We start from the raw sequence: 72,089 nt of genomic DNA, 5'->3' as shown, positions 1-72,089 counted from the left end.
TTGTGTTTGTATTTCTTAATGTTTTAAATCCTGTCAGGGGTTGTCTTCATTTCCGCCAGAGGGTAAACTCCGCGGGGTGGTTTGATTGGATTATCAGTTTCATCCTAATGTTTTCTTATATTTGTTTGGTGGCAATCTCCTGTCTGCTATGGAATTTATTTTGTGTCTTTTGTCTATTTGTTTTGCTGATTTGGCATGACCTTTTGTTTGTAAGGGATTTCTTTTTCTTGTTTCCCTAGCTTTCTTAATTACTTGGCTTTTGTCTAGGGGGCTTCTTTCAATACCTTTTATTAAATCTCTTTTCCTATGCAAGTTTGTTTTATGGCTGGCCTGATGTTCCCTTTGGGCTTTTCCTGCTTGGGTGTCACCACTGTCCTCATGAAGTTCCCTTTCCACAGTGTATTCAAGCAATAATTTTTAGCTCTCACCTTCTCCACAATTTGATCTCCCCATCCAAAATAATTTTCTTAGCCTTTCAAGAAAACAAGAGAGTTTCAATAGGGTTTACAAAATCACGGGAAGCAGGCCAATGTATTTTTAACTAGATTTATCTTCAATTCACAAACAAAGGATTTTTGAAATTCCAAATGTTATAACTTTAATATTTATTACTTTTGGTTGCAGCTTGAAAGTGAAGCTTAACTAAAAACCTGATGCCTCAATCCTCAGGAATGGCTAATCTACCAAAGAAGATGTTATGTCTGGTCAGTGGGTCCCACAGAGAGGCGAGGCACGAGTAGTGAACAACAGCTCTTTATTTAGCGAACAGATTCTGAGACAATGACCCTAGCCACGGCAGGTGTTTTTATAGAGCTGGCCACAGCTAGACAGCCAATGACAGACTTTTGAGCTTGCCGTGCTTGGTTTTACCCAATTGCGGCAAGCCCCTTACGAACCAATCACGAGTGCTTTATCTCGTCCAATCACGGCCCGACCTTTCCGGACCAATAGGAATGCAGGTCTTCAAGCCTGCTAGTATGGAACACCCCTCCCCTCTTGGTTTCGTCCAAGGGGCGGAGTAACGTAGTCACGCAAGCAGGCGGGTCTTCGTATCTGCCTACTTGACTTGCGCGGTTCATGCTGTCTCTGGTCGTCGTTGGGTTCGGATGGGCTCCGCATCACTCTCAAGCTCCTCGATGGAACTTCCTGGAAGGGTGAGCCAGGCCTATAGCGGCACCTCCCACCTGGTGACTCTGGGTCGGTCGAGTCATTTGCTCTGCTGCTCCCTCCTGGGTTCTCTGGGCTGGTAGAGCTTGTCCGGCTGCTGCTTCCAGGTGAAGTACCCATCTGCCATGGTTCCCTGCTGGCTGGTAAGTATTGTTGGTTTAATGTTTGGTTTTTATTTAATGTGTGTGGGGGATGTTCTGCTTGCGCAGGTACCGGTTCTCTTTCTGAGTTTGAGGTTTCCCCCCTCCACTCTGATTTCTTGGTTAGAGACTGTGAGGGGAGAGGCAGCCAGCCTGGACCTTAGCTGGTCAATATGTCATTTCCAACACCTGCCATCGGTGGTCTCAAGACAGTAGGAATGAGGAGCCGTGATTTGGGTGATTTTTGCAGGGAGCCATAGTGGGTCCCCTGTAAAGTTTTTGGCGAAGACAGTGTCTCCTACTTTGAAGGCACAGTGTTTGCTGCTGGATCCAGGGGGTTTCTCCGGGGTATAAGCAGGGTGCAGGCGGTCTAGGGGTGACCAGAGTCTTCTGCCTATCAGCAATTCTGCTGGGCTTTTGTTGGTAGTGGCGTTGGGTGTGATGTGTTGTATGAGAAGCATTTTGGTGATTTTCTTGTGGATGTTGCCATGTTCAATTTTTTGAAGAGTTTTTTTTGTAAATTGAACCATGCGTTCAGCTCTGCCATTCACCGTGGGGTGAGCTGGTGTTGTGAATGCGTGTCGGATACCGTGATTTGCCAAGTATTGCTCGAAAGCCAATGCGGTAAACTGGGGTCCATTGTCAGATACTATCACATCTGGCAGGCCATGCATGGTGAAAAGTTTATTTAATTTCTTGATGACAGCTTCTTTGGTGGTTGTTTTTATTTTGCTCACTTCGAGCCAATTTGAGTAAGCGTCAACGGTGATTAAAAGGGTATGCCCCTTGGTTGGCCCTGCAAAGTCAATATGGATGTGCCTCTGGGTGTCTCCCATTCTAATGGTGGGGCTTTTGGGGGAACCGAGCGAGTGTCTTGGCATCTGTTACAAGCGGTGACCCAGGTTTCAATTTGCTTGTCCATGCCTGGCCACCAAGCATAGCTCCTGGCCAGGGCTTTCATACGTACAATGCCTGGGTGCCCGTCGTGAAGCAAATCTAAAACTTTTTCCTGCAATGTTTCGGTATTACCACCCGGTCTCCCCACAAAATACAACCCCTTTGTGAAAAAAGGTCAGTTTGTCGATTTTTAAACAGTTTGAAGAGTTCATTTTTCTTACTTTCTGGCCAGCCCCTCTCCACCCAGCTGAGAACTCATGCCAAGTGTTTGTCCTTTTTTGTTTCGTAGGCAATGTCTTGCGCGGTCAATGGTGGTGTGGATACAGTTTCAATTTGTAAAATTGGTAATGTAGGTGCTGGGTCATCTTGCACATCTGGTAGGGGGGATCGGCTTAAAGCATCGGTGTGTGAGATAGTCTTGCCTGGTCAATGTATTAATTGGTAATTATAAGCAGCAAGAAATTCAGACCATCTTGTCATTCAAGGTGACAGGATCTGTGGAGTGGGTTTGTTACTTGCCAAAATGCCAAGTAGGGGTTTATGGTCTGTAATAATTGAAAATGTCCTACCATAAATGTATTCGTGGAATCTTTTTACCATGGAAACGATGGTGAGGGCTTCTTTGTCAAGCTGGCTGTGATTCCTTTCCGGCTTGGACAGGGTTCTGGAAAAAAATGCAATGGGAGCCTCTGTTCCATTTGGTAAAGTGTGGTTTAAGATTGCGCCAACACCAAAGGGAGATGCGTCGCATGTAACAGTTAGTGGTAGGGTTTCGTTATATTGAATGAGGACTGCGTCTGAAGTCAAAAGGTTTTTTATTTGCCGCAAAGCGTGTTCCTCTCGCCATCCCCATATCCAGGAAGCCTTTTTGTCGAGGAGTCTATGCAAGGGTTCCACGACAGTCACTTTCTGGGGTAGGAAAATATTATAGAAATTAATGAGTCCAAGGAATGCTTGGAGGTCCATTTTGTTTTTTGGTCTGGGGGCTTCTTTGATGGCTTTTAGTTTTTTGTCGGTAGGGTGAATTCCCTTTTTGTCAAGGAGGTATCTGAGGAATTCAACCCGGTACATAATTGACACTTTTCTTTTTTTACTTTGAGGCCGGAGTCTTTAAATTTTTGTAGGACTGCCCTGAGTCGTTTTTCCAATTGTCCTCAAAACCCTGTATCCTCTTCATTGTCTTCCCTTGAACCCTCTCTAACCTACCAATATCTTCTGGAAATGTAGTACCCAGAATTGTCTACCCTATATTTTACATATGGTCTCCCCAGAACCAAGTGAAGAAAAATGACTTCAATATCTTTGATACTATGTTGATTTAAAGTAGCCCAGAATAGCATTAATCATTTTAGGAATTATTGAGTGATGTTCAATTCATTGTCAGTAACCACCTCCAAATCCATATTCATTCAAGTAATCGTTCACCCAGCTTTTCATGGGAAAGAGTTCCCCCGAAGATGCAATCATTGTTGTGGGATATTGAGGACAAGTTTGAGACAGGCAGACAGGCAGACAGATCACATTTATACCCCATTGCAAAATAGACCCTCAATGGCTCCTGCCGATTGCATGGATAAATTTTTGGAATGTGGCATGGGCATACTTCAGCATGTGTGTGAAGAAGTCACTGAGATGGTAGTTCTGAATCTTCACCAGTGGAAAGCTTGGGAAGAGCTTTTAAAGAGGCAGTGTCCTTGTTTCTTTAAGGAAGAGTGGATCAGATAAGAAAGATACCCAAGAGGTCTCTGAGGAGAAGGCATGATTGTTTTCCTACTTGATTCAGAAGAGTATTTCATTCTCTCTTATATGCCTCTCCTTTACCAGAGCCAAAGGAGAGAAATTTCTTAAAGTAGAAGATAACTGGTATGAATAATTCATACCATCTAATTTCACACCATTTCAACTTCTTTGCTGCCTTGTAATTAACACATGCAGATTATTTAAGGAAGAGAGAAAATTGCTTTTAAATGCAGGTAGAAGGATACCATTGGCTATCCCTCTGGAACAATGCGTAATAATTATACCTTTCTCCAAGAATTGACTGGATGATTAAGCCTCCTGTAGTCACCTTCACCCTTTGTTTGGAAGAACAGGTAATCGCAATTCTGAAACAGAACATGAAAAGTCTTAGTTTCACAGTGGGTGTATATGTATCTGCATGTTTTTTTTTTTAGAAAAGGTGTGCTGTTTTTTCTGCTTCAGTAGCCTGCTCTAATAGGAACAACAAAACACATTTCTATCAATGCTGTTCTTTTCCTTCTCCCTGCCTTAATAAATCTCCAGTATTTTGAAAACCAGAAGATTGAATTTAACATGGAGATTAGATATTTGCTCCATTCCACTAACAATAAAGGGGATTATTTTGGGATCAAAATTGGCATAGGTTAGTTCAAGAATAATTTTGCATAGATGGGAAAATAATGTTCAAAAGTTAACTCCAGCATTACTTTCATTTTTTTTTCCTTTTCAGTGCTTCACTGTGTAGCTTAGAAACTAGCCAAATGGAGTTTATCACTGCCAGAGCATTTGATGTACCTAAAATGATGGTCCCAGCTTCTCAGAGAAAAGGAAGAATGGCAATTCTTATAGAACAGTCAAAGGTCATGAAATTTCATGAAAATCTTATGAGATTTCAAATTTTTACTCAAAGTTTACAGTCAAATTGCTGAAACCTTGCAAGTGTTGATTTCTTCATAGTCTGGTTTATCTATAATTGTTCATTCCACACTGGCAAAAAGGGAAAAAATCATGGGCACTTTAACAAAGCATATTGTAAAAGGAGATTATCCTTTCTAATTTCTATAAATTTGGGAGATTGGATCAGTATTAGTTTATAGGATTTTTATTTTTTTAAGCTGTTGCAGATCCCATTTGGCATTTTTCTGCCCATGGTAGCTAATTTTCTGCTTTTCCCAGTTCCTTCCTCTGGATCAGGTAAAACTGACATGAGACATCCTACAGCTTCTCACACAATAGTTTAGGTACCTGTAAAGCTGAGAATCTGTCCTCTGAACAGAATTGGCAGCCTTCACGTTACTCCGGTTTACAAGTAAGTCTCCCCAATTTTTCTCAATGGCATATATGAAAGGAATATTCTAAAGCAATTTTAAATGGTTCTATGAGAAAGGTGTTAGAGTAGACAGTTTTCTAGTGAAATCATAGGCCAGGAATTAGAACTCAGAAGTGCATAGTGTAAGCATGTAAGAAGAGACAGGTTTGTAGTTGTAATTGTCAAAAAAAAATGAAGTGAGGAAAACGCAACCAGGAATTGGTTGAATGTTGAAGTTCAGCATAACTCGATTCTGTACATTATCTTCTAGGCATTTTCTGACAGAAGCAAAGGATCTTGCTTTTGGTTAATGCTTTCAATCCATTCTGTCATCCAAAGAAGGATAATTTAGCAATAATCTAGTATTCCACTCTATTCTAAGAAATAGGAAACAAATAAGAGATGGTTTTATTTCTTATCCATTCCATATTAGTGCCTTCCTGTTTGATGCTTAAATCTAGCTTGGGGATGTATGTGTTTCCAGACCTCAGAACATCATTAGTCATGCATTAAAATATTAGCTCATCAAATTAGGAAGCAGCTTGAAGGCTTTGGATTGGCCAAGCCTTATATAAATACTATAAATCAAGCATTCAATCCTTGTCTGGTCAATCAAATGTGTGCCCAGCCTCAACGTGTTGACTGAGCTTTGTCAACTGAAAAGCGCACACATGCACATACCAGATAAGCATTGGTATCTCTACACATGGCTCTTGCATGATGCTTCCTGGGCACACTCACTGAATGCAGAAACGAAGGGAGATTACTTCTGTTTCATGTTCTCACCTAAAAATACTGATTGAAATTCAGCCAATTTCAATGGTTACTTTATGATGCTTAAGGCTGAAACCCTCAAGCCCGATGAGTTCTGTTGAGACATTTATTGGAGGAAGATTTCTTCCTCCAATAAATGTTTGAGACAGTGCATTGCTGAGAGGGAATGTGACTTGAGCAGATTTCTATAACTAGTACAAGAAAGGGATTTATTGAAAGATGTGCATTGGAAGACTACCAGGAGAAGAGTCAAAGAGCAGGTGTTCTGTCCATACATGGCTTGGAAGAAAGAGAGATGGAAGCAATTATTAGTATTTTAAAGGGCATACAATTCTAAAGGACTTCACTCCTGTCACTGTATTTTGTTCCAAATACATAAAGGGGTCAGCAGTAATGAGAAAGGGTAATCCTGAGTCTTCAGTGCCAGTCTACATGTTAACCACCCAAACCCAAGTGATGTACAATCAATTTTACTAAAAAGAGTTAGCTAGAGTTATAATTAGGTTAGGATCACCTCAATTGTGATTTATTAAGATTCCTTCCAAGTAAAACACTGACTACTTTTTAGGCATAATCAGGCCATGTGTCAAGATCATGGGTTTCTTTCCAAGTTCAGTAGGCACAGATAGTTCCATTTAATCAGCAGACTTCTTGAAGAACTCAAGATGGGATACACACCTCAAATACTCTACCAGCAATTACTGCTGGCTGGGTGAACCAGTTTTCAATCACTCCTCCCTGAGGAGGGGGAGGTTTGCTGAGGCAAGTTTCCCATTCTCCAGTTCATTACATGATCAGTTTCTAACTACTGTATAATGATTAAAATGTTCAGAAGAAATAACAAATATGGCCCACAGTGCTTAAGTGATACTTAGAAATATAAGATAATTATATTTCAGAACACAGAAATACAAATGTTTCACATGGTATTTTTTCCTAAGACAAATAGAGTTCATAAAGTAAATAAATATCCTCATCTCTAAGCTTTGGTCTTTGTGGCAGTATTTGCAATGGCAGTTATAAAGCTGCTTGCTCATAAGCAGAATAATTATATCTACATTGTGTTATATAATGAAAGTCATGGTGAATGACTTGGATCTTGTCTTCAAATAGAACTAGACCTGGAATCAGATCTTGTTAGTGGCCAGAAAGATTTTGCCTATTAAAGGAAATCCAAGCATACTTTTGTGCACATTATTTTTAATTTTGTGTACTTTAATTTAAAAAAGTACTTCTATGCAAACAAAATGAACAAGAAAATAAACAAAACGAAATGAAAATAAAATATATGTGTAAGATAATAGCTCCTATTATCCAGGTGTTTTGGTAAAATATTCATTAAATTGCTATAATATTCATTAAACTGCTATAATTTGGGCTATTTCTTCCAACTTGTACTAACTATACTAACACAGATATGATAATAACACAGATATATTATGACAGTTGAGCTAGTTGTGAAGAACTCAATGAGTGTGAAAGCCAACACTGGCAGCTGTGACTTCAAAATGTTGTGATCAGATAATAATAACAGTATGAATAGTAATAAGAGCCTTGGATGCAATCTTAAAACACCTAGAGCACCATCTGAACGCCATTGGCATTGACAAACTCATCATTAGTCAATTGCAAAAGGCAGCTTTACTTGGTGCAGCTTTCATCCTGTGGCAATACCTTTATCACTATCAATACGCACCTAAAATTTGAAGAGTAATCAAATACAAAAGATAACAATTGTGCTTGGATCTGTATAGTAATCTACACATCAGGATTGTATGGAGCTTCAAATGAGTGCTTAGTTTTGAGAAAGGTTTCTGTATGATTTCTTTCAAGGCTGATTTGCCTAATGTGCTTTTTAGGAGTTGTGCTGAGCTTCTATTCTTTCCACTTTCAGGCATCAAACATTGTTTTCCCCACATTTTGCATTGGATTTAACAGTTCTTGTCATTCTTATGACTATTTGTATATTTGATTGTTTACTTATTTTTATTATGATTATTACAGTTAATTGCCTTTCCCACATAATTGTAATTAATAATTAAAATCTACCATTTTTTTTTTTCATAGTGTGCAGCAAGATAGTCATTAATCATCATTATTCTGCATTTTGAATTAATTGGTAAGTAAAATGAAATTCAAATCAAGTAAAGAATATTATAAAATCTTACCTTGTTCAGAAGAGCCACGATGGCTCAGTGATTAAAGATGCTGAATTGGTCAGAGAGCTGACAGCCCAGGTTCGAGACCATGCAATGGGGTGAGCTCCCATTACTTGCCCCCAGCTCCAAACCCCAGCATTCCATGCATCTTTGATGTATAGCTATCTGGCCACATGACCATGGAAATTATGTTTGGAAAACACTGGGTCTCTTGACTAAGAAATGGAGATGAGCACTGTGCCCTAGAGTCAGACACAACTGATACCTTTACCTTTTATTTTCTTCCAGGAGGTTTAGAATAATTTTACCTCTAACTATAATTTTGGGGACTAATGACATACTAGAACTGGATTTTAGATTTCAGATTAAAATTTGCCCCTCCAAGTTAAAAATAAAAATGACAATGGATTAAAATCAAAGTCATATAAAATGAAATTCCGAGTTCAAATACTTACAACTATCAAAGAATATTCAACTGACACCAGAACTCTTCTTGTTGGGATTAATGGATAGGAAAATTACAAAAGAATTATGGAGGACTGTTTTGATAATTGACTAGAATTATGCAGCTGGAAAGGACTTTGGAGGTCTTCTAGAATCTATTTTTATTTATTTATTTATTTTATTTTTATGTTATCAATTGCTTACAAAATAGGTATAAGTAAAAACATAGTTATGAATACATGGATACATATTATATATATATATATATATATATATATATATATATATAGATAGATAGATAGATAGAGAGAGAGAGAGAGAGAGAGAGAGAGAGAGAGAGAGAGAGAGAGAGAGAGAGAGAGAGAGAGAAACAATAGGACAGTGACAGCAGGCACATTGGTGCACTTATGCATACCCCTTACAGACCTCTTAGGAAAGGGGTGAGGTCAATAGTAGACAGTCTAAGGTTAAAGTTTTTGAGGGTGGGGAATCAAGTTTGGTGCGGTTAACCTTGAGTCTGTATCTATTGTTTGCTCTTGTGTTGTTATGGTTGAAGCTGAAGTATTCATTGACAGGTAGGACATTGCAATGTATGATTTTACATACTATACTTAGATTGGACCAAAGGTTGCGTAGTTCTAGATTTTCTAGGTCTAGAATTTCAAGTCTGGTGGCATCAGGTATTCTGCAATAAGTAGAGGAGTGGAGACTATTCCTCTGCCCAAGGTGGAAGACCTTATACAGTTCCAGGCAAATGGTTTTTCCATTCTTTTCTTGAAAACCTCCAGTGGTGGAACACCCACAACTCCGGGAGGCAAACTGTTCCATTGACCAATTGTTCTCACTATCTGGAAATTTCTCCTTGGGTCCAGGTTGGAACTCTCTTTGACAAGTTTCCACTCATTGCTTCTTGTTCTACCCTTTGGAGAATAAGTGAACTTCCCATTCTTGGTAATGGTAGATCTTGGAAAGAAGGAAATGATGCTGTAATTTAGAGACAAAGAATAAGATAGAAATGTACATGTAACTGCTATTAGGAAGACTGAAAGCTGCTTCTTTGTAACTTTTTCTTTTTCTTTTTCCATTTCTTTCTTGAGTCTTTTTACTTACTAATTCTCTTTCCTTTCCTTACTTACCTCTTTCACAATGTGCATGTGCATTCCTCTTATGCAACAGGATTTTCTTTTCCTACAAGATCAGCATATTTTATATGTGTCCCGAAGAAGTGCTCCCTCTGACCCTCCAGATGACATATTGGGGATGTGCAGAGAGTTTAAGGGAAATGGGAATCATGATTCTTCCTCTACTGACTTAAGAAAGCCTTCAATTCAAAGGGCTAATTGAACATATTGCTGACATTTGTCAAACAAACAATTTTGCAAAGCAAACTAGAGTCAACAAGTCTGCATTGCAAGTTTGTCAGTTAAGATTGAGCAATCTAAATACAAGATGACGGACCTCTGATTATTTATTGTTATATAACTTTTATTGCCTAACACATATAATACAGCCAGAAGCATAAGTACGACAGATGGTATAAAATATGCACAGTTTCTTACAAGCTTAAAAATATTCCGGATACAAATGGTACCCATTTGTAATATTCACATCACTAAACTGACTAGAAAGTGAGGAAAGACAAAGAAGATAAACACTGTCCATTCTAGAGGTGCAAATGAAGTCTTGCTTGCCTCTTTGTATCCCTCTCCTTCTTTGAGTATGGTGGGATTCAAATATTTTTACTACTGGTTCTGTGGGCGTGGCTTGGTGGATGTGGTGTGGTTTGGTGGGTGTGGCTTGGTGGGTGTGGCAGGGGAAGGATACCATAAAATCTCCATTCCCACCCCAGTCCAGGGGAAGGATACTGTAAAATCTCCATTCTGTCCCCACCCCACTAACCTGCTTTCCAGCTCCCTTCTCCTGTGCAAGGCAACAAAAGAAGACCCAGCCACTCAGCTGGGACTCAGGAAGCAGAGAATAGATCGAGGCAGGGCTAGTCAGAGGTGGTATTTGCCAGTTTTCCAAACTACTCAAAATTTCCAGAACTGGTCAGAACCTGCTGAATGCCACCTCCGCCTTAGAACATAGAATAACCAGGTTGGGAGGGACCTGGGAGGTCTTTTAGTCCAACACCCTGCTTGGGCAGGAGACCCTACCATTCCAGACAAATGGTTGTGGGACATTGTGGACAAATCTTTGTCATTCTTTCTTTTGCTATTCTAAGAGTGTGCCTTGCTGACATGTCTTTATATCCACCTTCCAAACAGTTCTGAGAGTATTTTACTTATTTATTTCTGTTGCCTTGTTCATATCTCATCTGCTGACTCAAGGTTGCTGTGGTTACTTACTTCTACTTTATGATTTTCCCAGGCTTGCATGAACACTTTTAAAATATTTTTTACTTAGTGCCCACAAACAACCAAGGTGTAGCAAACAGTCTGTCAGTTCTAATATATAAATGGTCAGAGTGTAACCCAAGGCACTGTTTGCCAGACGTATGACCCAGTGTCAGTTTTCACAGCCTTTTACCACAATGGACCTGTGGAATTTATTAAGGGTAATTACTTTTTAATTGGCCTGGAATTTTTAATTATTCTAATTCATTGACAAGCTCTGGAATTAAAGCTTTTTAGCTATTTCACAGAACAAGAAACTTCTGCATTGGTCTAGATCCAAACCATTCTGGACTTTGCATGTACTGAATCATGAATTGATTTTGATAAATTGCAGCCATCTTTCATTTTAAATGAGGGGATGTTTTGTGCTTGTTTTACATGCCACTTTCTTTATAGCACATATTCCTTCTTATAACATACCTAGTTTGGTGGGAAACTTTTCTTTCTTAAACCTCTTTTTTTTTATAAACAAAGAAACTTTTTAGCAATTAGAGCAGGAATCCTCTCCAAACATGCACCTCCTTTCCCCATCGTGCATCTGTTCCTTGAAACAAGATCCCATATGTCCAAGAGGTGATCCAACACTTCCTGAAGTTATTGCTTAGAAGATAACTCAGGGCAACTCTTCAATTACCATGAATATTAATGCCTGCTTGTAATATAAAGCTGGGAAATTGCAGTTGTATACACCACCAGATGGAGAGGTTTCCTTGATTGGCAATCACCTCTTGCTAATACTTGTTTGCTATTTAACTATTTGGACTTAGGCTATTGCAATTCACTGTTTCCTGGCTCAGAATGGCACTATTTCCAATGAAGCTCACGCATCTCCGTATGTATGTGATGACCAGGGGCAAGTGGAGAAAGTTATATTGCTGACAAATAATTGCAGTGTCTGCTTGCTTAACATTTGCAGCAAATCAACAGTGGCATTTGGCAGGGGCTGCCTTGAGGTCTGGAGTTGTCAAGCTATATAATGGTTGGAAATATGCTGAGCTTCTAATAATATTAAACCAGGGTGCACCACATTTAAAAGTGTATAATAGATGAATTCTGAGAGCACTTTTATTTTGCTTTCTATACATCCATGTTTTTTTAGATTGAAGGAACTCATGACATCCTGTGTAATTCATTAAGCATTCAACATATAAACAATGCAGTATCTTCCCGCATATATTTTAACATTGGTCTTTGCATTTAATATCTAATATCTTCATTTTGGATTTCTTGGACTACAGCACATAGGAGGAAGTTGAAGTTTGTGGTACCTTCCCAAGGAAAACTAATGAGTTCATTTCAGTTGAACATGTGCAATTTTTTTTTGCCTCCGTTAGAACTGAATTAGAATCAGAATAGAAGGGATCTTGGAGGTCTTCTAGTCCAGCCCACTGCTCAAGCAGGAGATATGATACCATTTCAGACAAATTACTGTCCAATCTCTTCTTCATCCAGTGATGAAGCACCCACAACTTCTGACAGCAAGCTGTTCCACTGGTTAATTGTTCTCACTGTTAGGAAGTGTCTCCTTAATTCCAGGTTGCTTCTTTCCTTGATAATAGTTTATCCATTGTTTCTTGTCCTGCCCTCTGGTGCTTTGGAAAATAAATTGACCCTCTCTTCACTGTGGCAGCCTCTCAAATACTGGAATACTGTTATCATGTCATGCCTAGTCCTTCTTTTGTCTAGACTATCCAAACCCAAATCCTGCAAGCATTCTTCACAGGTTTTAGTTTCCAGTCCTTTAATCATCTTAGTTGTTCTTCTTTGCACTTTCCCCCCCAAAGTCTCAAATCTTATTTGTAATCTGGTGACCAAAACTGGATGCAGTATTCCAGGTGGGGTCTTACTAAGTCTTTACATCACGTGATTTTGATTCTATGCTTCTGTTTATACAACCAAGGATTGTATTAGTTTTTTTGGCTGCTGCAGCACACTGCTGACTCATGTTTAAATGATTGTCCATTAGGACTCCAAGGTCCCTTTTACAGTTACTGTTTTTGAGCCAGGTTTTGCCTAATCTATACTTATACCGTTGGTGTTTCTTGCCCAGTTCTAAAACCTTGTCTTTCTCCACATTAAATATCATTTTGTTGGATAGGGCCTAGTGTTCAAGTCTGTTAAGATCTTTTTGGATCCTGAGTTTGTTTTCTGGGGTGATGGCTAGTTTTGCCAGCTTGGTGTCATCTGCAAATTTGATGAGTTCCTTTTCTATTCTCTCATCTAAATCAATAATGAAGATATTGAATAGTTCTGAGTCTAAGATGAAACCTTGGGGATACCCCACTGCTTACTTCCCTCCATGTAGATGTAGTACCATTAAGGACTACTCACTGTCGGTCACATTATAACAGATTTGGTGACAGAGTGAGATAAATCAGTCATCATCCTTATTTGTCATCTTCATTACCACCACCATCTTTCTGTAAAGTATTGTACTTATGTGTGCTATTTCCACTGTTGGAATTTTGCACAACTAAGTTATTATCTGTGGCTGAGGGCATTTGTAGAGTTTGAAACCCAAGCTTTTCCTCTTGTCTTCTATGTTCCTTCCCTTGATTGGCTCCCTGCTCTCAGTTTTTGGTTTTTTTATTTCTCACTTAATCTGAAAGTCTGTTTATAAATATTTGCTTTCTTTTCAATTATATAAAGTTCTTCACAACTAAGTGGGCAAAATTCATCTTAAGATTTCTTTTTCTATTATTGATTTTGGAATGACTCTGTGGGAGACTTAACACAATAATGTAAACAAACCCAATTCCTCCAGAAAAGAGTGCTCTCTCGTATACCTAATGAGGGTTCATCATTTTGACTAATTGCACTGAAAAATAAAAGTTCTTGCTCCATTTAGCAATTTGGTAGACCTCTAACTCTTCAGTGCAAACAATTCCTCAGGGACAGCAGGTGGCCTGCTCTTATACATTTTAATAGGACACCGCTCAAATATTTATTATTTTATTGGATTAGTTTATGTGGCAACCAGCTGGGAATTTGCAATAATTTTTCTTAGTATTATCCCTTTTCTCAAAGACCTTGGAATAAAATATCGTCTTTGTTTGGACTATACATTGTTAATAAAAATTTATCTAGGAGATACCAAATTGCAGAAGACTATTTTAGACAGCAGTGATGGGCTGGAAAGAAGATAGTTCTTAATGAGTTAAAAAGTCCAAATATATATACAATCCTTCCTCCAACAGTTAATAGGAGAAAAAGGACTATTTTCATTTTTCTTTAAAAGTCTACCTTTAACCTAGTTTTATGGTGTAATATGTTCCAGGAAATGAATGGACAGTTTGTAAAAGCCATATCTCTTTAACCAGCTGGGAGATGCAGTGATATGATTTATGCTGTATACTAAGGATTCTCTAATGGATGTCTTGCATTTGAGGAGGGTGTCCTTGGTACAAAGAATGGAACAAAATGAACAATACTTTGCATGCTGACATGGGGAATGATCAGAATTCAAGTTTCATAATTGTATAAATGTATAGAGGGCTACTAATTTACTAGACGAGCAGCTACTTTATGTGCAGAAAGTCCTAAATTCAAATGTGGCATCTTTTTTTGGGGGGGGGAGAATCAGGTTGTAGATAGCATAAATCAGTGGTTCTCAACCTTTTCTTCACTGTGGACCACCTTTTGTGGTCATGGACCATGGCCATGGACCCCCAAGACTTAACTCAAGATTTAAATCATAACATTTCTTCAAGCCTTTGTGGATCCCGATACAACATCATAGGCCATCAGTGCTCCACGGACCACAGGTTGGGATCCACTGACATAAATTATCCAGTATCAGATCTGTGTAATATTTGATTCCATTTCTCCATTTCTTCTTGAGTCAAGAGTGCACCTGATTCCCATGGTTGGATAGAAAGGGAAGAAAAGACAATAATTGACTTCCTTAGATTCCCCAAATTTTAGTTAAAAATGAACACCAATGCATCTCAATTAATCTCTTCTGGAAGCTAAGCTCTATTTTCCCACTCTTTATATGCCTTAAATTATATTTACTTTCTTTAGGTTCCCAATTCTATTTTTCTATAACTAAGACTTCAAATGACTGAAAGAGGAAGCAGAAATTAGAAATGCACCATTGTCCTTGTCATTACTGTAGTGGTGATAGAGTTGGTATAAAAACATTAATTCAGATTATAACTGAATCATTCAACAATTAATTTCTTTCTAAAAGAAGCATTTGCATTTCATCTCTACACATGATTTGACCAGTTAATGAAGTGCTGCCACCTCTTCACATGATTCCCTAAAGCTGAATTTGTCAGCACTTCATATATCACAAGATTATGTGCAGAAGATAAAATTTGACTGGAGCAGCCTTCCATAACTTGATACTCTCCAGCTATGTAGAGCCACAACTCCCATCATTATTCTGAAAGAAAGAGAAGAGCAAGGCTTTTTGAGGGTTTTTTTTTCTCCCAAGAGATATAAAACTGCTCTAAAGATTCTTCCTCACTGTAACAGTGTAGATGTCTTCTCTTGACTGACTCTCTGTCCAGTGTCTGATGATGATGGCAACTGTACATGGTTATCCATTCATTAAATTTAAATTTAATTCATTTATATATTAAATTTATATACTACCCATCTTGCTTCCAAACTCTGACCTCTGATGAAAGAAGGAAATAAGATAAAAAAGGAAAATGGAAATACAAACAATATGCACATTGTTACACCTGGGCTAAGGTCTTAACAAAATGATGTTGGAATGATGTGAGACAAGTAAAGTGACTTCTTCACCATCTGAATTTGGTCTTGAAGCCAGTAATAATTTCTCACAGTCAGTCAGTCAGTCAGTCAGTCAGTCAGTCTGTCTGTCTGTCTATCTATCTATCTATCTATCTATCTATCTATCTATCTATCTATCTATCTATCTATCATCTATCATCTATCTATCTATCTATCTATCTATCTATCTATCTATCTATCTATCTATCTATCTATCTATCTATCTATCTATCTATCCATCCATCTATCTTAAGGGCTTTCTTCCTTTCCTCCAGTATTGTTACAATCTTGTTGGAATCCCTTATGCTTGACATTATAAAATAAACTGTAAGAAAACAAAGGTTGGGCGATGTTTGGGAAAAAGACCTCTTGAACTGGATTTTCAAAATCTATATTTCTAAAAATGTTCATAAAGAAATATCACAACCATATCTACTGAACACATATAAGGTTTTGTATATACTCAATGTATCAAGACAGAATTATACTCCTGAGAACTCTGAACAATGCCATGTAATACAAGTAATGACTAGCTCGAAAGTTCACATCAGAAAGAAGATTATAAAATTTTCTCTATGCTTTTACAAAACATTTCTTTGCCTGGAGATATTGATTGTGTTCTCTTATGGTAACTGAGGTGAATCAACGTTCTGACTTTCTTCTTAGCTTCTCTGTAGATCTATTGGCTTCTTGAAATCTATAGAAGTACTTCCTAATGGTGTTCTTAATTTTATCTGGCCCATGATAGTTATTCAATCAGCAATTTATGAATGTTGTTCTTCAAGGAACCTTTTTTTTCTTCTGGCAAGTAACTCCTAAACAGCTGAATGGCATACCCACTGCAATGTTGGTAATATTCTGTGATGCACAATTAGTTTATGTCTTTTTCTGGCTAGGCCTGTTGGGATTTGTCCCTGACCCAATCATATTAATATGTACCTAAGAATAAATCCAAGAAAGCAATGCAACAGCATGTAGGTCAACTGTCTTTTGAGAAACATAGTTTTAAAGTGGACTGCTATAAAACAATGGTTTGTCTCCTAAGAAGACATCTGCAACCTTGGCCTAGCAAAGGTCATCCTTGGGTTATGATGACAATTGGAATCAGAATTTCCAGTTAGTACAGTGAACAATTTGCTCGCAAATCGCAAACTGCATATAACTGCATCACTTAGCAGTTGCAACCCAGACAAGCAGACTGGCAGGTAAGTGTCAAAGGCACACAGTCAGGTGGGCAGGCACTGTGGGTGGGCATTATGGAGTGTGGGTCAATGGGTGCTGCAGGGCAGTGCTGTGGAGTGTAGGCCATCAAATGCTGTAGACAGACTCTAAAGAGCACAGGCAGGTGGGTGCTGTAGATGGGTGCTATAGAGTAAGAGTAGGTGAATGGGTGAAAAGTGGGTGACTGGGAGTAGGAGTGGCTTGCAGAAGCAACTTGCAACCTTTTGCCGTTTTCTCCACTGACTTTTTGAGTCAGTAGCAGAGGTCACAAATGACACTCATGTGGCTACGGGACTCTGCAACCATTGTCATTACAAGCCAGCAACGCAAATAACTATCTTTAGTTTCTTTTCTTTAACAACTTGAGATTTTATTTGGGGAGGCTGACAATATGAAGAGGTACAGACTAGGAAGAACTAAAAGCATATTTTTGTTCTTTCCCAAATAATTTTGGGTTTCTTCTTCTTCTGCCAGAATGCTCACCAAGCTTGTCATAAATAAATATTTATGCAAATATTAGGTGGAAATTATACCTAAAATATCTGTATGGCATTAAATTGGCTATACAAGTTAAAGGAGGAAGCTGCACACCCTGCTGAAAAGAAGAGTCCCTGTTAGTCTAAGGATGTGCTGAAGAAACTATGGGGAAAAGCTCAGACTTATAAAGGGATTGCAACAGGGATATACAAAAGAAACAGTGCACAGCTGCAGTCACTTACACTAGGGGCAGAGAATCTTTTGTTCTTACATGCCTGCTTGGATGATCTAATCTCAGCAGCCCAAGCCAACATGAACACTAATAAAAGATCCTTGGAAATGTAATTCAGCAGGCTGTGGATTTTTGTCTCCTCTGTACATACTTATTTGAAATAAGATACCTTATATTTAGGAAGGCTACTTAGTGATGATATATTCAATTATGCTGTAAAATATTTATTTTAAATAATAACCATATCCTGTACAAAAGGGAGAAGGTTGGGGAAAGACTAGCTGAACCAGGGGGAGGGATCAAACAGGGAATTAGCATGGAATCTTTATGCAGGAATGAATGTCATTGAACCTTATCTAGTTTCACCAAGTTGCAAACAGTTGGTCTGAAAGGATTCCTGCATATAGGCTTGAGCAATAAACAGCTAATTGAATTCTGTACATGTAGGTTTAATTGTTTGCACCTGGCAGAAGGCAAAAATATTCACTGGACTTTAAGCTCATGGTGGTACCAAAATGATCACTAATAACTTAAGACTATGTGTATGTGTGTGTATCTGTGTGTGTGTATCCTGTTCCATATTTTGTATTAATTGGACGGCTAAGGAAGCATTTCCACATTTTCAATTTGAGTAGGAGGGACTCAAATAAAAGTCAAACATAATACAAGATCAGATTATTTGAAAAGAACAGGCACACAAGCCAAGTTGGATGGAGGCTAAAAACCTGGGAGAAAAGCCAGTCCCTTTGGATGACAAGGTATGATAATAAACATTCATAAACCTAGACTTGTTTAATACAATATATTAAAATGTATGAATCTGTGACCTCATACCAATGGATTCTAAATCTCATCAGATTGAAAGGATGTGCAATGTTTAGTGGCCATGGATTTTGTAGTCAGGCAAGATCTGGAGAATTAACAGGTCTCCCTTTACATGGTATTACATTTATTACCAACTGTTATTCACAACAACTACATGGAAATTCTCTCCAAAGAGGCAATCTGCTCTAATATATTGGAGATCAACAGCAAGGGAGAGATAATAATTACATGATATGCCTGCAAAATTCTGGAAGAGCATCCGCTTCCCTTTCTCAAGAGGCAAAAAAACCAAAACAAAACAGGTTTGGGAGTAAAATTGTAGCATAATCCAATATAACTTGTTTGTTACGGTCTTATTTTATGGTTTGACTTAAATGTTACAGAGTTTAGAAGTAATTTCCATAATCCTAATAACAGGCTTAATTTGCAAAAAGCAAACCAGAAATCTGAGCTCATCATAAACAAGTCATAAGGTTGCCTGGAGCAGTCATCACTGACAGCCTTTTCCCAGGATGAACAAGAACTATTGAAACCAACCATATATATTAATGTGTGGACCATTAATCATTAACTGTCTGCAAGAATCTAAGAGATTTTAATATAACAAAGCTTTAAATCTGCATGTAGATGCAAGCGTGTAGAGAACCTAATCATTTAAAGGTCTTACTGTAGCAACACCACCATTTTCAGTCTTGCATATGGGCCTAAATACATTTTGGCTCTTTTAATGAATACCAAGGGGTTTTTGTTCGTATAGGGGGTGGGGCAGGGGTGTCAAAGCATTTCTTTCAAATCACTTCTGAAATGCTATTTTTCAAGCCACAATGACAATGCTCTGATGATGTTTTTTAACAGTGTATACATAACACTGCATCAATTTAAAAAAAGTCCACAACCAAGAACTATTTATTTATATCTGCATGGCATTATTACTGGATACTCACAAATAAATGAAAGGGTCAAGCTATTTTCTAAAGTGCCTGTAGGCCAGACTAGGAATAATGGATAGAAACTGAACAAGGAGAGGTTTAACCTGGAAATAAGGAGAAACTTTCTGACAGTGAGAACAATCAACCAATGGAACAGCTTGCCCTCGGAAGTTGTGGGAGCACCATCACTTGAAACCTTCAAGAAGAGATTGGAGTGCCATCTGTCAGAAATGGTCTCCCGCTTGGGTGGGGGGGGTTAGACTAAATTACCTACAAGGTCCCTTCCAACTCTGATTATCTGTTATCTGTTAAGTTGTGGTGCTGTGCCTTTGAAATCCATTCCATTTAGCAGCCTGTGTTCACCAAAATGTTCTGTCATAAAGGCACAGGTTAAAGTCATGTGACATCATGAGAGATCTGCCACAGGAACAAAGGACAGTCTAAAGAAGTTGTTTGAGGAAGAATGGGAAAATCAGAATACAGTCGGCAACTGACCCAATTCCCCATCGTTCTTTATAAATATGTAATATCCTTTTCCCTATTATTATTGCATATGATTGAAGATGGATCATGAGACAAGGCAAAACCATTTTAAAAACCCGTCTATAAACCATCATTTAAGAAAAATAAACACTAGTGAACATATGCCAGTGTAAAACTGGTGCCACTGTGAGGATCAGACATAACTTTATGCCAACTGCACCACTGGTGGGATTCAAATTTTTTTACTACCAGTTCTGTGGGTGTGGCATAGCTTAGTGGGTGTGGCAGCGGAAGGATACTGGAAAATCTCCATTCCCACACACTCCTGGGGGAAGATTACCACCGGTTCTCTGAACTACTCAAAATTTCCACTATCGGTTCTCCAGAATTGGTCAGAACCTGCTGAATAACACCTCTGAACTGCACCTGGATGTGACAACTGAAGAGCTCTGTCTCTGTGGGACTGTGAGGAAACTGATTTAGTGATATAGTCCTACAAAATCCAGACTCTTGACATTAAGGTGAGCCTATGCATCAGCATGCATAGTGCAAAGTTTAAGTCCAGTCATGGATTTTATGCCATCATGTTCATGCATCTGACCTTGGGCTGCAAGTACATAATAGCAACGTTTGTGTGATGACATCCCTGCATACATGTCTTTATTTTGGGGTCACTGTATCTTGCTCCAGATGTCTCTGAGTCTAGTTCACAGTGCTTGCTGATAACAATAATCACATGTGAATCATTTTAAGTGAAGTGGCAAAATAAATAGTAATAGCATTTAGACTTATATACCATCTGGTAGTTCTTTACAGCACTTTCTGAATGGTTTACAATGGACAAGCATTATTTGCATATTGCTCCCAACAATTTGGATCTTCCTTTTATCGACCTCAGAAGGATGGAAAGCTGAGTTAGCTTGAATCTCATCAGGATCAAACTCCAGGCTATGGACAGAGTATGCCTGCAATACTTCAGCTTAGTCACTGCATCAGAGCAACCAAGATGATGAGGGGACTGGAAGCTAAAACATATAATGAACGGTTGCAGGAACTGAGCATGGCTAGTCTAGTGAAAAGAAGGACCAGAAGAGACAATATTTGAGGGGCTGCCAGAGAGAGGAAAGGGTCAAGCTATTTTCCAAAGCACCTGAAGGACAGACAGGAATAAGGGATGGAAACTGAACAAGGAGAGATTCAACCTGGAAATAAGGAGAAATTTTCTGACAGTGAGAGCAATCAACCAATGGAACAGCTTGCCTTTAGAAGTTGTGGGAGCTTTATCACTGGATAAAGGAAGTTTTTAGAAGAAACTCTGCCAGAAATGGTGTAAGGCCATGATGGCGAACCTATGGCACCCATGCCACAGGTGGCACGGAGAGCCATTTGTGTGGGCACATGAGCCCCAGCCAAACTTACCTGCACTGTGCATGTGCATGCCTCCCAGTTGATTTTTGGCCCATTTGAGGCCATTTTGCCCTCCTGGAGGCTCAAGGGAAGCCTCTGCAGCCTTTGGAGGGTGAAAAAATGGGTCCCTTTCAGCACTTCCAGTATTTCAGCCTTCCCTCGAGCCCCTAGAAGTGTGAAACAGCCTCCTTTGGGCTCCAGATGACCTCTGGAGGCTGAAAATGGGCACTTCCAGTATTTTGGCTGGAAGGCCCATTTTTTGGCTTTCTGAGGCTGCAGAGGCTTCCCTCGAGCGTCTGGGAGGGCGAAAATGGACTCAAACAGGCTGAAAATCAGCTGGGAGGCACACGCATGTGCAGTGCAGATAAGGGGGTGGGGGATGTTGCATGCACATGTGCAGGGAGGGTGCATTGCATTGTGGGTGCCGGCATGCGCACACTTTCAGAATACCACAACAAAAAGTTCACCTTCACTGGTATAGGGTCTGCTTGGATGGGGTGCTCGACTAGGTGACCTATAAGGTCTTTTCCAACTCTGTTAATCTGTATCTGTATCTGAATCACTAGAGCTCTTTAAAGCCATTGATGAATAGGTTATTACCTCTTAGGTAATGTTCTTGGAACATTCTCTTCTGTCTCCATTGCTTCATTGGATTTTCTATTGGCCACAAGAAGAAAGAGGTGTAATCAGAATTAGTACAGTGATTCCCCTCTAATTCGTTTGCATATAGTCATTGATATTAAATGTTCTCTGGCTTTTTTTCTCCATCTGGCTCTGTTTACAGATAGATCAAATACTCAGGTTTTCTTTCTCAATGTAAGTTCTTAATTTCATTTTTCAGAAAAGAGCACCTGTCTCCAAAACTTATTTTGTTCTTTTTCTTCCACTTTCATTTATTTTATGCACACATATTCTGCAGCATACCTAACTTCTATTTAATTTTGTATAATTGTTTTCTTGACTGTGGTTATAAGACATCATTCCTATTACTACTGTTAGTGTTTGGGGATAAACCCCTGAGCTGAGTGCACAGCAGCAGTCAAGCCAGGCAGCCAAATGAGAGAGAGGCTGGGCCCAGGAGTATACACACACTTGAGACAAATACACTGTTTGTGGTTTAAATAGGTATTTAATTCATACAGAGATTAAGAATAGTCATTCAGTCCATATGTCAGTATCCAGTTTATCAATCCAGTTATCAAGTCCATTTACAGTAAATACAATGTCCTTATCTGCTTGTAATCTTCTCTCTATGATACCTTTCTCACCAAGACAATGCTGAATCCTCAGCTCACTAGGCAAACAGTCCTTGTGTTCAGGTGAAATGGTATCTGGCACAGTAGCCTCCAAGGTAAAGCAGATAGACCAACACAGTAGGCAGCAGACCAGGAACAGTAACCAGGTGCATCCAGAAGCCGGACTCAGACAGTTACATCCAGAAGCCGGACTCAGACAGTTGCATCCAGAAGCCGGGGCTCATACAGTTGCATCCAGAAGCCGGGGCTATTACGTTTCCCCTCCTACCTATATTGCTGCCTGGAACCGCACCCACAATGACATTGCAGTTTATGTGCTTAAAGCTACATAGTACTTAATCCTAGGTTTACATATTTATTCAACCCAAATCAGTTGGAGTATCCATATACCCAACAACTACTAGTTTGATACAGCTTTTCTCTGAAGGCTTTGAAGCAATCCTACATTGTGGAGAACAAATGGATTTGAAAACTGCTGTCAGCGGAAAAGACGGATGAACTAACAGTTAATTTTATACTAGTGCTAAATCCAGCATAACTATATTCTTTGCCATGAATTCAAATAAAAAAATTCTCCTTTCCCCCCTCCTACAAATTATTTAAATCATAAGTATGTGCATTACACTTGTCCTTCAAAAGACTGAGATAATAAAATTCCCTATTATGCACCATATCAAATTATCTTGTTTGCTAAGGGTATATTTAGCTGTCTCTTCTGCTGCAGGACTAAAAAATACAGAATTTTTAATTTGACATCACTTCTCCTAAAAACACATATTTAGTTTATTTTGTTACTACATGGCACTTCTCAATGTGACATTTCAAGCAGTGTTAGGAAAACAGAAAAGAGGGTAATTTTTCCCCTTCCCTATCTCTCCCTAAACTGAAGGATGCAACTGGAAAAGACACATTCATTTATCTGAGTCGATATACAGTAAATACCATGCCTTGGAAGAGCCTATAATTGGATGAATAAGATAGAAAACATTTTTTCCCCAGAACAATTAGCAATTAGCATCTGGAAATGAAATCCTGTTCTCCTCTGATAGAAAACTTTTCCTTGTTCCATTTTTTAAAAGTTTTTTTAATATAAAAAAATCTTAGAGTGATTCTTCAATCCTCACACGTTTAAGTGTGACTTTGTATCTTCCAGCCAACTGGATAATAGTTGTCATCAGGGCCCACCGTACTGTGAAGGCCCCTTTCTCCCATATAGTCCATCGCCATTTAGTCTCATTCAGTTTGTGAGAGGTGTAGGCACATGGTTGCAGGTCCCCCTCCTCATTGACTTGTAGGAAAACAGACCCCACAGCCGAATTACTAGCATTGGCCTGAACTACAAAAGGTTTTGCGAGATCCAGGTATTGCAGCATGGGCTCCCTAGCAAATAATGCCTTTAGGTTTTCAAAGGCTTGCTGACATGCAATGGGTGTGGGAAAATGTCGGGGGGCGGGGAGGCTTACTGACAGTGGCAGAAGCCCACAAAGCGCAAGCAGATAAAAAGCATAGTCCGCAAGCCCCATTTTGCATGGGAGAGCAAGTGTATCTCTTAAAAAGAACCTCAGGCTCAAGGTACCTTGCTGAAAACTAGCTTCAAACTTCCTAGGCCCATTCCCCATTGTGAGGGTTGTCAATCTGGTCATAATGGAACTCGAACTCCCTTGACTATTAGGTAAAACCCTCCCAGTATTCCATAGCAGCCTCCTACACCCAGTGAAAACATCAACCATATGGGGGCGGGCCCAAACAAGGCGCACTGGCCAATACAGGTGGGAGGGGAGCTTCACTATGAGGTGGAACGGATCTTGGATTCCCATCGGCACAAGAGCCTCCTATAGTATTTGGTGCAGCAGAAGGGGTACCCCTGTTGGAATAAGTGAGAAGCAAGGATGTAAGAGCATCCCGGTTGGTGAAATAGTTTCATTGACAACACCCAGGCAAACCGAGCCGGGGGTGGTGGTTCTGATATCCAGGAGAGATCTCATGGTGTCCTTTGCCTTCCAGGTGTTATCTCCATGGTAGGGAGCGCATGTCAGCCAATGGGTTGCCAGCTGTGCTGGGGCTGCTATTCAGGCAGGGATGGAGAGCCACCAGCTGGGACGCATATTCACAGCCTCTCCCGCTGAATGCCCACCCCGGCACAGCTGGCAACCCAAGGACTGACGTGAGGCCCCAATCTGGGTCCTCATTTTACCCACCTCAGAAGGATGGAAGGCTGAGTCAACCTTGAGCCTGGTGAGATTCGATCTGCCAAATTGCAAGTAGCTGGCTGTCAGCAGAAGTAATTTGCAGTACTGCACTCTAAGCATTGTGCCACTGAGGCTAACTTCTTGGTTACTTAACATTAATTGCAGCCAACTGGATTTATAGAAGTTTCTAATGACATTTCCATACCACTGAGGAATCCAATTGTTTTAGTTTAGGGAACTTTGTCAGTTCTAGTTTCTGACTATTCTAATTTATTCCACAACCACAGCACTGAATTGAATCCTTCTATGAATTGCCATGAGTCTGGAGCCCTTATGAGCAGACTCTTGTAAAAGACATGAAAGTGTGTGGATGTGACTTATCTGCAAATATTATCATACAGAATGAACTTTTTAATTTACATGTCTCAATATCTAAAATGGAAAGTGTGCTAAGATGGATGAATGGAAGAAAGAAAGAAAGGAAGGAAGAAAGGAAGGAAATGAATGAATGCATAAATAAATAAATAAATAAATAAATACTGTTTCCTATATTTCAGGTGCATTTTTACTCATTTGGTAAATGTATAGACCTTCTTTTATTCTGGAGCTCAAAATGGCATGCAAATTGGAGTATTATTTCCTGTAATGTTTGTTCTCAACCAGAACATTGTGAGACAGGAGATGGTGAGCAATAGGCTGGTCATAGAAATATGGCTATTAATATTATATAAATCAATATAATATAATAATAGAAATATATTTTAATTATAGAAATATGTGACTAATGTCTATGGCTGAGGTTGGACTTGAACTCAGGCCTCAACTTTAATTTATTTTGATAATTTAAATAGTGCTCATCTCCACAAATGACTTTAACAAGTAACCCCTCTCTTCTGGAACTCAAGAATAAGCAATGACCCCACTTATCTTCCATAGCAATAGAATTCATCCACCCCTTGACCCAAATTCAGCAGAGTCTATCCCTCCATTTTTTTTCCTCCAAACATTAAATTTTTAAACCTCCCCTTATATTGAGTTATACGTAACTCAAGGCAACAAACATCCACACCCTGGTGGAGCTGAGAAAATTCACCGACCCAGCCTATTCTGTGTTAGCAGAGGATACTTCAAGCTGATAGGATTTTCATGCAGGTTTGTACTCTTTCTGTATGTGGTATCTAAAGTTGAGTGGTCTATATTACTAATTCTAAACAAGGGATTGCTTTCCTGGTGTATTACCGCATAAAGGGCATTGTTTTTAAATTTATGATTGCCATTATAGAACATGGTGGTATAATAATAAGTCCCAAGTGCAGTTATCAGAGGACTATAATTGAGTATGTATACTTTGCATGGAAAATGAGTTGGGACCATTTTCTTTATCCACTCTCTCATACATAGTCTTTCTTGGTATTACCACAGTCCCATAACTCTTATGTAACAATAATAACTCTTATAAAAGGACCATTTTTCTTATTAATTAAGCATATAAATTAACTAGGCACTCCGTGAAATGTGGAAATTCTCAAGTCTCTGGCCACAGGCTTCTGATCAAAGTTTCAGGGATGAGGAAGTTTTTCTAATTTGCCTCATGCTTGCAATTATATGAATTATCATATTCATAACTACAGTGTTTCTCACAAAATAAGGCCGGGCCTTATTTTTTTTTGACCCCTGAAAAAACAGCTAGGCCATCTTTTCGGGGATGACTTAATTTCCTCCCCCACCTAGAGCGGCCCATATGCATGTACCTCGCCTCAAGGCCACTTCTATCGGCAGACAAAAGCTCCTTTGAAGGCAGAGTCCCCAGCCGCTTTGGGATGAGGCGCGGCTGCCCATGTCCCCTCGCCTTTAGGCAGTCTCTTTCGGATGATGGAAGCTCCCCAAATGCAGTCACCAGCCACTTCGATTGGCCGGTAGAAGCAGCCTCAGGGCGAGTGCACACACACACTCCCCTTGCCGCGAGGCCACTTCTATCGGCAGACAAAAGCTCCCTTGAAGGAAGAATCCCCAGCTGCTTCAGGGTGAGGCAGGGCTGCCCATGTCCCCTCGCCTTTAGGCAGTCTCTTTCGGGTGATGGAAGCTCCCCAAATGCAGTCACCAGCCACTTCAATCGGCTGGTAGAAGCAGCCTCGCGGCGAGGGGAGTGTGTGTGAGTGCTCGCCCTGAGGCAGCTTCTACCGGCTGATTGAAGTGGCTGGTGACTGCATTTGGGGAGCTTCCATTGCCTGAAAGAGACTGCCCTAAAGGCAAGGGGACACGGGTAGCCACGCCATACCCTGAAGCAGCTGGGGACTCTGCCTTCAGGGAGCTTCTATCAGCTATCAGGGTATTCTAGTCTAGGCTACCTGCAGGGCACTCCTAAAGGCAAGTTTTCTCCCCATCCCCCCCCGCCCTTCCCCTGCCCATTTCTCTTCACCTCGTGTAGTTCTAACAAACGATGTGAGAAATGGCAGGGAAAAGCATGGTTTGAATAGGCCTAAATTTTGGGGGCAGAGCTTAATTTCACCTCATGCCTAGAAATCATGCTGGGCCTTCCTATTGGTGGAGGCCGTATTGTTGGAGAAACATGGTATGACTCTACGTAGGGTCACTTAGATGTAGAAATTTGATAAATAAAGCAGGGTTTCTTTCTCTTTCTTTTTTTCTCAAAAAGACATTTTCAAAATTATATTTTATAGTATAATTATATTATAAATAATATATAACTTTATTATAATTCTATTATATAGAATAACAGAGTTGGAAGGGACCCTGGAGGTCTTCTAGTCCAACCCCCTACAGGAAGGCAGGAAACCCTACAATACTTCAGACAAATGGTTGTCCAATATCTTCTTAAAAACTTCCAGTGTTGGAGCACTCACAACTTCAGGAAGCAATTTGTTCCACTGATTAATTATTCTAACTCTCAGGAAATTTCTTTTTAGTTCTAAGTTGCTTCTCTCCTTGATTAATTTCTACCCATTGCTTCTTGTCCTACCCTCGGGTGCTTTGGAGAATAGCTTGACTTGTTTGTAGCAGCCCCTGACGCAATGGAACACTGCTATCGTGTCTCCCCTAATCCTTTTCATTAGACTAGACATATCCAGTTCCAGCAACCATTCTTCATATATTTTAACTCCAGTCCTCTCATCATCTTTATTGCTCTTCTCTACACTCTTTCTAGAGTGTCAACATCTTTTTTACATTGTGGCACCCAGAACTTAATATATAATTCTATTATATAATTGTATTATTATATTACTTGTATTAAGTAAATACTTGGTGATGACCAATAATTAGACCATTGTATTAGATCCATCACAAATAAGGAAATAAGGATATACCATATACATTTTAACCTGTATAGCAGCCACTGTTTTGATCCATATATTGTTTTGTCTTGGTTTCATGAAATGGATGTCCCCAAGATCTGCAAATAAAATCTCTGCAGCATTTTTGCACTTTGTTTTTAAAAAGCTTGGTGTTTGATTTTCAAATTTTGGGGTGGTGGGGGTGGAAGGCAATCTCTCTCCTTCTCTTCCTTGCAATTCCAATATACTTCTATCACTTTGTGGACATTGTGTTTCTCAGAAAATAAGACTGAGTTTTTTCTTTTTGACTTTAAAATAAGTACTTGGGCTTGTTTTTGAATCAATCTTACTTTTTTTGAGGTGCAGCAGGCCAGATTGGTGAGATGGACACGCCGTGGACACACCGTGTTCTCCATTCCGAAACTTTAGCATTCGGAATGGAGGCTTTTTGGCTTGTGGGAGGAAAATGCGGAGGGAGAATTTTCCTGCCTGCCATCCTTCCCTCAGTCTGTGCTGAGCCTGAGGAATAGATGATGGGAATCCTCCTCTCCATTTCCTCCCACAAGCCAAAAAGCCTCCTGTGAGCCTCCCCAAAAGAGGAGGAAGCAGCTAGCTGAGGAGCTGTCGACTTCATGGAAGCGGCCCAACAAGCAGAAGCCCTGAGCCCAGAAAGAGAAGGGCAAAGCAGTATTTGCACTGCCCCAAGGGGCCAGCAGGCTTCAGCTGTAGCCGACCAGCTGCCCGCCCCCCCCGTGCCCACGCTGCTACTCGTGGCCATGCCCCATCCCGCCAGGCTTATTTTCGGGGTATGGGTAATATTAGGCCCACCCCCAAAACATTAGGGTTGGGCTTATTATTGGGGTGGGTCGTGTGTTTGGAAAAACACAGTAGTTATACTATTTTTTACTGCCAGTATTAGGAAACAACATAGGAACATACAAGTAGGATCACACACAAACATAAAATAGCTCCAAACAACATTAAGTTTTGGACTCACTACCATCAAAGTCTCTTCCCTGCAGGGATGGCTTATTGAAACAAGCAGCCTCCCCACCTGAACAGACATCTTGGCACACTATATTTTTGTAGCATTTTTTTTTAAAGGAAAGAAACCTACTCTCTCCCCTTCCCTTGCAAAATAGCCAAGGTGACAGCTGTTTTCTCATTCTCCTCTGCCTGCTCCTGAGCTGGATCCCTTCCATCTGTCTGATCCAGTCCATCTCACTTCTCCTGCTGCACATCTTGGCACTTGCAAGCCTTCACTCTCTTTCAGTCCTCTCACTGGGCAATTTCCTTATTAATGAAGCTGCCAGCCTCTCTCTTTTCTATTGACTAAGTATAGTCAACTGAATCTCCTTATTCCTTGTTTCCCCCAAACTGTTCCTCTTTCCTGTTAGATTAGGAAGAGAAACCCTGGCTGGGGTGAACTGGACAGATAATTATGTTTTCTATTCTTTTATTTTCTCGTGAATACGCTCCCTTTCTCTCTTATTTCAGAGAGTAAAAAGTCACCAGCCTTAGCTTTAATTCCATTATCTCTCTAGGCTGCCTGTTTTTAATCTTTCCTTTCTTTCTGTCCTTTCTTTTTATTTATTTTTCCCCATTAGCCATCATGCCAAGCTGTTCTTCTTCTTTCAGGCATCTTTATTTTTTATTTGTAACACTTATACAGCCACCCATCCGAAGATATCACAACCAGGAAAGAAAGAAAGGCCATGAGGCCCATTTGAGTGTTTCAGTGTTGGACTCAGAATAGATACACTATCTTTTGCAGATCAGGTGGGATTACAAGCTGGCCACTTTGAACATTGATATGGTTAGCCTTTATTTTACGATTGCAAAAATGTTAGCAATGGTTGATGATGAGTTTATATTTCTACATTGTATACCAAAGGAAATAGACAATAGTGGCAAAATATCTGTAGCTCTGCTGTAGGATGAGGGTAAAAGTCAGAGGTGAAATTCAAAATTTTTCCCTACGGGCTCTCTGGGCTTAGCTGTGGGTGTGGGTTGGTATCGTAGTGATAGCAACCAGGGGCGATTTTTTAACTGATTCAAATTATCTCTACCAGCTCTCCCGAGCCAGTCCGAGATGATTGAATTTCACTCCTGGTGAAAGTTCGTTCTCTGAGCTTGTGGGTTAGTTTCTGAATGTTTCGTTACCAGGCTACATAACATCTTCAGCGTTCAGAAGAACACAGACACTGACATCCCCTAAACTCCACTGAAGAAGTTACCTAGCCTGGTCACAAAATGTTCAGAAACCAACCCACAAGGTCAGAGAACGAACCTTCACCCACATAGCAGTATGTGTTTCTTATGGTGTTTTTGTGATAAGAGATTTAAATTGGACTATTTTCTATATAGTTTTCCTTTCAGATAGTTTATAATTTGGGATCTCTGGAAAAATGCAAATAACTTCAGTCAATATTTTTCTTCCCCTCCTCTCCTCCTTTGTCTGATTCTTATTGTTAAGGCCAGATGATTAAAATGATTGTTTTAACCAATAGACATTTTTCTAGGCAGATTTGCATAGTTCAGCAATGCTAATGAATTCTCATTACAAACAAAAATTATGCTACAGTCTAATAGGAGGCTGAGCTGGACATCCAATGTCAATCAGAAACACACACCACCACCCCACTTTTTTTAAAGAGACCACTTTTTCTAAGTTCGCCACACATAACGTTTTAGTGCTTTTAATATCAATCTACTCTGCAAAGCTGTTAACAGGCCTTTTAAAAAGAGCCGTTCAGTTTAATCATCAGAGTTGGAATAAAACGGGGTGTTGCAGCTCCTGAATGCCAGAGAAATAGGCTGCTGACGCAGCCAATCAGCCCTATGCAAAATAGGTACAACCGCAGAGAGCTTGTTGAATTCAGCAGGACAGCGCTAAAATGGAGGGCAGCTAAGACAAAGAAACGTACACGTGTGTTGTGGAAGATTTCTAGAGTAGGTTTGTGAAATGGTATGAGGCTGATGATTGCCTTTTCCTCATTCACTCTGCAAGGTCCTGCAGAAGTCTATCTAGTCACAGAGATTGTGTCATCTCTCTCTGCCTTTCTGTCTCTGTTTCTGTCTCTATTTCTGTCTCTGTCTCTGTGTATGTGTCTGTCTGTCTCTCTCTGTCTCTCTCAATATTGGTTATTTTGACCTGGCATTTAGCTCTTTAAGGATCTGGGATTTTTTTTTTAGGATCTAGAGTAGGAGAGAGGGGGGGAAGGGGGAGGGGGAGAGAGAGAGAAAGAGAGAGAGAGAGAACATATCAAACATGTTTTTAATGCCCTCCAGTGGATCCAAATATACTTTACATCCAATAAACAGGCAGATCCTGATGCCTGCCAAATAGAAAGCATTTCAGGAAAATGCATGCTGAATCTACAAATGATGCTGAATCTAAAACATGGATGACACACTCACTTTTATTCTGCATTTTCCATTCTGCTCTTTATTTGCTTCCCATAAGCCTGTCTGCTTTACTCAAATGCTGTTGGTGTTGAGCAAAGAAGATCCTGGTTGTTTATGGCACGATTTCAGCTTAGCATGTCTTTCTTGCTTCTCTCTGCGACAAACACTTCAGCTACCACATTTTGAGATCAGAAAGGACAAAGGTGAGTTAATTGGGAGATAAGGAAGCAGCAGTACTGGGATGAGTATCTCCTGGTTTCTCAAAGGAGGAGATTCTGGGTAATCTCCAGGAATAGAAGCAGCCTGCTGTGCTACGCTACTACAAAGAGATAATGGTAGTGGCAAGGTTGGCAAACTTACAAAAAGCACTCTATAATGTTGCAACCTCCTTCTTGGCTAGGATTATAGTTAAGAGTGAGTCAACAGAGCTTTTTGTTAGTTCGGTAGGTTTACAGTATGTGTGTAAAAAAGATCGTCGGTGTCTGTTTTTCATCTTATAAAAAAATTATAAGCCACTTTTCAGGTAGCTAGCATTGGATCAGAAATAGTCCAGACAACTTTTTAACTGAAAACATCAGAAATTGGCTTTGAAATTCCTTTCATGCTGAGATCAGAGCTTCTTCTGATCAATATAAAAAGCTTCTCTACTGATCTTCTCTCTCTCCCTCCCTCCCTCCTTCCCTCCCTCCCTCTGTCTCACTCTCTCTTGCTCCCTCCCTCCCCCCTCTCTCCCTCCTTCCTTCCCTCCCCCCCTCTGTCTCACTCTCTCTTGCTCTCCCTCCCTCCCTCCCTCTCCCTCCCTCCCTGTCTCACTCTCTCTTGCTCCCTCCATCCCTCCTTCCCCCCCCCTCTCTCTCACACACACCTTCCTTTCTTGGCAGCAGAATGAAATTCTTTCCCAGACCTGACCCTCAAAATCACAATTAAAAGGGGCAATCAGAATTTGCCAAAGTCATCATTTAACAGCAGAGGATTCTTTTCTTCACAGGCCCAGTTCTGTCTTTTCTTAAATTACATCCCCATGTTCCATCATTTCCCCCTCCTGCTATCCTAGAAGGAGCCTTTGGACATAAAAGCATCTCTGGATTTTCACAGAACTGAAAAATGCCGCTTCTCGTAGTCAAGCGACCTCGCAGAAATTAATCACAAATTTGTGCTTGCTCTCCCCCTACGAACACCTAAAAATGAAGAAAGATTTTCTCATTGTGCAGATAAGCTATTTTTCCTTAAAGGCAGAGTATACAGAGATAACAATGCCATCGCCACAAGATAATAGAACAAGGCACTTCAGTGAATGCAACTTCTGTTCACATAAATTTAACAGGTACACCCTCTAGTGGAGTTAATGTGAGTTGCCTCATCCTGGTAGAATTGGTTAAGGGTCAAGAAACTGCTAACGTGAAGAAAACATTTCCTCCCTTTCTTAATGGATTCTTTAGATTCTTCTTTCTTGTGAGAAAACCTTTCCCTGCACTGGTACAAGGCCTTTACTGAATCACTGTACTTAGATTCTTCACTTTTGCTCATAATTATTTTATTCTGAGAAAGGGCTGAGAAGGGAGGATTCAGGAGATGATGGTCATAAGCCAGTAAAAAAAGAAACTGGTAAGGAGGAGTTATAAGCAGAGCCATGATTTATTTCCTTAGGGGAAAGTGGAGCATGAAAGATGGATGGAGAGTGAAAGCAACCATATAAAATAATAAACATAAAAAAAAATAAGAGCCATGTTGCAGGCTAGGCAGACTCAGAGGCTGCAGGCAATGGTTATCTATCCTGCGTAGTAATGGCAAAATTGCCTTTTGAGCTTTTCAGCAACAAGGCTGTGAAATCTTTACATCATGGGAATAGTAAACTAGATTTCCTCTCTGTTTCTGTCTTCCTTCTCCCCACTATGCAATGTTTGCTAGTGGCGATAGGACTCTGTGAAATAAAGTCCTTGAACAGAAGTCTGAACCCAACTACTCTAGAAAATGTCATTATTTCCTATCAGAATATGTTCCAAAAGTCATTTAGGTCCTCTGTCAGTTTATTTCAAGCATTATATTGAATTGGAGAAGCCATTCTGCCCAGTGTTGTATCTATAACGGGCAGGAAATATTCCAGTGGCCAAAATATGTAATTCACCTGAAGAAAGAAGTATTTCAGAATCTGTGGCATCTGTAATTTTTATGATTATTTTTGACAGTGGGATTAATAAAGACCCCGTGCCAAATAAATTTGCTAACACTTGGTTGAGGTAACAAAGGTTTGATCTGAAATAGTAAAAGACAACTTCATATATTAAATAAGGTACTGTTTTTCATCTTACAGAGTCAAAGGAGCCTTTAGAAATAGTATACTATAGTAAAGAGAATTATAAACATTTCCATTTTTATATTGCTCTTGGGTGGATTAAGATACTACTTGAGGCTTAAATTAATAGTTTCCATACAGCTATATCTAGCCAGCTGGACTAGCTGGTTACATATTTTTATGAGTTTTTTAAATTAATAATAACTGAGCACAGGTAAAATGTAAATGGTGTTAGATTTGAACCTATGGCAAGCTTATTGTGGATCCATATGATCTGTGGTACTCCAGCTATTCACTTTTCCAAGAGACAGGCATGGGATGTGAAGGGCTTTTATATTCAGACTATTAGGGAAAAGATATATCAGTCTTCCAGAACAAGACTGGCAGAGTTTTCAGCATCAAATACTATACGTTACATCAAGATAGATGATGACTTTTGGGGGTCTGGTGTCCAAATGTCTTATATGGCCATTGAAAGGGATTCCTTGATTCTTAAAGTCTATAGAATCATCCAGGTCATGGTTGTCCCAAAGGTGCTTTTTCAGGAGGCAACAGGACTTCCTTGTTCTTTCTTTTGAAGATGTTTCGCTTCCCATACAAGAAGCTTCTTCAGCTCTGACAAGATAGTAAGTGCTGTTTCTGGAATCTTCACTCCAGTCCACAAGCTAGGGGGCACGATACAGCTACCTGATTGGCTGTCTATCTGACAGCTGGGAATATAAAAGAGCTGTCAGTCGAAGCCGCCTCAGGTTGCCGTTAGCGCGGGGGGCAGTTAGTTCAATGCCTGTTGGCAACCCACAGTTAGAAATAAATCTTGTTAGCCACTGTTATTCTGAGTTGTCTCAGTTCTTCTCCTAAGATCTAACAGTGGGGAATGGAAGAATGTATATTCCTTGCAAACAGCTGGTAATTTGCATCCTTTCAGAGGGTTGTTGAAGCACTTGAAGGTTTATCTGTGTCCTCAGGGTCACCAGAATAGTGCTTCTGGTTCCTGTAGTCTGCAATGTTTTCCTCTGAAGATCCATTCCTACTCTCACACCATTCAAAAGGTGTTCAGAGTTGAAGGAGCTTCTTGGATGAGATGCAAAACCTATTCAAAAGAAAAAAAAACAAGAAAGTACAGTTGCCTCCTGAAAAAGCACTTTTGGGACAACCATAACCTGGATGACTGAAAATCTCTAAAGATTTGAGCTATAAAATTTGTGATGAGATTGGGGAAAGGTGGTTTATAATATTTAAGTATTACATACTGACCATCTTACATCTTCTTTGACTCCAAGTAAATATAGTTTTCATTAACCCTGGTACAATACAAAGTATTAATCATTATCCTGAAGGTGCTTTTCCAGAAGGCAACTGGACTTTCATAGTTCTTTCCAAGAAGCTTCTTTGATTCAACCATGACCCAGATGATTGAGAATCTCCATATTCATCATTATTATAGCCAAAGATGCTTTCACAGGTTGTTAGTTTCCTTCTGAAATCCATCTGATCCTAACCCTAGTATAAATATATATAGTACTTAATTCAGGGGTTACCACCTTCTCCTCCAAACAGCAAATAATCCTGAGACACATTATAGTATAAATTACTGAGATTTTTTAATCTCCAGATTTTTTAAAATCAGCATATCAGTGGAGTCTAACACATGCTTCTTTGACTGCAACAAAACTGGTGAATTACTGCATTTAAGGTTAGAAACTTTAGAACTTTAGTTCTAACCTTGCTTATTTAAGGTTAACTAATTAACCTTAATTAATGTTTGCATGACAATCTTTTCAAATAGCAGTATAGAATATAATCACCTCTCATCATCATCAATATCACCATCAGCTGGAAAGTATATGAATGCTAAGCGGTATATAAAGAGGAAGATGAAAAGATGTATGTTGTCATATGGCTTCTAAAATCTACAAACTTGCAGTTTTGCCTAATTAATTAAATGAAAATATTAGGGATTCCTCAACTAAAGAATAATTGCTAGACAAGTCTTATCCAATCCATATGCCATGGTACTTAAGCCAATAACATAATAGATTACACTTCTGTTCATGGGGAGTGGATTTTTGGGTTGACTCCAGGTTGTGGAATGTATGACAGTGTGAATATAGAGGGAACTTTCTAAAGGATTCAGGATCTGTTAAATTTGGAAGGTACAAGTCTACCATTAAAAAGGACACATTGATTCCAATAAGTGGAAGATTGAAGACTCACTTACCTTGCAAACTTTTTTTTATTGCCGGAGGCCTCTTCAAGCAGATCTCTGCTGAGAAAGGAGGCCCAGAAGGCCATGCACGGCCTATCAGGCTTCCTTTTGCATCACCAGAGGTCTCATCAAGCCCTTTGCTGATGAGAGAGGAGAAAGCAGGCAAAGAAACAGGCTAGAGAGGAGACAGATCTTCATAAGATAAGTTATGAGGCATGACAGGATGGAGGGAAAGCAATTGTGGGGACCCCAGGGGAGGGAAAATGAGTCGGGGGAGGCTTTGGGTGGCCTGAAGTAGGTGGCCTGTTCCATCACTAGGCCCTCCCATGGCCTCCCCCACATGAGATACCTCATGTGCACTTAATGAGCTGTGCATTCAATTATCAAATACATGGGCAAAAGCAGGGAGTGATCTCATTCAAGGTATGAGATTCACTCCCATGAATCCTCAGATTATGAATGGAATGGGCAGGCTTCATTGCATTCATAACTTGAGGATTACCTATAGATCATTTTAGTGATGCCTAATTCTTTAAAAAGATCAAATATTATAAATAATTAGACAACTGATGTTAAAAACTAAATTCTAGTTATTAGAAGAAAAGAACAAATTTTACTAGTTTTGGATCATATGACATTTTGATTTTTCCAATAGAAAGTATTGCACACAACACTGGATCCCAAAGAGGCTGTGTAAATCCTAGCTATGACTTGCAAAGAACATTTAACATGTCAGCAGCCTGGTTGGAAAACTTTTCAGCATGTAAATTCCAGATCATTTAATATCCAAGAACGACAGGAACAATGCAGATAGAGTTAAGAACTTTATGCAATATAGATTTCAATGAAATAATAAATCTAATTGGATTGAATTTTATCTACTGTATTTGATTATTTGCTATTAACTTAGATAATGTTTGCTTTGACTATGTAGTTTAAGAATTAGTCCATCCATATGCACAAACAGAAAAGGAATGTTATAAACTGAAAATCATGATTGATCATTCATAATGAAAGATTGAGAGAATTAGTAAAGGAAGTAAATGTCACAGAAGATTCTGAATATGGAACTGAACATTTTTGGGAATTATCAAAAGTGGATCTTAGGAGAGGAAAAAGGGCATGGAAGAAAAAAAGAAAGATGGTGAAAAAGAAAGAAGAACAATTTAGGATTAAAATCATTAAAATCCTCCTGGGGTTAGGAGGAAATGTATGTTGGAAAATAGAATTTGAGGTACTTTAAAGCATTCAAAGTTCCATGTGATATCATAGCATGATAGTAATGTCAACTGCAACAAACCTACATGAAAATCACCTAATGAAATACAGTGATACCTCAGTATTTATCATTAATTGGTTCCAGGAGGCACAATGAGTACCACAAATGATGAATACCAAACCATTTTTCCCAATAAGGAATAATGTATTAACTCACAGGACAGTTGATATCAACAAGTCTAGCTTGTGCACTGAATACCAAACAAATGATGGGACAGAATTGTCATGTCAAAATGCCCTGAGTACCAAATTCACTGAGTTTCAAAGCAGTTGAGTACCATGGTAACACTGTATAGCATTCCTGTGGACTTCATACAGATCATGGTTTTATCCTTTTTCACTGCAACTATGATGGTGATGATGAAGATCACTTGGAAGGAAGGTCTATCCAGGCTTGGAGTGCATTTTTGATGCCAAATGTATTATGCTGCTTAATATCTTATTTAATATTGATATTGCTTATTTCTAAGATCAGGGCTAGTTATTATTAGAGTGGCATCTAAGCCCTGTAATCAAGAGAATAAATTCAATGCCAGTATTAAAGAAACTGATTGATTATATCTTTTTGACTCTTAAGAAGTACATAAATTTTCCTCCATGATGACCTGTCCCTAACATGGTCTTTCAGATCTCCCAATAATGTAGCAAATATTCATTGCTATTGTAACTTAGTCCATTGACCTTGCTGCTAATCATCCTCTTCTTCTCTTTCCTTTGGCCTTTTCCAGCATTGAAATCTTCTCCAGAGAGGTGGGTCTTCACATAATGTGTCCCAAAGTAGAATTATTTGAGCCCAGTCATTTGTGCAATGAGAATTCTGGGTGAATTTATTTGAACAATATTAACCATTTTGTTTTCATTTTCCCCGCTAGAGGGCACCTCAGTCTGCAGCAAAAAATAAAAATAAAAATTAACAAACAGGTTAGGTGTATGATGCTATGTCATTCCCAACAATTGCTGACTGTCAACATTTCCAGTTCAAACATTTCAGATCAGGTTTCATTGCCACAGATATAGCATCTTAGTGAGGAACGAGATGGTGATTCTTACAGAGCAATAAGTACTCAGAATTCAGTAGAGTTTTGCCAATACCATTTAGTGGTATTTAAACTAATAAATAAGTAAACCGGTTTTAGGACATACATAGAAAATAAATGGTTACATACCCTTTTAGTATTAGCTGCAGAAACATGGGAAAAAATATAAAGGAGATATTTGTTCTAATAATCTGATGGTGGTTATTGGTGGACTGTAGCCAAAACAAGCCATTAAAATGAGAGACTACAATTAACAACCTGAGCTATTTCAAAAATTCAGCGCTAATAATAATTGAAAGAAAGTTAATGAGATTAAACTCCATTACTCCCAAACATGGTTGACACTTCATATTTAATTCCAATTTTAAAAGAATATTATATGATGCATAATGGAGAAGATTTCTTGTGGAAGCTACTAGCTAGGCCCCAAACCAGCTCCTGTCAGGGGAACAAGATTAAAAGAACCTCTAGGGTCCTCTCTTCACACACCCCCCCCAAAGAAGACCTAAATTTGCATAAAGACTAATTTTTTTATGACTACAAATTATACTCTGCTGCAGTTATGGAGACTCAGAATAGCTTACAGTAGTAATATAATCTTTTGCAATCAATTAATGAAACTGAATTCAGTCCTTCAGGGAATAACATGATCTTATTTGTTCCCAAAATGCCCTCTAGAGAGCCACATTTTCTGGCTCTCCCAAAATTAGATAAATATGAGAAGGGGGTGTTGGGATCACTTACTCTATTTGCCCCAGTTTTTGTTAATAAATAAAACTTAGAAATAGTGGGAAGAATCAAACTGCATGCCAGATTTTCTCTATTTCCTTTTCCTGCAAAAGATTGGATACTCCCCCTTCATCCTCAGTGGGTTTTTTTTGGGGGGTATTTTATACTTTATGATTATGAGAGAGTAGGAGATGCTGCTGTTGATTTGTTAGCATGGATTCTCCATCATTCTCCAGTGGCCATGTTATCCCAAATTTCTTAGTATGGAAAAGCCCCATGGGAGGAGATTTCTTATGCTTCTTATACTTTGTTTTCAGATTTTGTGGATTGTTGAGAAACTCAGGTGGAAAAAAATGCATAGTGGAAACAGAGATTCTCAGATTTATCCATTGGTCATCTGATAGCTAAAGAAAATTCAACAAACCCACATCTCTCATATAAGAATTTTATCAGCTTTATCTTCTTACCTGTTTTGTTTTGGGTTTGTTTGTTTGTTGTTACATAACAATGTTAAGGTAATTTCATGCTGTCAAAATGAAAATAGTTTTTAAAAAGTGGAAATATTTTTCAGTCAGGCACTTTTTTAAATATCAAGAACCATTGATCTCCATTAGTGCTGGTGGTGTGGAGGTATTAATCAGCAGCTCCCATAAATAATATGAAGTTTTCTGTATTTTTATAGACACACAGACAAAAAGCTTTCTCATATTATTTCTGCCTGTCCCCTAACTGTTAAAGGCATAAAAAAAAACATCTTGTTCCCCAAAGTATCCTCAAGTGAATGAACAATAGCAGCTGTTACAAACTGTCTCATAACTTAATACTTCAAAGGAATATTTCTCATACTGGGATTCATTAAGAAATGAAATGATAAGAAATTAAGTTGTAAATATGAATAGGTATCCTAGCCTGGAATTGCAGAGAGAATGTTTTAAAAAGAACATCATAGCTCAGTGCCAAAAGGCCCTGCATTCACATCTGGACATTTCCAGGGACAGAATCAGAAGTGGTATTCAGCAGGTTCTGACCAGTTCTGGAGAACCAGTAGTGGAAATTTTGAGTAGTTCAGAGAACTGGCAAATACCACCTTTGACTGGCCCCACCCCCATCTATTCTCTCTCTCCCGAGTCCCAGCTGATTGGCTGGGTCTTCTTTTGTTGCCCTGCACAAGAGAATGGAGCTGGAAAGCAGGTTAGTGGGGTGGGGAGGGAATGGGGATTTTGCAGTATCCTTCCCCTGCCACGCCCACCAAGCCACCAGCAAGCCATGCCACACCCAAAGAACCAGTAGTACAATTTTTTGAATCCCACCACTGGACAGAATGGGACCTTCGGGCTCCTACCCTTAACTGTGCCTCCTTCTCCTCCAGGCTTCCACTTCCTCCCATTTATCTCCAGATTTTCTCCTCTGCTGGCCCTCCTCTAGCCATTCACCCTGCCAATGGGCCTCCGCTCCTCCAGGGAGGATTACAAAAACTCCATCCTGAATCCTTGGTAAACCAAACTAGATGGGCTAATGAGATAACCTGGTATAAGACATTTCCTACATACAACTTGTGGCTGGGATAGATCAAATGTATATAACCTAGTTCTATTGGTATCACCACCACCACTACCACCAGAAAATAAAGATACCTTCACTTGCTGAAAATCTGAAATTGAATATTAGTTTCTGTACAGCTAATTACTATTAGGAGCCTCTGTGGCACAGTGGTTAGAGTGCAGTACTGCAGGCTACTTCTACAGCCAGCTGCCTACAATTTGGCACTTCAAATCCCACCAGGCTCAAGGTTAACTCAGTCTTCCATCCTTCTGAGGATGGAACCAAATTATTGGGGGTAATAGGCTGACTCTGTAAACCGCTTAGAGAGGGCTGTAAAGCACTATAAAGTGGTATATAAGTCTAAGTGCTATTGCTATTGCTATTATGCCAGTATGATGCCAGTTTCATAATCCATGAAAGTAAAGCATGTGGAATACTGCAACTGCAGTCTTCCCATGTGGTTACAAACTGCCTGTTCTTTGAGACTTTAAAAGCTTATAAAACACAATTCTTTTTCATTTCCAGTCAATTATGGCTCACTTTCTCCCCACCCATGCATTTTCACATGTATATTTGTGGTTTCCACTCAGATCAAAGGAACTGATGCATGCACACTATTAAAGAATATCTAGCCAATTACTCATAGGTCCTATAAATTGTTATGTTCCCAAGCCTCCACCCTGAAATGTCAAAACGTTGGCCTTTCTGTGAGTGCTTTTTTTTTTCCTCATTAACTAAGCATTATGAAGCCCATTGAATGCACTGAGGCATACTTCTGAGTAAACATAATTGTGGCTGTGCTTTGAGCCTTGTAAACCAGTAGAGCCAGGCCAAAACAGAAAGCAAGGATTCTATTTTGCATTATGTTTTGCCTGGTTTACAAGATACCACGCAGAGAAAGAACCACAACATATTTGATACAAGATTCTTCCAGTTGTTTTTTTTTTTTTTAATGACATCCATTTAAACCTCCTTGCAACCTGGATTGGGCGCAATCTCTTGCCCCCTCCACCCCTGCCTACTGAGTGTGATTCAAGTGATTCAAGCTGCTCTACTTAATTTTTCCAAGTATGCCATTACTGCTTATGTGAAGCTTACTGGAAAAATAATTATACATTTACAATTGCATTAATATGATACAACGGAGGAGGAGGAGGAGGGGGGAGGAGGGGGAGGAATAAATCTTCATCAGACCTGGAATAGATTTAAGTTGGGGGGGAAAAGAGTCCAAATGTAGACAAACCACGTATATGGACACCCTGTTGTTGCAAATCAGCTGTAGATTTTGTCCTTATGTTAGTCACCTCTCTTCCCCAAGAGATGAAGTCCACTAGACTTGAAGTCTTGATATAAATTATAGGTAGCAAAGTTTAGAAGAACGTGCATGTTAATAATTCTTGTAAATTAAAGTCCAAAATGTTGCCACAACAGGGCAAAGCCAAACTATTTCCTAATTCAATTGTGCTACTATGGCTGGAGGTCAATCAATCAATCAATCAAAATAGAGCTGGAAGGTACCTTGGACATCTCCTGGACCAAACCATTGGTGGGATTCAAATATTTTTACTACCGGTTCTGTGGGCGTGGCTTGGTGGACATGGCAGGGGAAGGATACTGTAAAATCTCCAGTCAGAGGTGGTATTTGTCGGTTCTTCAAACTACTCAAAATTTCTGCTACCGGTTGTCCAGAACTGAACAGAACCTGCTGAATACCACCTCTGGTCCAAACCCCTGCTCAAGCGGGAGATGCTATACCATTTCAGACAAGTGACCTTGATGAAGTTTTCCCTTATTACTCTTTAGAAAATATGTTTTTAAAAACGTCTCCCTTTTAATAGACTATTTGAATTTAGAGATTTTTCTGCTGCTGTGTTTGAGTATGTATGTAGGTGAGTGGAGAAAATCCCAGATTTTCAAATCAGTACTGTGGAATTAAACTCATTAAACAATTCTTACAGCTGTTCTATTGGGAAAGACTGAACTAGAGTTTCTGGCAAAACTGACAAGCTCTAATTTGTATATGAGCTACAGCTGGGGTGTCAAACTCACTGTGTCATGGCGTCGTCACGTGACATATTGGGACTTTCCCCCTTCTCTAAACTGGGTGGGGGCGGGGCCAGCACGTGACGTATCTGGCCCGTGGGCCAAGAGTTTAACACCCTGAGCTACGGGGACTTATAAAGCTCACCTTAAAGAAAAAAGGAAACTTTACAAGGCTCTACTTCTTCTTTGATTGATATTGCAAGCCAGAAAAGAATGGTCCCTGACCTTCATCTCACTCTATACTGTACTTTTCTGGCAAACATAAATAACAAACATAAATTCTGAGATATATATATATATATATATATATATATATATATATATATATATATATATATATATATATATATATATATTTGTTTTCTGAGGTTCTCGGGTATTTGTATGTGGATCTTTGGTTGTTCGGGTTTTCTCCCGCGTAAGATTCAAAGTATCTAGGCAATGTTTGCGATGAAGTCTCATTCATCATCATCAGGCCTCTGTCTTCGGCTCTTGCTTCTCGGAGTGATGTGAGATTGCAGCTGCTTCTTCCTTCCAACTGCCAGTGGGGGTGGGACTTAATTGGGTGGGGGGCTTGGCTGTGTTCTGATTGGGTGGGGGTGTCTTCTCATTGGTAGGGGGCCTGGCTGTGTTTTGATTGGTTGGGGGGTTGGCCGTGTTCTGATTGGCTGGATTTCCTGCTGCCCGGCTTCGAGTTCGTGGTCGCGCTGCATCTCCATAGTGGGTGTCACATACAAACCGCTATCTACATGCACTCTCACACCACCACCCAGCACAGATCAATTCCGTAGCCAAAACACTCATCTCCAGAACAAAATGCTTAGCCGATGAACAACACCAAAAAACCGAACTACACACTCTCACCAACGTACTTACAGCCAATGGATTCCAAAGACACAAGATTACCCACCTAATCCAAAAAGAAACCCCAACCAAAATCCAAGACAGAGAACAAGAAAACGGCAAAGCCCTCCTCCCATATATAAAAGGCACTACAGACAAAATCAGCAAGATCCTCCAAAAACACAACATTAAAACAGCATTCTGCACAAACAGAAAAATATCCACCATCCTAAGAAACCCCAAAGACAAAATCAATTAGAAAACCAAGGAGTATACGAAATCCCTGCACTGCCTGCCCTACCACATACATTGGACAAACTAACAGAAGAATAAATGCACGCATTGAAGAACATAAGAACTCAATCAAAAAAGAAGAAACGACCTCTTCCCTGGTCCAACACCTCAAAGCCACAGGACATGAAATTGACTTTAAAAATACCAGAACTATCGCCAAAACCGAACACTTCAACAGCAGAATAATCAGAGAAGCCATAGAAATAGAAAAACGCCCACACAGCATGAACAAACGAGATGACACCTCCCGCCTTCCAACCATTTGGAAACCCGCCCTGATGAACAGACGAGTACCTAACATGAAGAATGACACCAGACCCACACCCATGAGAGCCACACAAGATGCCACCACCACACTTCCATGTAGAAAACAGACTCACACCCACTCAGAAGATGAGACACGACCATGGACCAGAAGCTACACTGCAGCTGCATCACTGCCCACTTCAAACCCCTCCGAGCCATACATGAAGCAGGCCGACACCCACTATGGAGATGCAGCGCGACCACGAACTCGAAGCCGGGCAGCAGGAAATCCAGCCAATCAGAACACGGCCAACCCCCCAACCAATCAAGTCCCACCCCCACTGGCAGTTGGAAGGAAGAAGCAGCTGCAATCTCACATCACTCTGAGAAGCAAGAGCCGAAGACAGAGGCCTGATGATGATGAATGAGACTTCATCGAAACGTTGCCTAGATACTTTGAATCTTATGCGGGAGAAAACCCGAACAACCAAAGATAGATAGATAGATAGATAGATAGATAGATAGATAGATAGATAGATAGATAGATAGATATATGAAACAGGATATTTTTAGAACAAGAAGCCTCTTTTATTATGCAAAACATATTCACTAGACAACATAGTGAAGTAGCTTCTTACAGCAGCATGGATCTTTTATTAATAACATTTTAAAATATTGTATAATTCTTCTACATAATGTTTAACAGAACCAAGCACTTATATGTCTAGGCAATCCCATTATGAAATGTTCCATTGCTTTTGACATTCAGTCTGGGTACCAACTTAATCTTAGCCTAAAGCAAGGAAAAGCAATCTTATGCCTTTGGACTTTAACTCTCATCAACAGCAGCCAGCAGGACTCGCATCAGAAGAGCATTGTGCTGTTACCTCCTGATATCCCTGCCTTGTTAAGAATTCTTCTAGAACTTGATAAGAAAACAAACAAGTTATACAGTCTGCATTGTTCATAAAGTTAGTAGGAAATAATCTTGTCCTTCAGATTAATGTCTAATGTTTTTTATCCAACCATTTAGCAACAACTTCCAGCTTGGGCTTTCAACTGATCAATAGCTATGATTCATTAATTTTATCATGGATTAATTCTGTATTTTTATGATTGAATTGTTTTCTACCAAATTGGAGAAGAGAAGAGATTCCATTTCTATCAAAGCAGAATCCAACTTCTAAATCCTACTCTTGACTAAATGTTTTGCAGGCAAAATTGTATTACAAATAAATGCCAACATCTTTGGATGATATGGTCAGGATCCTTCAATATTTTGAGGACACAAGTTAAATGTGATATACAGCACTCATTCTGGGTTTGGAAACAAATTGCAACCAAAAAGTTCTTCTAGGTGAAGTTATTGTGCAAAAGAATGAGTGGAAAGAAATCTGTGGAATAATTTATTTATTTATTTATCAAAGTTGTCACCTACCTCGTACTTCAGGGGACCCTGAGAAGCTTACATTAAGAATAATAATGACACATACTCAGTTTATTAGAACAGAAGACACTGTTTTGGCATTTCATTTAATGCCATTACAAGTTTCTGTGATTTGCATAATATAATTTATGATGGTACACGCTGTATACGTGGTATGCAAGATATGACATTTTCAGAGTCATATTCCAGAGTCATATTATCAAAATCCCACTGTGTTTTTTGCCTCCTTCAGTCAAATAATTTGTGATATCCATTGCTAACCATATTTCATGTCCCCTTGACAGCAGAGAGGGAAAAGGGCTTCTGAATGAAAGCGTCTTCAACTTGATTTTTTACCATTTTTGCCATTGTAAAAATGAGGTTTTACAAATCTGCTTAGGAACAAAGTCTGTAATGTAATCAAATATAAAGTCCATTGACCACATAAAGGTAGTCATCAACCAACTTCATGGAAGCTATAGAAATCTTTCTTTCTTTCTTTCTCTCTCTCTCTCTTTCTCTTTCTCTCTTTCTTTCCCGCTCTCTCTTACCTGTCCATCTCATATTCATGACTCAGGGGCTAACAACAGTTAAAAGCATTTTATAAACACATAACTATAAAAACAATACACATATAATCAGCAGCTGAAGTAAAAAAGAAAAAAACCCAACCATCAGTAACAAATCAGCATAACCATTAGGTATTTCAATATATTCCATCATCTCCCAAAGGTGCTTTTTCAAAAGCCAATTGAACTACTTTTCACTTATGACTGTGGCACAGCTTATCCTCTTTCCTGGCTCCTTTCCTTGTTCTGAATTGGATGGAGATATTTTACTTGGCCCAACTCCTTGTGTAGAACTGAAAAATCGAAAGAACTCTAGAGAAGCAGCAGAACTTTGAAACTGAGAGACAAGGGAGAAGACTGGGAAGGAACCTATTCCCAAGGATCTGAGGAAGTGGGGCGTATCTTCACATTTCAGAGCTTTCCTTTCCCACTTTGAATTCACAACTCTCTCTTTCACTGTATTCCTCTTTCCATTTTCCGCCTAGTGTTCACGTCCTGTGAGGTGGATTGTATAGAAAGATTGGTCCAAAGTTATTCTACAGGCCTCTCAATCTTCAATGTGGTCCCAGAAACCCCCAAATTTGCTACTTTGTTTAAAATGTCAACATGGCATCTATTATGAATTATGAAATAGTCAGGTAATAGTGATAGGTGTATCAAGGTTTTTGTCCTGGCTCCTGTCAAAATACTCACTCAAGGGCTAAGTTCAATTATTGGCCTGAAAAAGGTTGCAAAGGATCCTGGTTTAGAATAATTTCCTTGGCAGATGGGAATGCAATAGCTTTGCCTCAGTCCTCGGGTAAGACTTATCTGAGTCAAGGGCTTTGGTGAACCCTCTGGCCAGCTAGGAGCCAAGAGCATTTGTGAGACTGAAGCAGGAACTCTTGCATTTAGGGAGGGCTCTGAGGAAAACATCCTCTGCTTTTGAACAGTTTACAGCTGACCTGAGTGGAAAAGCTAAACAAAACAAAACCTTAGATGGGAGACCACCAGGATATTTGGATGAGATGCTGATAGAGAATTCTAGGACTGCAAACTAGAGATCGGATTCAAGAAAACACCAGGCAGAAAGGCAATTGCAAAACCTATGGACATAGCCATGAAGTTAGTCCATTCCTCCCCTTTAAAAGGCAGCCCTGGACAAGAGGGCTTCTCTTCTTGTGCAGACCAGAGAAGGGAGCCATCCAATCCCTCGCTGCACTATAGGACTTCTTCTCCCCTTCAGTCTCAGGAGTCTGCCTTTCTCTTCTTCTCCCCTCCCTTGCTGTGGCTTACAAATGCATGGACCACTCTTCCCAGGAAAAAAGGTGCACCTTAGCATCGCTGCATCCAAAACAGGGCATCCCTTCCATAAAACTGGGCTTCCCTAGTTTGACTCCAAGGGAGGCACCATCTGCCTATGCTTTATATATCAAGGATTCTGGTGCCTATAAGAGAAGGGGGAGAGGGGTTTTTTTTTGAGGGTGGGGTGGCAGTTCTGTGGGTTCTACAGTTTATGTGAGTCTCACAGCCATAGGGGGTATTTAACTTTCTGCCCTAGTTGCTGTAATTCTCTCTCCAGTGGATATACAGTTCAGATCAGGTTCCTATTGCTGTGATGACAGGCATTCAGCAGGCACTATAATTGCAGAGTTAAAACAGCTCATTTTCTTACTGGCAAGCTGTAGTTAAAGAGGTGCTAGGAGGCAGCCTGGCTGTCTGCATCGAAACTGATCAAAGCCGTCAAAGGCATCTGGATTGCCTCTGCTTTCTTTCACCACCCTCCCCCTCCCCTTCTGCTGAAAAAAAGGAGGGGAGGGGGGAGAGATGAGGGGAAAAGAAGAAAAATTGGTTTAAAAAGTAATTTAAGAAGATGAATACCTATCCCTTTCCTGAGGCTAAAAGGTGGCCACTTATTAGAGATATTAAGCCTATGCTGAGTGGGTTTTCTTATGCTGTTGTACACCATTTCTAATAAGAGAATTGGACCAGGGCACATAGCTACTTAGATGTCTATTTCCATTAAGTCCTGCTGTGCAAAATTTCTATGCAATTGAATTGGACTTTTCACACTTGAACTTATTTCCTGGAGGAGATGAAATTTTCTCACCTATGTATGGATCTGAAGAGTTCATCCCCCACCCCACCCCCAAAATTATATCCTGGTCCCAGTCTGAAAGACAACAATAACATTGTTTTCCATATTCAGTTACTCTGAATTTAGGGTTATGGGTTTAATCTGAGTGGGGCTGCAGCATTTACCGTTTTCAGTGTTCCACTTTTTGCCTTCTCATGACTATTTCTGCAAAAGGGGAGCCCAATGATTCATGCTGGGCAGCTTCAAACTTCTAGCAGGAGGAGAAGGAGAACCGTGCGCCTCAGAAGGAGAATCCGGGGAGCAGAAGCAGAGATGGGCTGAATATTAGTTACTTTGAGATTTCTCAAGATTCAGCTCAATATTTTCCTTGCCGGTTCTTTATTCCCCCTGCCAGGCAGCTGTGCAGAAAAGAGACATTTCTATAAGCCTCTTTGGAAACACTCTTAATAACTTTACAACTTTCCATAGAAAATGGCTTCCCAAAGGGTTTAAGACAAAAAATAAAATAAAACAGAGGCCAGGTTTTATGACATATAGTAGCAGTAGAGAAGAAGAGGATTGGGTTCAGAGGAGTCAAGGTAAGGGAAATCCAACCCATGAAGCTTAAGCAGCAAAAAAGAGAGTGAGGGAAACTGTGACATGATATTTTTCCAGACAGTTGTTTGATGGGTACCTTGGAGGCAAGGGGGTGAGCTCCAGTGGTGAGATTCGAATTTTTTTACTGCTGGTTCTGTGGGCGTGGCTTGATGGGTGTGGCTTGGTGGGTGTGGCAGGGGAAGGGTACTGTAAAATCTCCATTCCCACCCCACTCCAGGGGATGGATACTGCAATATCATACTCCCTCCCCATTCCATTAACCTGCTTTCCAGCTTCGTTCTCCTGTGCAGGGCAACAAAAGAAGACCCAGCTCATCAGCTGGGACTTGGGAGGCAGAGAATAGATGGGGGCGGGGCCAGTCAGAGGTGGTATTTCTAACTACTCAAAATTTCTCCAGAACTGGTCAGAACCTCAGTTGTTGCTGGTTGGAGACTTGACAGCAGGGGTATGTGAGAGAGAAGGAACCAATTCATTAAACCCAGAACAGCTTCTCTATTAAAGCAGGAACCATTGTATTAAGTAGAACTTTGGTTCTGTAGCATCCTACCTCCTTTCCTGTTTCACTCAATGGAAATGCTGTCATCCTCCAGATACAAACAATCTTTGAAAGCAGTGAATGAATTAGTTCCAAAATACCTCTGAGAATTAGGCTGCAAATTGAGTTGAACAAATGAGTTGGCCCCATCACTTGCCTTTGTTTCATCAAATCCCTTGTTTCTAATTTGCAGAATTTATTAATATATTAGACCCATACTTGTCAGTATATTTTGTAGTTTCTGACTATTCCCTGAGGCTGCTCTTCTCTTGCTGTTTAATAAGATGTTTTATAAAGAAACCGGCTCTTGATATATCATTTACATTATGACTTTTCATTTGGCCTTTGAATGCTCATTTCCTTTAGGTGACATTCATTTCCTTGAAGAATGCAAAACTCTCCATTTCAGGTTATGGTATTTATTTGGCTCCCTCATTTATAAACAACAAAATTCCCACAAGCAGAATTTTAAAATTGCTAAGGGTAAAAAAGATTTCAGATGGAGTCCCTGATAGAAAATATACATGTGTAATGTTGTTCCTTTAGCCCAGCCTTCTTTTGCCTGTGGCCTTACAGCTACAGAGGCAACTGGTACAACTCTCTTCCAGATGGCAGCTGATTGAGAAGGTATACAGGTTCTTAAAAAGGCTGTATCTATTCAGAGTATATGCAGGAAATATAATTCTGATATAAAAAGCTCCATAACATAAGAAACAATAGGATCTAGTATGCCTAATCTAATGAACAGAAGCACTAGAGATGACATAGTAACAGTTTTCTAGTACTTGAGGGCCTGTCATAGAGAATATACAATGGAATGGATATAAATATTTTTTTAAATACTATAACAAATAAAATCCATAAAACTTGTTGAAGTGATCCATGTAATTCCGGGGTATCAAACTCGCGATGACACATTGTCGTCACGTGACATATCACAACTTTTTTTTCCCTTTTGCTAAATCGGGTGTGGGTGTGGCCAGCACATGATGTATCCACCCCCGGGCTACGAGTTTGACACCCCTGATGTGACTAAACCTATAATATCTGGTATCTATTACTCACTGTTCCACAATGTAGATATACACAAAGGATAAGTAAGAAAAATGGAATGGAGGAAGTAAATAACTTTGTGGCAATGGCATACAATATAGGATGAAATGTAGCATTTTGCCTTGCTAATCCTGCTGGTGTTTTTTAATCTAAGGTACTAATTCTTTTTGTACTATTGGCTTCAGAGTACAATCCTGCAATTTGAATTGAAGTAGTAGGATTGCATTTTTCAGCAATAATTGAAGATAAAGTTTGGTGAATTACCCTTTAACCTTTAATAAATGGAGTTATCTTTCAATGTCTAGCTTGCTTGTAAAAAGGGCAGCATTAAAAGGGTCTGAGTCAATTATTCTATTTCCCCTTTTCATATTGGTAGAGTGTTTCTAGGTATGGAGATTATAGGAAGGAAGCCTCAAAATTAGGACATTACTTGATTTATATATCCACAAGGTGAAAGGAATTGCAGGTGGACAAACTGTAGAGGCATTTACAGATAGTCCAATAGTTTAATGACTGTTCAAATTTACAATGGCACTGAAAAAAGTGACCTATGACCATTTTTCACTCTTACAACCATTGCAACATCCCCCTGGTCATGTGATCAAAATTCAGGCACTTGGCAATTGGCATGTGTTTATGACACTTGTACTGTCCTGTGATGATGTGATCACCATTTGTAATCTTTCCAACTGATTATGACAAAGTTAACTGGGGGAAGCCAGGTTCACTTAACAATTGCTATGATTTGCATAACTACTGTAGCAAAATGGTTGCAACCTAACAATTGTCTTGTTTAGCCATGGAAATGTTGAGCTCCATGATGGTAATAAGTTGAGGACCACCTGTACAACTTCACAAGGGTATATCTTGTCAGCTAACTCCAAAGCCTTCCCTGCTTAATGTTTAGTTTTGTCCATTCTGAAATTAAACAGCCAATGAATATGTCTTGGATGAGCCACAACAATGGAAATGAATCTAGAGTTTATTTTCTCTCATTATGGCTGTACTCAGACCATGCAAACAATACAATTTGCATTCCATTATGTAAAGATGAATTGAGTGTTGAACGAGTTCTCTTCCTGGATAACATCTTAGCATGATCTACAAATTTGGGTTTTGTATTGTGCATGAACATCTGCATTTTATTTGCAAGAAACAATTGCTAGAATGTTGATTAGGATGAAATGTCCCCAAATTTTCAACAAGCCTCGACCAACCAAGAGTTTAGATTATATCTGTGAACTACCACAAAGATTTAAAATAAAGATCTAGCTTCTTAGAATTAGGAGCTGAAGTTTGAAATCATGGGTTATGAAAACCAGAGTACATCTGTGGTTCTTTTTATTGGCCATTTAGTTTTCTAGTCTTTCATAACTTTGAGTTTGTCTTAATTCCACCTTTGTCTTGCAGTGATATACACTAGCAGGATATGATTCATAGAGCATATGAGAGCCAAAAATTCTTCCTTCTTCCAAAGAATGTAATAATCTTGCACAATAATAGGCTCAATTACCAGACTGTCAGTCAAATCAGCTATTTATCCAGCTTATTCCTTTACATCACTTGCTTGTTTTCGCCCTTTTGATACCATAATGGTTTGAAATGAACAAGACTTCTAAGTGTAGTTCTAGGTTTTTTTTTTAAATGAAAACCACCCTCAACTTCTTTTCAAGGGCATGCAAAAATTAAATTATTCTTACAAAAAATAGGGAGGAAGAATATTGCCAGAAGAGGTCAGAGGTTCACCAAAATAATTGGCAATAACAAAGGCCACATTTCACACTAATCAAAATAGTACCAAGTCCCAAATAAATAGCATTCCCCAGCAATTAATGTTTCAGTAACAGTAATATTCCATTTAGTAACATGTATCTTTAAAAAAAATAACTTACTGGCTGATTTAGTGGCATATATCTTTTAAAATAACTTATAAAAGTTAATAGTGTTTAAAGCACAGTGCTAGAGAATGAAAACAAAGTTCATATATTGCTAAAATACATGATGCACAAGTACATGAGTTTGATTATTCATAAAAAAGAGTAAATGCTCACTTATTTTATTATTAAATGTAGACACAGTACCTTGCTTTGAAGAAAGCAATCTTTTATCCTTGCATAGTTCTAAATGTGTGGTCTGTTTCTGCTGGATGGAGAAATGCACCATAGATGTTTCTGGATGGAGAAATGCATCATACATGTTTCTGCATCTATGATTGGGTGAAGTTTCTTGAATGAGGTCAGTTTGTAAGGATAAGTGGTTTTCTGGCCTGGTTGATACACACCTGTCATGTTCAAGAATTTGAACAATTTCAGAAATTGAAATTGTCCCTTTTATTCTGGCCCTTCCCATAAAACGAGCGGAAAATGTTTAACATGCTTTTGAGTGTCTGCAGGTTGCAATTTATTGAATTATCTCTGGAGGTTTTTAGATGGAGATATAATCCAGGTGTGGTAGCTGAAAGGTTTACACTGGTAAACAACTTCAATACATTCCTGTGCTGGTGCTGGATGGAGAAATGCAATTTCAAACAGTGAATGTCACTTCAGAACAGAAGTGTAAAAGGACAGTTGGTGTTTTAATTAAAGCAGGGCTGTCAAACTCCTGGTCCATGGGCTGGATGTGTCATGCACTGGCCATGACCATGCCCAGTTTAGCGAAGGAGAAAAAAGTCCCAATACATCATGTGACACCGCCCTGATGATGTGAGTTTGACACCCCTGCACTAGAGGTTTCATAGCTTGATCCACCTCCCAATTCCAAGTAACATGCTAAGATGATTAGATTAAGGAATTCAAATACAAAATTGCCAATGTAATTATCATTAAGTGTAAATGGGGGAAGTTGCAGACTGCTACAGAGATGAAAATACAATGAAAAATCACTCATACCTTCTTAAGCAACATCATATTTCATAGCAGTTTTCTAAAATTCTCTATTTTTTTGCACTAATTTGTAAAGTCTGCTTTCTCTCATCAAATTGAATAGCAATAGCAATTGCACTTAGACTTATATACCACTGTATAGTGCTTTACACATTCTCTCAGTGGTTTATAGAATCGGCAATACAATCTGGGTCCTCATTTTACCAACCTTGGAAAGGTGGAAGGCTGAGTCAACCTTGAGCCTGTCAGGATCAAACTCCTGCAATTTTAACCACTGCACTATCACAGCTCCTGGTGCATGAATTGGGTGATTTGTTTTTTCTCTGTCAGGTACTATATCTAAAAACTTTTACTGAAGAAAAAAGACATGTGAAGACAATTTCAAAACTACCAAAATCTGTGAGCATCTTTAGACAATTTTACGATCAAGACATCCATGTTTTGAGAGAGGGTTAATGAGTCAACTTGAACAAAACATTTTAAAGTACTGACACTCTAAAGAACATTTGCTGAAGTTGCTATCAGAAACAGTTCCTTTATTTTTTCCACATCTGATAATATTCCTACAAAAAGATTAATTTCATGCTTTGACTTTTTTTTAAAAAAAGATATGATATGAAGTTTCAAATAAAGGCCATACAGAAGAAGTTTGTTTTAATCATAATGGTCTAGTAACATCAAAAGAAATATCTTTGCAGCATGAATTTAAAATATTAGGTTAACAAGTCTGGCAGTTTGGAAATAAATAAGAGATTATACAGAAAGGCTATCATAAGAGGTTCTTCACAATGCATGTTTAATATAAGCCAAGACTTTCTGCTCAAAGTATTAAAATAGCTGTGTTTTTTGGAATGATTGAATGGCTACTTCAAATGCTTTCCTGATTTTCTACAGATGTGTTTGCATGCACAAAACCTTCTGCAGGGAGTGCTAGCAAAGTGGCTATATGGAGTATGTATCATGCATTCACAGACAGCCACATGAGTCTTCCCAAGGAGATGGCTGCTTTAAAGCTTTACTAATTTGGCTGGGCATAGCATAACTCAGAAGCACTTGTTCTTTTTCCAGTCTTATCATACCACATCATTGCATCTCATCAGTCTATGACTGATGAGATGCAATTATACTCATACAGTTCCCAACTGTTTGGGTTCAGTGGAACATTTAAAACGTTGAATATGTGGTGTGGGCATTCTCACAGAATTATTGTCATGTCAATTTCACTTGTCCCGAGTATCAGGAGGCAACCAAACCACCAAAAGGTGTTCACCCAACATAAGTTTATGAAGGGTATAAAAGTCTAGTTGGAATATAAGTTAAGCTTAAGATAGATATTTTGCTTCATTAATTCATTCTTTAATTTAAAGAATCTACATTTTATAATTAGGTACAGCAGGCACTCTGGAGATTTAGAAGTACTAGAAAAACCTCTATCTCAAAGGACTGCAGTCTCTGAAAAGGATTCAGAAAAAGTGAATCTTAAAGAAAGGCAGGAACTATACTCCCTTAAGGAAGCTCAACTTTTACAACTTCTCTGGAAGTCTAAAAAACTGTTGCTGCTTTACAGAAGCTACTCATAAAAGGTAAGGAAGTCTTTAAGCAGCAGCAGCTTTTTTTAAAGCCCTCATCTAGAAACCAGGGGATAAAATGGACTTTTATATTAATAGTAGAGATGTGCTACACTTGCACACATTCCAAAGCATATCTATGAATTATTTTTTGAAGGATGAACAGCTAGCCCTAATTATTTCCTTCCTTCTATATTAGCATACTAAAATAATTTTACTATAGAAACTAATAACGTCAAACTCTGAGAGTTCAATACTTCAATAAGTTTGATGTATCCCTTTGCAAACCTAATTAGCTTACCTGACAGCAATGCCTTCATGTTATTTAAAAGTTCTATTCAGTTAACTTGATATATTATAGCCATTTCAGACACACTCCAACTGCTGAACAGACTGCAAAGTTTGTTCAGGCAAACCTGGCAAGGTCAAATTCATAAAAAATACTGTTGTACCATAACTTGGCTAAAGGTGCCAGAGAAAATTGATTGCACTTTTGTTTGAGATACCCGTAAGTTGCTCCAATGATCAGCTTTTGTTTTCTTTTGGGCTCAGGCCAATTTTAACTTGTCAGTGAAAGTTGTTAAATTTCAAAGGCTGTCACTAATGCAAGAGAGCACTGTGTAGCTTGTATATTTACCTTGCATTGTCCCTTATCTAATTAACATTGATGGATTATCACACAACAAATACAGTTGTTTGAATGTGTTCCTCAGTTCTCTGGGTGGCAAACACAGCCTGTTTTTGATTCTCAGAGGTTGGTTAGTTCTGCCACTCCAACCGTTCACTCTGTTGATTCTCGATGAAAATTTGGACAGCAAGCTCCTTGAGGTAAGGTGGACAACTGATAGCTTTAGAGTATCAATGGCTTGCATAATATTAAAAAAAAATGGAACCCTGTAACTAAAAATGACTTGGTTGGCTCTTCTCTCCCTTCTGTTAGCTCTGATATACAGTGAGGTAACTGCAATATTCCCCCCAAATCTGGATAATTGCTACCACACAATAGTTTAAGGCCCTCATCGTTTATGTGGAGCAAACGTTTTTCCAAAAGGTCAAAGAGCAAGAAGATCTTGTAAGCAGATTAGGAAACCGGTAGAAAGGCCAAAGGCACCCTAAGACTTTACATTCCCAAAGTGTTGGGTTAAGTGGTTGCCCAAGGATGTACTTAACTCTGGAGGTCAAATGAAGTTGCGGCATTTCACCTATAATCAGTCTGGAAGTGTAGCTGGTTACAAAGTATGTTAAAGAGGCAATAATAGTCTGACATTTTCTCCAAATGGTATATTCAGTCTTCCAAGAACTGCCATTTTATGTTTTGCAGAGAAAACAAAATAAATACATTGTTTCTGCTTAATTTAAATCTTCCTGTGAGTTCTTCCATTCTTTGAAAAAAGATATAGGCTTTTTTCTTTGGTAATTCTATTGTGCAATTAGTGTGGAGGAAATCTTGAAAATGCTGGTTGTTCAGTATGCCAGATAGCTGGAAATAGCACACTATGATCTTGGAAGTAAAGGAACAATAGACTAAATATAACAAAGGTACTTCTTAGGTGCTAGGAATATATAAAAACTCTGAATCTCAGGGGTTAAAGTATGAGATGATGATTTTGTAAATTATAACGCTTCACCTGCATTAACTTTTCGTTCTTCCATGTGATGGTGCCTTGGTTGTATAAAGTTATTTCATTTGTGCTTATTATTTTGGTATAATGTTGTGAGCCAGCCGGAGTTATGTCATATAAGATAGGAAGCTATATAAATCTTTGAAATAAATAAATAAATAAAATTGGTAGGGCCTAGTCAGATGTTCCTTTGTTTTTAAAACCACATTTTAATCTAAGAGAAATGGCTCCTAATATTTGGAAAAACGAAGCTGAATATGTAAATCTTTATTCCACCTGTTGGATTCTAATTCATGGGTATGAACTAGAAAGTATGAAGGAAGTCAAATGGTCATTCATGTCCTCTTCTATCCTTAGCAAATCCATATTTGCTCCTCTACATTAGGATTTTGAATTAAACAGAGAAATAGCTGATAACAAATATGTGCAATATCTAGTAGAAATCATCCAAATATTGGGTGCAGATTCTAGTACAAAATTTATACGATGCTAGAAGAAAGTGGAAAAAGGAACAGATCATACCAAAAATAAAACAAGAATACTGTCTATAGCAAGAAATTAAAATAACAATACATAGAGCACACTAAACTGAACAATTAGAGGTGATTTTAATCTTTTACCATTCTAAAGTTTCCTGTATTGGCTCACTCTAGGCAGTTTCACAAGTAAGTTAATGCCTCTCCTGTTGTGTTAATCAGACAAGCTTTTAGTTCTAGGATGCAAGAATTAGAAAGACATTTGTGTTTTTGATCATGGAGAAATAAGTTATTCTTGTTCTTCATCTGTATAAAGAACAATTATTTGGATTATAAATATTGGGTTTTGTCAAAAGAGATAATAAGTGCAACAAAAAAAACTGTTGGATGGCTTAACCATTTCATTGATTATATTCTTGTTTGTCTTTGGAAGAAAAGATATTAATATTAGTACCACTACAAATAATAGCAGCAATAGTAATAGTAATAAAAAAGACAAAAACAATGGTAAGAATTTTGTACAGCACCATTGATATTCATAATGCTTCCTACTATACACTGAGACAAATTTATGTCCCTCCAATTTACATCTTGATATTTAATTTAATATACACTGCTCAAAAAAATAAAGGGAACACTTAAACAACACAATGTAACTCCAAGTCAATCACACTTCTGTGAAATCAAACTGTCCATTTAGGTAGCAACACTGATTGACAATCAATTTCACATACTGTTGTGCAAATGGAATAGACAACAGGTGGAAAGCATAGGCAGTTAGCAATATATCCCCAATAAAGGAGTGGTTCTGCAGGTGGTGACCATAGACCACTTCTCAGTTCCTATGCTTTCTGGCTGATGGTTTGGTCACTTCTGAATGCTGGCAGTGCTTTCACTCTAGTGGTAGCATGAGATGGAGTCTACAACCCACACAAGTGGCTCAGGTAATGCAGCTCATCCAGGATGGCACATCAATGCGAGCTATGGCAAGAAGGTTTGCTGTGTCTGTCAGTGTAGTGTCCAGAGCATGGAGGCACTACCAGGAGACAGGCCAGTACATCAGGAGATGTGGAGGAGGCCATAGGAGGGCAACAACCCAGCATCAGGACCGCTACCTCTGCCTTTGTGCAAGGAGGAACAGGAGGAGCACTGCCAGAGCCCTGCAATATGACCTCTAGCGGGCCACAAATGTGCATGTGGATGCTCAAATGGTCAGAAACAAACTCCATGAGGGTGGTATGAGGGGCCGACGTCCACAGGTGGAGGTTGTGCTTACAGCCCAACCTGTGCAGGACATTTGGCATTTGCCAGAGAACGCCAAGATAGGCAAATTTGCCACTGGCAGCCTGTGCTCTTCACAGATGAAAGCAGGTTCACACTGAGCACATGTGATAGATGTGATGGGGTCTGGAGACACCGTGGAGAACGTTCTGCTGCCTGCAACGTTCTCCAGCATGACCTTTTTGGCAGTGGGTCAGTAATGGTGTGGGGTGGCATTTCTTTAGGGAGCTGCACAGCCCTCCGTGTGCTCACCAGAGGTAGCCTGACTGCCATTAGGTACCGAGATGAGATCCTCAGACCCCTTGTGAGACCATATGCTGGTGCAGTTGGCCCTGGGTTCCTCCTAATGCATGACAATGCTAGACCTCATGTGGCTGGAGTGTGTCAGCAGTTCCTGCAAGATGAAGGCATTGATGCTATGGACTGGCCTGCCCATTCCCCAGACCTGAATCCAATTGAGCACATCTGGGACATCATGTCTCACTCCATCCACCAACACCATGTTGTACCATAGACTGTCCAGGAGTTGGGGGATGCTTTAGTCCAGGTGTAGGGAGGAGATCCCTCAGGAGACCATCCACCACCTCATCAGGAGCATGCCCGGGCATTGTAGGGAGGTCATACAGGCACATGGAGGTCACACACACTACTGAGCCTCATTTTGACTTGTTTTAAGGACATTACTTCAAAGTTGGATCAGCCTGTAGTGTTTTTTTCTACTTTGATTTTGAGTGTAACTCCAAATCCAGACCTCCATGAGTTGCTAAATTTGATTTCCATTGATAATTTTTGTGTGATTTTGTTGTCAGCACATTCAACTATGTAATGAACAAAGTATTTAATAAGAATATTTTATTCATTCAGATCTAGGATGTCTTATTTTTGTGTTCCCTTTATTTTATTTTATTTTGAACAATGTATATTTTAAAAAATTATTATTTTAAATATTTTTTCCTTATACTTACTAAAATAAAATTTATTATTTTAAATTTATTTTAACATTTAATACTTTAATATTAATATATCTTCCAGTATGTTTATTACAATACCTTCTTCCTTTTTTATTAAGCGGCATTAGTAAAATTGGAAGAGTTACGCTGAAAGAGCTTTATTAAAAGCAAACCAAGAGTCACTTATTGTAGTACCTCTTAAAATTTAAATACCTAACCACTATTAATGATTTTTAATCTACTTAGGCATCACTTTCCCAATTCTGATAATAAGCAGTCCAATTCTGATAATTGGCAGCCCTAATTTTCTTATATTTTAAGGAAAGAAAAAATGTTTGTGAAATTAGTTAGTTTCATAATTATGGTACAAAGAGATTGTGCTTTGAGAGATGTTCTTTGTAATTATATTATTGAAACAGCACATTGTTTCAATCATATAATTATTTAACATAGCTTCATTAAAAGGTTATAGTTTCTGCCAAGCCATGTCCCAAATTTATTTGACTTATATTGCAAGTTAAGACCGAATGAGTTGAGTCAGCAGTTTCCATGTAGTTTGTGGAACATCAGCAGAGAGATGGAATACTTTTATTCTCCTAGTAACATTTGACTGAAAAAATGGTCAGAGTTAATAGCAGCACAAAAAAACAACTCAGGGAGCTAGAACTCAACCAATCAAAAAGCTTTATCAATTCCAAGTTAAAATTTATAAATATTTATACCATTTAGACTCACTCAGGGTGGATAACAGAAAGTGTACTTATGAGCCATGGTGGCTCAGTGGTTAGAACACAGTACTGCAAGCTACTACTACTGACTGCCAGCTGCATTTCAGCAGTTCAATTCTCATTGGTTCAAGGTTGACTCAGCCTTCCATCCTTCCAAGGTGCGTAAATTGAGGACCCAGATTGTTGGGGGCAATAGGCTGACTCTGTAAACTTTTTAGAGAGGGCTGTGAAGCATTGTGAGGTGGCATATAGGTCTAAGTGCTATTGCTATTTAAGAAACACTCCACAATCATCAAGTTTTGAAAGAAATAGGCAGTACAGTAGGAGAAGACATGGTTTGTCAATATCTTTAAATACCTAAATAGAATTATACAATTAATGCTTGAAAATCTCCTGCTTGGATTTTTAAGATGATGTTGTTGTTTACACTAAGTCATGTATGGCTTTTTATCTCCCAGAGTTTGCCCAAATTCATATGAAGAACAGTTGCAGGAACTGGCTATGCCTAGTTTAATGAAAAGAAGGACTGTTCCAATATCTCAAGGGTTGCCAGAAAGAAGAGGGAGTCAAACTATTCTCCAAAGCACCTGAAGACAGGACAAGAAGCAATGGATGGAAACTAATCAAGGAGAGAAGCAACCTAGTACTAAGGATAAATTTCATGAGAGTTAGAACAATTAACCAGTGGAACAACTTGCCTCCAGAAGTTGTGGATGCTCCAACACTGGAAGTTTTTTAGAAGAGATTGGACAACCATTTGTCTGAAGTTGTGTAGGGTTTCCTGCCTAAGCAGGGGGTTGGACTAGAAGACCTCCAAGGTCCCTTCCAACTCTGTTATTCTATTCTATTCTATTCTATTCTATTCTATTCTATTCTATTATATTCTATCTGTTCTGTTCTATTCATGTTCATTGCATTGATGATGCTACCTAATTACATTTGCCTTCAATCTTTCCCAACACCAGGGTCTTTTCCAATGACGCCGCTCTTCTCATTTGGTGGTCAAAGTATTTCAACTTCAGTTTCAGTATCTGTCCTTCCAAAGATCAGTCAGGGTTGATTTCCTTTCGGATCTACTGATCTGATCTCCTTGCAATCCAAAGGACTCTTAAGGTTCTTCTCCAGCACTTCAATTCAAAAGAATTTATTTATTTTTTAAAGGTACTTGTGATGATCTTCAGGATCAGGCTACAATAAAAGTACATTTTTAAGGATCTGTACCTGAAGAATTTCACCTTATCTCTCTCTTTTTTATTTATTTATTTATTGCTGGAATAAGATGCTTTGGCATTGATAAGAAAAAACTCCATAAAGGGACTCTATAGAGAAAATTGAATTTACCTCTCTTTATTTCACTGCCAAGAATAGCCACAATTTAGCTCAAAATATTTTTTTTAACCAACCTAATGGGATTTCGTTCTAACCTATCACATTAATATTGCATTAAATAAATAAGTCTCACTCTTTGTACAGAATTTACCTTTTCCAAATGACTGTTTTTCTCTTATCTAATGGCAGAGCAAGACTATGCTTTAGTGATCTGAAGTAAAATATTGGATACGAAGGTTTTAGCTGATAAAAATAGATGCCAGAGAGACACTGAGTAATGTCTGAGCAAAGAAGCACTTTTCATTTTTGCAGACACCTTTTTATTTTTACATATTGCAGGATATATTTCTGGGAATCAGCAGAGATGTATGGCCATGAGCAGAGTGTCCCTTAAGATGGGCCAAGTGACCCAGCTTGACAAATGTGAAGTGATGATTTCCCTCTTGACTTTCCAAAGTCTCCTTTGGTCTGTTTTTAGAATGCAATTGAAGATAAGATAGTAACAAGCTGATTCTAACATAACCTTTTGATAATGCTGCAGATGTGAAAGGACAAGACTGGAGATGCTGCCGGGAAGAGAAATATTGATGGACATCACAAAAAAAAGAAAGAAAAAGCAATTGCTTCCTTGTCCCTGCATGTCACAGCTTGAATTCTGTGTTCAGAACCCTGGACCCAGAGGAATAATCAATTTAGAACAGTGTTTTTCCACTTTGGCAACTTTAAGACATATGGACTTCAACTCCCAGAATTCTCCATCTAGCATGCTGGCTGGGGAATTCTAGGAGTTGAAGTTCACATGTCTTAAAGTTGTCAAAGTGGGAAAACACTGGGTTAGAATGATGTTTACCTAGAATGATTCTGTAGCCCAAACGACAATTTTCGATGTTTTGCTCCATAACAAAAGTTGCTACTTAAAAAAAAAAAATCATACAGAAATGCAATCATAAAAAAGAATTGCTGTTTTATAAGTTTAAGTAACTAACAACTCAAAAAAGAAAGCTTGTGGCTGTAAATAATTTCAATGGTATTGTACCTATGTGGTGGGCTGCAACTGGTTTAACAACCGGCTATGTGAGTGTGCGCTTTGCGCACGTATGTGTATAATGCACACACAGCGTTCAAAATACAGCAATTTGGAGCTCAACTGCTTACTTTCTAGGGAAGCCCCAGTAAGTAGAATTGTTGAAGCGCAGAAATCAGCTAAGCCAGAAAGAAAGAAATATAGGACAGAGATAGGGTGAGGGCAGGTGGGCGGGGCCAGGTGATGGTTCGAACTACCAGTTCTCTAGAACCGGTCCAAACCGGCAGAGCCCACCACAGATGGTACAATATTCAATTTTCCTTGAAGGTCACCTGCCTAAAGGACAGACTGTGCTGTGATTGGAAGAAATGTATGACTCAGACTACCTCCCAACTCCTAGAACAGTGGTGGCAACCTTTTTTGGGCTCCCATGCCAAAAATTGTGTGCGCACTTGTGCTCTCACACTCGCATGCTAGCACCCAGAAGGCAATGTGCGCAGGGGCCCCCACACCTCTTGTGCATGTTTGTGACACATCCCCACACACATATTACATGTCTCTGCACATGCATGCACATCTCCCGCTCACCCTTGCATCCCATGCATGCATGCCAGATACCCAACAATCAGCTGTCAGGAAGGTGGTGTGCATGCATGCGCAGTGGGGCTCTTCTGGGAAACCTCTCTGTATGCCACTTCTGGCACACATGCCACTTCTGGCACACATACCAAAGACCTGGCATAGTTAAGTAATAAAAGGCAAAATTGCCAGTATGCCAGCAGCAGAAGTTTGTCAATTACTAAAATATAGCAGTGATTTAAACATGGTGGTGATGGTTTTTTTCTAATTTTTATGATGGAGTGTATATATGGATTGTAGTGGCTGACAAGGCACAGGACTTGTTATTGGCCAGCAAACAGACTTTGATTAACCTGGAGTTTTATCTGCTTATATGTGGCCAGAAAAAAGAAGTGCTGATTGGCTGCCAGTTTTTAAGTCCAAATAAATGGTCCAAATAAATCCACAAATATGCAAAAGAGATTGAATCAATCTGGATACATTTCACATTGAAAAGAAAAGGGTTGGGTCCTGAATCATTTGATTGCCTGAATGAACCTGGTGAGCAGTAGCAAGCATATTTTGGCAATGAGAATTGTGCGTCCCTCTTGAAGGCTGATGAGCTACTGGGTTCAAAAAAGAAAACAAGAAAAAAGATAGAAATCTACATCTGATTTAAAGGTCTTTTCCCCCCTTATTTAAAGAAGAAACCCTCCCTATCCACTTTGTGCTTGTAAGAAAGTTTTGCTCTTGCTGTTAATGTGGTACTTTTAACAAAACAAGTGTCAGAAAAGTTGGCCTCTGTGACAAATAAAATGTTGGCCTCAGCCTGATCCAACAGGATTATTCTTGCGTTCTTACATAAACTGATTTTTTTCAATTATCCAGCAAGAAGCAGCCTTGTACGAAGGCACGTTATACTTTACTTTGAGAACACTGATAATACTTTCCAGCTCATATTGTTCTGTAGCGTGTTTCCTTGGGGGAGAGGTAAAGGAAGGTATTCCAGAGGCATGCTTTATCTTATTTATTACTGAAATAATTCCCATTAATATATTTTAAAAGTTGTTTACATACAAGACTGAGGAAAAAATGACCTGTAACTAATTCTGTGTTTTCTACATCAGACTGTATTGTATTAACTGAATTACTTTCATCAGGGTAATAACTTGTGGAGCATGGCTACTTATATTTATGTATAAACCATATTTCTAAGACTGATCTGTTCCAGAGGATTCTGTGTTGCAAACTACATAAACAGGATAAAAAAAGCAATAAGTCAAGGACACAATAAGAGTTCCCCTGAAGGGACTAACCATCAGTTTCCATGCGCACCAATCCAAAGGAACCCTTTACTTACCTTAGTTCAAGGCCTGGGGTGGTGGTGGTGGTAAAGATCCACATTGTCAAGGCCCAGTTTGAAGCCATTTCAGGACATGTCTTGTATAATGATGCACATATTCTAGAACATTATTTGGTAAACTGATTGGAGCCAGACTGAAATGGGATCATTGGCTCGCAAGTTTCACCAAGCAGCAATTCCATAGGTCACTTCTCTTTGATCAACTGATTAGTATGGAAAATGGCTCTTGGCGGGGCCAGTCACCTGGTCAACAGAGAAGAAGGAGTCATGATGGTTATCACTTGCAGGGAGAGGAGGATTTACGTGGGCCAATTGTGGGCTATTTAATGAAGATTGGGTGAATGATTGGGGGTTGCAAAGACACCATCTTGAACAACACACAGTAAGACCAGTGGTTGGATTAAAAAAAAAATTACTACCAGTTCTCTGTGCATGGCTTGGTGGGCATGGTGTGACTTGGTGGGCATGGCAGGGGAAGGATATTGCAAAATCCCATTCTCTCCCTACTCCACTAACCTGCTTTCCAGCTCCGTTCTCCTGTGCAGGGCAACGATCAGCTGGGACCCAGGAGGCAGACAATAGATGGGGGCAGGGCCAGTCAGTGGTGGTATTTGCCGGTTCTCTGACTACTCAAAATTTCTGCTACCAGTTCTCCAGAACTGGTCAGAACCTGCTGAATACCACCTCTGAGTAAGGCACCAGTTTAATAGGGAAGATCCACTCATGTTTTTTTCATATATGTACAGTTCCCATCTTCATATCAGTATGACCTGTATTCCATCCACTGATAACATTAGGAATTCTTTTTCAAGCTGAAAAGTAAATATGAGTTTATGAAAGCAGTCAGCCAATAGTCCTAGTTTATGTATGTTTTTTCTACTTTGGTGACATTTTTTTTTAAAAAAAGCCATGTGTTTTTACTTTAATATTCTTCAAAAAGAAAGACATGGGCTGTAACTGGGATGTGATTGTATAAAGTCATGAAAATCTGAAATAATCTTAGGATGTAAACCAGTCCGCACTTTGCTACTCCTTTTCATCTTTTAAAAACAAGATAACAGAGCATTTATCTACAAGATGCAGCCTTCATAGCTTCAAGGGCAGCCCCCCAGGGATCTGTCCCTGAAAACTGTTCCAACCTGTCAGTCTGTTGGAGCAGAGCCTGATGCCTGTTAGGCCTCTTGATAAGAGACTCCAGAAGGCCCTTCATCACACATGATTCTAGAACCCAGGCTACATTGCCTGGGTTGAACATGCCTTATAAAACTCATCCTTTTCTATTATGAGATCTATTCTGATGAAAAGCACGTTTATTAATCACAGCCACCTATCTCACACAGGAAATGATTTGCAAAGGAAATTAGATGCATACTAGCCAGGAACAAGACTGAAAGTATTTAAAGTGATGTAGAGCTATAACAGCGTATATACGGTAACTATGCGTATTTTAAATAAATTATTTTCCTTTCTTAGAATGTACTTTTTATCCCATATTTTCAAAAACTCCACTCCTTTCCTTTACAAATGTCATTACTTTGAGACCATATTGTCCACTGAGGGAAGATTCTAAAACCATCTTTTTCTCAATTGAGTTTGGTGAGCTTCAGCTTCCAGAGTTCTCAGAAATGTTTGCTCTGGTTGAAGAATTCTGGAAGTTGAACTCTAAACATATGGAAACATCCAGATTTATTTAGTTATTGCATTTACAGTATATCCTGCTGCCACCTGAATTGATACTCGAAATTGTTTGAATTGTTTTAATGTTCAAAATTATTTCCTAATCGTACTTTTGGACTGGACAACCTAGAACTATACTGCCTACGGTCCGATCTAAGCTTAGTACACAAAATTGTTTGCTATAATGCCCTACCTGTCAATGACTACTTCAGCTTCAACCACAATAACACACAGGCAAATAATAGATCCAAACTGAAAGTAAACCGCTCCAATCTCTATTACAGAAAATACCGTTTCAGCAACAGAGTGGTCAGTGCCTGGAAGACACATCCTCAAACCCCCAAAACTTTAACTTTAAACTGTCTACAGTGGACCTCACTCCATTCCTAAGAAGTCTGTAAGGGGGCATGCATAAGCACACCAGCATGCCTACCGTCCCTGTCCTACTGTTCCCATTTATCCATTTATTCATACTCATTTATTATGTTTATACTTATACCTATTTATAGCTATATGTTTATATGTTATGTTAATACTTATACTTGTTTTCTCATACATGCTTGATAAACAAAATAAATAAATAAAGTTACCTAACGGTTTAAAATTATCATTTTGCTAAGCAATATTCCTTGAAAAAACTGAATAAATCTACTTTTTTATCATTCTGGTGGTCACTCTGATTGTGTGTTCTTTCTCTTAAGCAACAAAATGAAAAAAGAGCAGTTGGGGCCTTTGTTCAATTTATAACAAAAACATCTGTGAAATAGATATTTGTAATACAAGATGAGGTAGAAATAAGCAGGGATGGCCCAATTCTGCCGTAGTGTATTGAAGCCAGCTGGGTGCACATTTCATCATCCTTTAGTGGCAGCTGAGGTGGTGAAGGATTTTCTTTTATGCACCAAATTTCTCAGCTGACCAGGATGTGTATCAGGCCAAGTAGCTGACAAACACAGGAGCAAGATTACACAAGAAGGATCTCTCTGTGTTACTTCACCCTGCCTGTCAACTATTGTTTAGGCTGTTTCTAAATAAGGATGTAATACTTTTCTGGAAGAACAGTACATCCAAGTTTAGAAGTAGCCCAAATAACAAATGACAGGTGTGGAGGCAGGAAGGTTGCACCATGAAATGGCTGAGGCAGATCCAGTTGCGTACTCTTTCTTCATGTTCCAGCCCATTTCCACCACTATTGCTGGGGAGAGCCCAGATTGAAAGACCCAGATTTTCCCATTGGGAAAATGAAATGAACCAAAAAACAAAGTTCAGGGACTAGAAGGGAGAACCATAGCAATCTAAAATTACTTGGTCAGTAACTACCAAGCTAATCCTACCGTCTAGAGATCGCTGACAGAGCCACAGACAAAATGGTTGGTGAAACAACTCTCATTCAATCAATCAGAATAGAGTTGGAAGGAACCTTGGAGGTCTTCTAGTCCAACCCCCTGCTCAAGCAGAAGACCTTATACTATTTCAGATAGGTGGCTGTCCAGTGTTTTCTTTAAAACCTTTCATGATAAAGCATCTAAATGATAAGTGATAAAACCTTTAATGATAAAGCAACTTCTGGTGGTTAAGCTGATTCTCACTGTTAGGAAGTTTCTCCTTAATTCCAGATTGCTTCTCTCCCTGATTAGTTTCCATCCATTGTTTCTTACTTTGCTTTCTGGTGCCTTGGAAAATAAGTTGACCTCCCCCCCGCTCTTTTTTCTGGCAGCCCCTCAAATACTAGAATACTACTATTATGTCACGCCTACTCCTACTTTTCTTTAGACTGGCCATAGCCAAATCCTGTAACCGTTCTTTATATGTTTTTGTCTCTAGTCCTTTAATCATCTTAGTTGCTCCTCTTTGCATTTTTTTCCAAAGTCTCAACATCTTTTTTGTAATGTGGTGACCAAAACTGAATGCAGTATTCAAGGTGTGGTCTTACTAAGGCTTTATAATGCGGTACTAATACTTCACATGATTTTGATTTTATGCCTCTGTTTATACAACCAAGGATTGTATTAGCTTTTTTGGCTGCTTCTGCACATTGCTGGCTCATGTTTAAGTAATTGTCCATTAGGACTCCAAGGTCCCTCTCACAGTTACTGTTTTTACTCAAATTGTTCCCTGGTGAAACTGTTGGAGCTTGCTGGCTGCTTAAGGGAGAAAGCTCTATTTTAACTTTAAAATGGCTAACAGTGACTTAGATCTGTTTGGAGTACAGGCTGAATGAGATGAAGATGAAGGCAACATTATAGAACATGGCAGATAATAGCATTCATCAGAGCATGTTTTTATTGCCCTATTCAGAGCCAAGGGTTAGTGTCTAGGGTTGGATTTATAATTCTCCTAACATTTGATTTGGATTCAATTACAGTATCACATCTCCCTAGCTTTTTCCTTAGCCTTAATTGGAGTACGTAGGCTTTTCAGTAGATTTTTAAATATAATTTTCTTGTTTATCAGAAGGAATATTATTGCAAATCCATAATGCTTGACCTTTGTTTGTTGTTGATAGTTATGCATCCCAAGGAAATGGTGACTTTTCATTTGAACCTCCTGTTTCACAGCAGTCTTAACTCTATAATCTACCTTTTGCAACAAGAATGGAATGGTAAATCTTGGATAAGTCCTGTTGTAATGATTGCAAATGTATCCTTTTACTTTGGGCAATGGTAAATTGGGGTATGTTAGTGCATACCAAATATGGAAATCGTTAAAGGCAAAACTGTTGTGACTTGATTTCATTTAGGCCTTGCAGTGTGTTTTGTTACATTCTAACCGTATCCCTTTCTCTTCCTTTGTTTATCTTTGTGAAATGTTCCCTTCGGGGTTGAATTTGGATAAGAAAACGTCCACTTGGGACAATGCCTAATTTGTCTTGTTTTCTTTCCTTCCACATTTTGCGATACATTTGAAGCATATCTGACTCGAAGGTTGCAAAGTGTGTTGTAGACAACACTGCCAGGTTATTTCAGGGCATTGGCGTTTGAGGTTGGGTGTGGGCATAGTATGCAGAGAAATTCATGGAAATGGGAAGGATGACTTAAAACCTCCTCTTGGTGAGGCAGATTGAATTATTGGAATTGCCTTTGATGTTTTAATTGTGCTAGGGATGTGTTCTCTGGTTTATCAGACTCATAAGTCATGTACCTTGTTTTCCTACCATTCAGTGCTTTCCAGCTAGTCTAAATTTAGATATAATTATTTGGAGGCAATGTCAAGCAAGACAAACAGAAAAGCAGACTTTTATTTTTTTCACATCATGATTATTTTTTACAAATAACTCAAGATGGCAAACATATCCAAAATACTTTCCTCCTCCTATTTTCCCCGCAACAACAATCCCGTGAAGTGGTTAGGCTAAGAGAGAGTGACTGGCCCACCCAGTCACCCAGCTGGCTTTTATGTCTAACGAAGGACTAGCAATACCAATAAAAAAGCATTTAGACTTATATACCACTCCACAGTGCTTTTACAACTAAGCGGTTTACAGTCAGCATATTTCTCCCAGCAATCTAGGTCCTCATTTTACCAACCTCAGTAAGATGGAAGGCTGAGTCAACTTTAAGCCAGTGAGAATCAAACTGCCAAACTACAGGCAACCAGCAGTCAGCAGAATTAGCCTGCAATACTACATTTTAACTACTGCGCCAGTAGTAGTTCTAGCTCTAGATCTTCTAAGACTAGAACTCACAATCTCCTGGTTCTTAGCTGAGTGCCTAATCACTAGACCAAGCTGGCCCTTTTTGTGTTTTATTTCTGATTTCTGTTGTGCTCATCAGGAATAAGTTCACATAAAGTGTCAGTACATTGTCATTTATGTTAGTGTGATTTCCTTAGATAACCTGTGCTATTTTGACACATGCTGGATAACTTTTAGCATTAAGAGGATTATGAGAACATTACTTTTGTCTATTGCCCCAAATTGTTCGGGATCTATTGTAAACATCTGTGGAAGTAGGTTGTTGTCTGTTAAAGGGGAAACAAGTCAATTGATCTATGTAAATTTTGTAGGTACTCTAGAATTGGAAATTCTGAAAAGGAAGCAAACAAAAGCAAAGAGGAACACTGAATAGGATTTCATCCATAACTCTTCCAAATGATATATCTTTCTTTCAAGGCTAGTAAACCACCCAGAATCTCTAGTGGTGAGGTGGTTTCTTCTCTTCCTCCTCATCCCTTTCCTCCTCCTCTTTTCTAAAAGCAAGCTTGTCCTCAGTTAGATGATTAAGAGATTATCAGAATTTTTGTCTGTTTATGCACACATGAACAAAGAACAGAACATTTTCCAAGCTTGTCCATTATGAAGAAATCAACCAACCTCTCTTCTTACAGATGAAGCATCCTCCTTTCCAGTCTCATGATTCTGCCAGTCTTATTTTGCCTTATTCCCTTTCCAGAAAACGTCCCCATCCTTAGGCAGCCATAGTAGTACTTCAAATGGAGTAACAGAGGGAGAGCTAATCTCTTTCTCCTCTCCTTGACTTGATTTTAATATGTCCAAAAACAGTATCACCAGGGAAAGCCCTGGATAGCTTGGGAGAGGTTTCCTAGCCACTGGACTTTACCACATGTGGGAAGAGTTTGTGTTTCAGTTCGTGATATGATGTTGCAGCCTCTCACTTTCTAAGAAAGCCAATTAACATTTGATACTATTGCTCTTGGTTACAAATTGCAACACCACACTCCAGAAGTATGTGTCTGCTGTGTTCATTTAAAGAGCACATAAATAAACAGGAGCAGCATTTGCTAAATAAAGCCAGCTTCTTATCTTTCCACTGTTTAAATAGCTTTCACCTTAAAGAACCTCAGCAAACAGACATTTGAAGCAAACACACCCAAGTATTTTACATCTGGAATTCTGAATAACATTTTCCAAGATATGGCCTTTTTTTTTTAAAAAAAAAAAGACAAGATTCTGGCATAATGTGTTCATGATTCACACTCAGATAGAGGCCCTTGTGATGTTGTCCTACTTCTGCCAAGACTTTTTAAGGGTATGTGGAAAAAGTCCTCCCTCTCAGGGTTGAAGTTTTGTATGATCCAGGAGATGGTGTGCTCTGTGCCAGCTTATTTTGAATTCAGATTTTACAAAGCAAAAACCACTTCCTGACTTCTCACTGAAAGAGCAAGCAAAGCCGATCTGTTGAGCCAACACAGTAGTGGTGAGCGAGGCCAGCAGAGGACTGAAACAAAGTCCTGCCAAGTATTTAATAAAGAAGAAAAATTAAATGCACTGAGGCAATAGCAGTTTTCCTGCCATCCAGCAAAAGACTAATTCCACAATTAGCCAATTTCTGCAAAGTCCCCATTTTGCAAAGGACCCCACATGTTCTTACCATTATTTTAGAGCAAATTGTTTTACTCCATTATCTTCAAGCTTGCTTGGAAGTGATATCCCCTCTCCTACTCCCTCTGGATAATCACTTGAAGAGAGGAAAGAATGTACCTGAAAGATTGCCAGGAAGAGGATTAACTCATATTGCTGGATGGGCTTTTCCATATTTGGAGTCTTAAAGGAGGAGGTGGTAGGAAAGTTCAGTTTGGAAGTTTTAATCTGAGCTTTTGTATTTTGAAAAAAAAGAGATGAAGAAATTTCTTCCTTTTGTGAGTAAATTTCAATCCTGCCAGTTTGTAGAAATCATGGGCTGTCTTATATTGAGTCATATGTACTCAATAACTATCTGCCTTCTAAGGTTTCAGGCAATTTAGATAGGACATGGAATATAGGTTCAATTTGTCTAAATAATTCTTCTTCTTCTTCTTCTTCTTCTTCTTCTTCTTCTTCTTCTTCTTCTTCTTCTTCTTCTTCTTCTTCTTCTTCTTCTTCTTCTTCTTCTTCTTCTTCTTCTTCTTCCTCCTCCTCCTCCTCCTCCTCCTCCTCCTCCTCCTCCTCCTCCTCCTTCTCCTCCTCCATAATCAAACTAACTTTATTTGTTGTGTCAGATCCTGTAATCTGCAACTTTTACTCTGCAAAAACATATGGACTACACAACTTGACCAGGGCAAAACAATAGATGCAATCTACATAGACTTCTGTAAAGCCTTTGATTCAGTGGTACAGGACAAACTACTACTAAAAGTAAAATCTTATGGTATCTCTGGACAACTGCATAACTGGATAGAAGCATTCCTGTCAAACAGACAACAAATGGTCAAAATTGGGAGCATCCTATCAAATTCTGTACCTGTCAATAGTGGTGTCCCCCAAGGCAGTGTTCTAGGACCAACTCTCTTCATCCTCTACATAAATGACCTCTGTGATCATATTAAGAGCAACTGCGTTCTCTTCGCTGATGATGTAAAGCTGTTCAATACCACAGACAATTCTGCTACCCTTCAAAAAGATCTTGACTATGTATCAGAATGGTCAAACAAAT

General features: G+C 39.1%; 1 long non-coding RNA gene across 2 annotated transcripts; it reads right to left on the bottom strand.

Moving 5' to 3' along the window:
• Positions 1-37,014: 37,014 nt before the first annotated feature.
• LOC148126947 (uncharacterized) lies at positions 37,015-70,170 on the bottom strand. 2 transcript variants are annotated; one of them, XR_015741433.1, is made up of 4 exons: positions 70,031-70,170; positions 64,039-64,284; positions 52,342-52,431; positions 37,015-38,154 (listed from the first exon to the last, which is right to left on the bottom strand). It is a non-coding gene; the product is annotated as an uncharacterized LOC148126947 (long non-coding RNA). The 2 variants fall into 2 exon arrangements; XR_015741432.1 differs by lacking the exon at positions 52,342-52,431.
• Positions 70,171-72,089: the final 1,919 nt, after the last annotated feature.

Source organism: Pseudonaja textilis, chromosome 2 (genome assembly GCF_049901715.1).
Source record: "Pseudonaja textilis isolate UNSWEBS1 chromosome 2, rPseTex1.2, whole genome shotgun sequence".
Taxonomy (NCBI): domain Eukaryota; kingdom Metazoa; phylum Chordata; class Lepidosauria; order Squamata; family Elapidae; genus Pseudonaja; species Pseudonaja textilis.
The sequence above is the reverse complement of the archived record's forward strand: the minus strand, read 5'-3'. Positions and strand labels throughout refer to the sequence as shown.